General features: G+C 40.6%; 2 protein-coding genes across 7 annotated transcripts in view; one reads left to right on the forward strand and one right to left on the reverse strand.

Annotated features, from left to right (window-relative positions):
- Positions 1-1,798: 1,798 nt before the first annotated feature.
- slc20a2 (solute carrier family 20 member 2) lies at positions 1,799-59,129 on the reverse strand. 6 transcript variants are annotated; one of them, XR_009783121.1, is made up of 12 exons: positions 58,878-59,129; positions 25,343-25,927; positions 22,112-22,252; positions 21,655-21,740; positions 19,311-19,407; positions 19,085-19,204; positions 18,093-18,326; positions 16,453-17,095; positions 15,060-15,245; positions 12,331-12,415; positions 10,838-10,922; positions 6,471-6,597 (listed from the first exon to the last, which is right to left on the reverse strand). XR_009783121.1 is itself a non-coding variant. In XM_061729543.1 (11 exons), the coding sequence occupies exons 2-11, from the start codon at positions 25,629-25,631 to the stop codon at positions 6,433-6,435; spliced, it is 2,046 nt and encodes a 681-aa protein (XP_061585527.1). In that variant the 5' UTR covers positions 25,632-25,927; positions 58,878-59,129; the 3' UTR covers positions 1,799-6,432. The 6 variants fall into 6 exon arrangements, 5 of the variants coding, with proteins under 5 accessions (XP_061585527.1, XP_061585526.1, XP_061585529.1 ...); XM_061729543.1 differs by lacking the exon at positions 12,331-12,415 and having other exon boundaries at positions 1,799-6,597; XM_061729542.1 differs by lacking the exon at positions 10,838-10,922 and having other exon boundaries at positions 1,799-6,597.
- Positions 59,130-66,309: 7,180 nt separating this feature from the next.
- LOC133451133 (bifunctional methylenetetrahydrofolate dehydrogenase/cyclohydrolase 2, mitochondrial-like) overlaps positions 66,310-72,089 on the forward strand; it is a 21,120-nt gene continuing 15,340 nt past the window's right edge. Inside the window, exons 1-4 of the mRNA XM_061730079.1 lie at positions 66,310-66,455; positions 68,328-68,512; positions 69,399-69,521; positions 70,482-70,634. Of these exons, the coding sequence (XP_061586063.1) occupies positions 66,313-66,455; positions 68,328-68,512; positions 69,399-69,521; positions 70,482-70,634 (604 nt within the window). The 5' untranslated portion in view covers positions 66,310-66,312. The remainder of the gene's footprint in view (positions 66,456-68,327; positions 68,513-69,398; positions 69,522-70,481; positions 70,635-72,089) is intronic.

Raw genomic sequence — 72,089 nt, forward strand, 5'->3', positions numbered from 1 at the left:
CAGATTTCACACTTATTTATTCTTTGCAGAAGAAAAGGTTTGAGATCCAGGGGCTACATAAACAATACAAAAATAAGAAGAAAAAAAATCACTGCTTTATGCAAATAAAACCTTAAATGAAACCATGTAAAACGCTGTATTTACACTGAAGAGTAACTGTACTGATGATTGCTGGATAAAAGGTAAACATATCTCTTAAATTGGAGCTGAATCTTTTAAAAACCTTCTGAAATCCTTGTAAAAATTAAATGTCCTGTCTTGCACAAGTAAGCCAGAAGTAGCTACTCCTTTTCTAAAACCATGAATAAATGTCTGACAAAGCATGAGCAGTTAGTGAAACTGGGACAACAGGGAGGTGACAGATTGTTGTCGGTTAGTGACATTAGCTGATGAAATGGAAAATCAATGGAAACTATGATCTAAGTGAACATGAACAGGGGGACTGGCTGCATGCCAGCACAACTTTCAGCATCACTCATGACAATTTTGAAATGAAACTTAACACAGACAGACCGGCAGACACACAGTGCTGGGAACTTTTAAAGAGTCCACAGTTTCAAATAAGAGAAGCCCTGAAAAGATGGAACAGACAGACAGGTTTGGTGGCTGTAGGACAGATTGCATGCCAAAATAAGGCGACATGAGGAGAGTCATCAAAAAACTCTTGGTGTGTCAGTCGTTGGACGACTTCACAGTAATAACAGAACAATGTCATTAATTACAGTTTATTTTAAACCATTTGTCACAATTTGTTGGCAATTTCCTGACATCTAAATGACATTTCTGTCACATACTTTTCTCAAAAACTCTCAGCCATGTCCACTTTTTTCACCGGCTGCACTACTTTTGAAATTGTTTGTGTAAAGCCTCTCATGGTCATGCAAATGTGTGCTGGATGCAAACTACTTCATGGAGTACACAGATCCCAGGTTCCACCAGCTCACAGAAGAAACTGAGGCCATGCGTTAACAAAAAAAAGGAGAATACTTACTTAGTCTTATTCTCAAATACGTACATTGACCACGTCTGCAGATATGTGACAGACGACTGAAACGCATCCCTCTTCATGGCTTTACCAGTCGTGTGTTGAGCTGCTCCAGGTTGCAGACAGGAATGCTGAAGCCACGTATGCTGGATCCTCTGATGCATAAACACCAATATTCATTTCCTTTTGCGTTTTAAGTTTGTATAGACTTGTTTGTGCTGCATTCAAAACCAAAAAACTCAGGATTTCCATCTTCTGATGGGTAAAAAAAAACCTGAAAAGAACATCAAAAAAGTCCTATGGGAGAATAAAAACAGACAAAGGGGTGTGTGTCATGATTGGATTTTGTTTTATCTTATTGGAATTTAACTGCTGATGAGAATTTGTCAGAATTTAATTTTCAGACTTGAGTCTTGTTATTTCAGTGTTTTTAAGCAGTCACATGAGTAAACTGCATGACTTCAAGCACAGAAAAAAGTTTTTCTCTTCTTCTCTTTTAATATGTCCCATTCAGAGTAACCCTAGATGGCTCCATAACAAGTAACAAAAATAAAAGTTAGTTATGAATGAGAATTTTTATCAATCAGATATTTGAGAAGGTTCATTCAATGACTTTGGACTCAATAACTCAGAGTATTGAGAGAAAAATACTTTGAAACAAAAACAAAACCCTTTTATATGGAGGGATGATCATTTAACAGGTGACACTTTTTGGAAAGCATCATCTCGCTGGACGTCCGCAGTGCTAAAAATGATGTATAAACAGAAATATTTCCCACATCCTCTGGAAAAAAAGGAGACAACTCAGAGGACTTTAGTTGTTCTTTGTAATTTTAATTCCCATAATTTAGTTTCAATGCAGACATTTGTTTTTTTCCACTAAAATCTTAAATAAAACATTACAGTACGATATATGCAAATCAGAAGAAGCTTTTAAGATTTTGTAGAAGCAGGCTACAGTTTCTTTTGAAATGTATTTGTTTTTTTTTTATATCATTGTTGTTATTGTTATTATTATTATAATAATTATTATTTACGTTTCAAGGACCGGACAGTTAAGTAGCAGTAAATAGTAAAAAGACAACACAGAGCTGTAAAGCCTGCAGGCCAGCCAAGGAGCACATTCTACTACAAAACAGACTAGAAGACCAGAGAAGACAGCACGCCACATCCAGGAGGTCTCAATGATGCCCTGCACCTCCTCTTCCTCCTCCTCCACCTTCATCCTCCTCTCATCCTCCTCTGAGAGGTGCTGCTAACTCCACATGACCAGGAGAGGGCGCTATTTCACCACAGTGACAGCGATGTAGTTACACCTTCACAACAAAGAGTCTGTATTGCACATTCAGGGAGGAAGAAATGGCACATTCTGTTTGGTGTTTCGCCCTCTTTTTATTTTTTATTTTAAAGTTAAAATGCAGTATAAACACAGTTACTCCCTCAATGGCAATTCCGTCACTCGTTGACTTACACTGAAAGGGTCTAAAATGCTGTCTTTCTCAAAGGGGAGGAAAGTGTCAAACTGCGCTATCTAGTGGCTGCACCCATCTGACAAAAAGTTATGTAATATTTTGTTATATTTAATGTACTGAATCAAGACATGGAGGTCAAAAATGCAAAGGTTTATGACTTAGGGGTTTCTGAATTTGTGCTTTCGTCACTCCTTCATAGTGGCTTTGTTTTTGTGCATAAAAGAGCGGATTATTAATTCTGATCAAAGCACAACAGTTCTGATGAAACTGAATCTTTCATCATTTTTTTTTTTTGGTAAATACTTATTTTTGTTTTTGTTTATAATAGAACATTTCCAAAGGCTTGTATATTTAAATACAAAGTTTTGTCAAGTATTTGAGCAAAATCAGCAAGCTGTCCTCACCGCTGCCGTGTGAGAATAGCTTTTTTTTTTCCTTCCACTTTCCTTCCCCATCTTGTGCAGTGCAACCCCCTGTTGGCCTATCAGGACTAAGAATGAATGAGAAACAAAAACAAACCAACAAAAAGAATGAGTGCGAGTCACACAGGAGGCCTGATGAGCATGGTGGTGATGTGTAGAAATAATTTGATACGGCTTACACGAAAGCAGGAGATGGAAAGTTTCTTTTTTTTCCCATGCTGTAAAAAGCTGAAAAATAGGTCTTGGAGTTTTCCCCCCACATTTAAACGGACACATCTCACAATTTTCACTAACAGGTGTCGACAACATCTTGGAATACTGCCCAATGCACTTTTAGCTGTTCAGCGGACAATAAAAAAAAAACTTTTTGGCAAATAAACGACCACTGCAGACCCAGAGCTGGTGAAAGAGATGTTTGGGTCATCTCTGGAAGTTCGGAAAACACAGTTTATGGTTTATGGAGACTCTTCAGGCGGAGTTTGTATCAGATTTTAACTGCGGTGTTCTAGAGGCTCACATTTATGTTGTCCACTTACTTAAAAGAGAGCATGCAACTTTGAAAAGCGGCGAGTAGCACTAGGATGTAAACACACCGGCCCCGTGCGGCCCCCTGTGTAACACGCAGCCTGTGGCAGATAAAAGGTCATGAGCTTCGAGAGAGTTCAGCTGCCAAAACCGAGCAAGCAAATGTGCTCACAGTCCAGTTCTCGTTTTTCTTTTTTTTTTTTTACAAGAGCTATTTCTCTCTACATTTCAACATGGCTACACAAAAAAGAAGAAAAAAAAAAAAAAAGGTGCCGTCCTCCACTCGGAGCTCATGATCGAAGCAGCAGGGAAACAAAATTACAAAGTGTTTTCATCTGAAGTTCAAAAATAAAAATGGTAAGTTTTAAAAGTCTGATCTACTGGCAACCAACACGTCAATCTACATATCAGAGAAACAAACCGGAGCTCTGGGGAAGTGTGGCACGCGGCACCGGCGGGGCGCTGACGCAAGTCCATCTCACAGGGTTGCCATGGCGACCGTCTAGCAAACACTGAGCCCCCCCCCCACCAGAATTAGCCATTTTTCCCCGGCAAGCCCACGATGTCTCCTCCAAAGTGTCCGGAAGCGCACCCAGGTTAAAACTCAGATATGGTAGAAAAATATATAGTTTTGATGAAATTTCTCTAGTTATTCTTCTGGTTACTGAATTGCACCCATACATGTACTGTTAACACATTGTAGTAGCTGTGTAAAGTGACAATGATCATGATTAGCGCTACTACTACAAACGGGAAACAAAACAAAAAACAAAACATAAAACAAAATAAAAAGTAATCGCGCACACATTTGCTCTCACTCTTATACTCTAGACACTTCTGGTTAATTTTCTTTTACTTGCACTTAAAAATTCATGGTTAATAGTTTGTCTTTCATTGGCATCATTAGGCAACGGTTTTGTTTTTTTTGTTGTTTTTTTGTTTTTCACAGATACTCTACAATATGGTTACGATGTAAACACCACAGTACTTAATTATTTGACTGTATCTGCACAGTAAGTAAAAACACAACGTTACAAGGCATGTGGCTACTTAAGCATAGATTTGTTCATGAAAAACAAAAACAAACAAAAAAAGAAAAAACACCACAATAAAAAGAACTTGCATCGAATTTGTTCAAAAGAAAAGAAAAAAAAAGTTTTAGACTTTGTTCGTCCACAGGTCACGTGACCCCGGTTTAAAAAGCTGGTGATGATCAGTTGTACCTCCCCGTCGAAAATACCGTCTCTCTCAGAAACATGGATCGTCAGGCAAAAGACTCGATATATGTTGTGCGTCTTTAACTGAGCCCTCGGCATCAAACCAACGCTGAGACTGAGACTGAAGCGAGAGATGCCGCCGCACCTCAACAAAACCAGTGTGCAGTTGAATCTGCAGCCTCTCCACATCTGCACAGCTGGCTGCGTTATAATACAACGGTTTAATATTTCACTGTTTGATATGACACATTTGCTATGTAGCATGACGAGGTTCCCCCCCCCCCCACAACCGGTTTTGTCACATGGAGGGGATGTGAAAGAAAAACCCCGGGACGCGAGTCTGGAGAGCCGCGGTCCGTCCCTGGCAGGGGGCCGACGATATGACGGAGCATTACGTATGAAATGAAAGGCAAAAGGGATGAAGGTATGTGAACGTCATACGAGACCTTGTTAGTTCTTTTTTTTTCTTTTTCTCTTTTTCAAACGTCTCAGCTCACGCATCGTGTTTTGGCCTCTGATGCACCTAAACACAGATTTTTGCTACGTTAAAATGACATGCTGAAATGGTAAGAGTTACTTTGGCATGGATCTGCTCTGAAAAAGAACAACCTCTCCGTCCCTCATTCTCTAAAAAAAAAACAAAAAAACAACTGCACTTTTTTTTTTCTCAAGGAGGGAACAATACCGTATTATAGATACCGAGAAGGAACCCCCGAATAAACCGGTTTAGTGTGTCTTTTTTCTTCTCTTTTTTGCTATGAGCAATGGGCAAAGAAAAGGTTCGGTAAAATGATAAGATCATGAGGTAAGGACCCCCCTCTCCCTCCCCTCTCCATCTACTACATTAAAAAGAAAGCTGCGATCCCCATCCCGCCGCCCAACTCCATAAAGACATTATTTACAGTACAAATTACAGTATAATACATCATTAAAAATATGAGATCCATCTCTAAAAACATACAGGAGCGCTTGACAAAAATCGGCTCTTTAGTAAATTAGGTTTCTATGGTATCATGTGGAAAATAAACACGGAGCAGAGTGACAGATGCGCCATCGTCCTTCCCATTTGGCCCCGGTTGTACCTGCGCGCCGATACGATGCTGGGCGGGTTGGTTTGACCCCCACACAAACGCACACACCTTTTCTTCTTTTGTGTTAAAGCAAGCTGCAATACAACAAATCATAATCCACCTTAACAATATGTACAAGCTTTTCTTTTCTTTTTGGAATATTGATTATGACGAGCACCGGACCAACAATGCTACCCGATATTGCAGGAAGAATGATGAAAGGTTTGACTTGAGGAAATGTTGTCAGAAGTGACCGCTTTTTGAAATATTATTTTAGTCGTAAGCTGTTTTGAGAATCATGATTCTTTTTAGCAGAAGCTGAAAACGGCGGCTCTCGTTTTGTCCAGCAGATATCGTTCTCGTTAAAGGTTACTGGTAAGTTGTTTTATATACAGCAGATTGAGTGACAGACTTCGTATGCAACCCACCCTCTCATTAAGAGAATAAATAAAAGAAAAAAACAATTATTATAAACTCAAAAGTCAAAAAGACCTCGAGACAACGGAGCCGGACAGAGCGTGAACCAACCCTCCCCCCCCACAACCACGGTACAACCAAGTCCACTTGTAAACATCTGCAGCTCCCTCCAACTCGTCTGCTCTTCTCCACATTCCCCGTCTTCACTTCCTTCTCCTCTCCTCTCCTTCCTGCCACCTCCAAACTCAAGCTACGGTTTTCACCCGAGTTTCCCTCCGTGCCGCTCGCCTTCCTCCTCCGCTCCCCCTCCCAGCCGCGGGGCCCTCACACGTAGGGCAGGATGCCGTAGACGAACAGGGCCATGACGGCGGCGCTGAAGAGCCCGGCCACCGGCACCGTGACGAACCACGCCAGGAAGATGTTCCTGAAGAGACGCCAGTCCACGGCCTTCTGGGAGCGGATCCAGCCCACGGCCACGACCGAGCCCACCTGGAGGAGGCCCCGCCGGAGAGGAGAACAGTTAGGGGGGGAAGAGAAGACAACGCTCAAGGTGGAGACGACGATGAAGAGCTGCAGGCTGCACACGCTTTGCTCACGACACCAGAGTTTTGAACATTGTTCCGTTGTCTTTTCTCGTCAGCATGGTTTCCAATTAAATTTTGTATTTATATAGCGTCAATTACAACAGAAGTTGTCTGTAGGTGCCTTCCAAAGACCACTACATGACCCCCGAGCAATTATTACATAAACACTGGCAGGTAAAAACTCCCCTAGTGGGAGAAAAACCTTAAGGCAAATATTGGCAAGGAAAAACTCCCCTTTAGGAGGAAGAAACCTGGATCATAAGGGGGGGCCAGCTGGGTAAATCTTGCCAACAGTCATGGACCCTTCCTCAGTCATCATTAGGTTTATGTTTTTGTACTTTTACATAGAGGTGTCAAGTAACAAAGTACAAATACTTGGTTACCTTACTTAAGTAGAAATTTTGGTTATCTATACTTCACTGGTGTAATTATTTTTCAGATGACTTTTTACTTTTACTCCTTACATTTTCACGCAATTATCTGTACTTTTTACTCCTTACATTTTAAAAACAGCCTTGTTACTCTATTTTGGCCTTTAAAAAAACTATCCAGTTAAATTGCTCCATCCAGATAGAGTGAATTTGGTTGTGGTTGTTTCAGATGTTCTTGTCCAGTTTTGTTCTTACATCCGTTCCCTCAGATTCCTGCAACTAAACTTGGATGTACATTCCAATAAAGGTTAGGATAAATGATAACATGCCTCTGAAGTTTGACTTTTTGCACCATTACAATACTTATAGGCAACTAGTCATCATATCTCCTGCTCTCTGAAACACATGTTAATGCTCAATAGTACACATATATGGTTCTTTAATATATTTGCATTATACTAAGATGCATTCATTTTCAATGGCTTTTTTTCCCCTTACATTACTTTTACTTTTATACTTTAAGTAGTTTTTAAACCAGTACTTTTATACTTTTACTTGAGTAAAAAACTTGAGTTGATACTTCAACTTCTACAGGAGTATTTTTAAACTCTAGTATCTATACTTCTACCTGAGTAATGAATGTGAATACTGAAGACACCTCTGTAAAAGAGGCGTCTGAAGACACCAGGGTGGCGCTTTGTGGGCTGTGAAGAAACAAACGTGGCAAACTTTGTTTTGCCATGCGTGTGCAACTTTGTTTAAAAAACAAATAGTTGTTTTGCTAAGAATTCAGCTCGGCAGTTGTCATGGAAACATGAAGCTCTGCAAACACTGGCTATTGACTAATGAGCATTAATCATTGTCACTTGCTGCATTTGGGCTGGAGAAAAACTACGCTTAGTTGTAATCAAGAACTAACTAAAAAATAATACTATGTAATCTGGTTAGCACCAACGACTAAGATGAGTTTGGTAGGCACACATGACTGAAAAGCACAACTTCAATCTTGAGTGAAACCTTATAAGTACTGAGGGTATCTGAATATCTGAGCTGAAAGAAAAGACAGAAGTCCGTGAGGAACTCACGAAAAGCAGCTGAACAGAAAAACGTGTGCAGCCTTCAGCTCCTCAACTGTCACAATCAAATTAGTTACAGCATGCCAAATATGGAGATTAGCACTGAATCAATTCATTTTTAAAAGCGGAAGTCTGAAGCTGCTGGGTCTAGTACGGCGAAAGTTAAATACTTACCTTTTTAAAAGAAAAAACACGTTTTCAGTGTTAAAACACATGCCTGCAAACTTGTGTCGATTTTCAGCGACATACGACGTTTGAATGAAAATGTAATTCACGTGAATCGTCTTCGCAATAACAAATCTTGGGTGGAACGCAACAACAGCATGTAACAAGATGCTAAACTGTTTCTTGGAAGGTTTATTATACCGTTGGAGACTTTTAAGTAGTTTGGTTTAAGTTACGTAGCATGATAAATTACCAATCAACATTCAGAAAAGATTTGAAAAAAGAGAAAGCAAGTATAACTTGAAAGGAACAGAGATCTTTAAAAAACCAAGATTCAGGACCAAATAGATGAAACATTGTGTTTCAGTGAAAGGAATCAGTTTATGGAAAAATCTGAACAAAGGACAATTAAAGCCAATATGTTAACGACATATAATGATAAATGTTAGTTAAGTTTGATTGACATACCCATAGCCGGCGGCTATTTTTTATTTTAGTATTTTTTTTATTTACTTAGTTGTTGCTTTTTTAATTTACGTTCTTTGTGATTTGATTATTCCTGCTCCCTTTCATTCACAGATTAGGAACATTTGTGTTTGTGTTGAGTTGTTTGTTGTATTATTTTGAATGAAATAAAGAATAAAAATAAAATAAAATAAAATAAAATAAATAAATTGCCTTAATTTCACCATGTAATGGAAACGAATAGACCGAAGCGCTTCCCTTATCTTGAGTGTGATTGGCCGTCTACCAAAGATTTGCTATTGCAAAGATGCTCTTAGATACACGATTCAAACGACGAACATCGTTGATAGCGACACGAGTTTGCAGACATAGAGACAGGAGATATATTTGTTTTATCTCCAGACCTCCACTATGGCATTCTTAACCCATTTAAAAAAAAAAAAAACATTTGTAAAAAAAAGACAGAACGGAAAGAAGAAATAATTGTGGACTTTCAGACACCTCGGTGTGTGAGCCGGTCGTGCAGCGACTGGTTTGAGCTCTGTAAATGATGCTGCAGTTGGACAGCGGCAGCACTGTAGTCTGCTCTTATACGGCCAGGGGAACACGAGACACTCGGCTCGTGCTCTGGTTTCCGCTGACATGACCCTCCACATTTAGTCAGTCGCATTTCTAGCAGAAAGGCCAGTCTTAATCAGTGACTGTAGTGGCTGACCTCATAAAAATATCCACCAGAAGGAGGTCCCAGAGCAGGTTAACGCACAGTTTAAAAAAGGGACAATTACGATGCCTTCTGGAGGAAAATCTGACAAATGTGACCAAAGAGGTTTGTTTTTATTTAAATGCATCAGTAAAATGTGAAGCATGCGGGGATCTGAGTTTTGGCGCTGCCTCCAGAGCTTTCTCAAACCACAAGTCACTGTACGGGATCAGATTGAAGTGGCTCACACAGCGAGGCCGGGCATCAATCTGGTTTACTGAAGAAAACCATCAGACCGGACAGAAGTTAAAACCAGATGGATGCCCGACACTCCCCACTCTGACACACTCACACACACTCACACACACACACACACACACACACGCTCAATCACACACACAATCACACACACACACACACCCATCTCAGGGGTGTTGACAGATGCTTTTGGCTACTGCACTTTTTCAACTTAATTATTTGAACCTAAATCTGTCCCTTCTAAGGGTTTATAAATATTTCAAGGTTTTTCTTTTGTTTTTGTAACCCAAAAACATCCGTACACCTCAAGAGACACAATCACTACATCATTTGAATCACCACCACAGTTCTATACCTCTAACAATCAGTAGATTTAGCATTTTGGCAAAGCGGGTGATTATCTGAGGTTTTAGGGGAGAGACAAGAGTATTTGGAGGTGAGGAATGAAAATGAGGAATTGATGGAGATGCTGATGTTTAGACTGAAAACTGATCATCATTAATTATATCCCAGTTTTGAATCTTGTGCAGGTTTCCTTCAGAAGCCTTAATATTACTGAAGTTTAACAATAAAAAGTTAGATTATTCCTTAAACTTATTATGAAGTAAAGTAGTTCGCCTCATTGACATGCATTTTTGAACTTATCTACTTAAAAAAAAGGAGAGCAGACCTGCTTCTGGATGCAACCTGACATTTAGAGAGAGAAAAAAAAGATGCGAGTGGCTTTTTCTTCTCATCCAAGTTTCTGTTAAAAAGTTAATGATGGTGCCGCAGCAACACAAGCTCAATGTCAACATTAAAACAACCATGTTTTAACATGTTTTAATTATGTTTTAACAACTACCTGGGGCGAAAAAATGCGAAAACGTCTGGATGATAAAGTTCCCTGGCTTCAGTATCTTCTGCGTTACAAACTGCCTACAAAGCTCTTCATAGGAGCTAACTAGGATTTTTTTTTTGGCTGCTGGAGGAAAACTGCAGGAAAAGTCAAAACTGCAACTTTAGGAGTTGTGATTGCTTTTGGTGATTGACAGCTAGAGGTGAAGCAATGAAGAGGAGCTCTGAGAGGAGCTCCCTCTGGCACGACTTCACGACCTTCGACTCCAATACCTTGCAGTGGGTGGAGCTTATTGGGATGCCCACATTTGATGCAACAAGGACTGTTAGCGCACTCATTACTTCAATGCAAAATCCGCTGTGAGGGACAGATGAGTAGAGAGACAGAAAGATGGAGAGGGAGAGGTAAAACAAAAAGTGGAGAACAAGTGTGACAGGTGGGTTTCGGGGGGAGCGGGAGGAGGAGGCTGGTGGTGGGGGAGTCGGCCGGCAGCCAAGCACAGGAAGGTGGAGGACCCACACACCACACCATGCCAGTGCTGAGAGGGCAACATGGGAGAGAGCTGATGGAAATGACACAGAAAATGAGACACGACGTGTGTGAGGAGGGGAGGGGGGAGACTGGGCCTGCAGGGGTCCGGCTCGGTCTCCCAGACTGGATCTGACGGTCCTGTGGAGAACGGGGGGGGAGGAGCTGCACACTGCTGCCTGGGGACGGACGCGCGTCACACCCAACATCGGTTTCCACGGCGTAAAAAAACTGGCAAATCCAGAAGATGAACAGAAAATTCAACCTTATGAAAATGTGGGTTTTAATTAGAGTCTGGGCTTTCATCTTCATCATCCACAGTGAGACTGCTAGCGCACTCTCCAAATTAATTACCAGATTAAGTCTCGGTGTGACGCTTCCAGAGTAAAAATATACTGCATGATTAACAGGGATAAATTGTCTGACACAAAGCTGATACATAATATCATAGTTAAGAAAATATCAGCAAACATTACATTATTTTCAATTATTAAAATGGTCATTAAGAATCTAAATGTTGGAAAGAAGGGTAATTAAAAAAAAACAACCCTGTTGAAGAAATATACGCCACGGAAAAATTGACTTTTTGTTTGAGAATCAGAAGAAAGGATTTTGCTCAAAAGTGGCAAAAATGGTCTACATTTAAGGTCAAATCCCAGCCATGCCCTTAAAGAAGGGAAAGAAAAGAATGGCAAAAAAAAAAAAAAAAAAAAAAAATCTATTTCCTTTCTGTGTAACTTGAAAAAGATAAAAATAAATAAAAAGTATTAAAAAAAAAAAAATAAAAAAAAAACAACCCCCAGCCGGAGAAGCCTTCGGTCAGGACAAGTGAGATCAACATTTAATGATTTAATATCCTATTTTTTTGCCAGTTTATCAGTTTAGAGAACTTTTTATTTAAGAATTTGACTAAAATCAGTATTTTTATCATGCAAAGAAGACTTGTCCAAATTTGCATGCATAATGACGAGCCTCTGTATTTTTTTTCTTGCTCCGCCGGACTTCTTTGAACAAAAGGTCGCCATTTCTGAGCCGTGTTACGCCGCTTGTACAACAAGTAATGAAACTTAATTTAGGAACGCGCGTCTTGCCAGGAAGACTGCGTGGGTTCTGCAGGGAAGAGGAATCCTCTGGCAGGCGACCCTGGGAGGCAGTGTGAGCTCCTCGCCCCCCGGGAGGCCCTGGGGGGAGTTGGAGGGGCAGCCGGAGGGGCGGCCGCAGGGCCGCTCAGTCATACCTTGCAGTGTGTGGTACTGACAGGGATTCCGATATTGGAAGCCAACACGACTGTGAGTGCAGAAGCCAGTTCAATAGTGAATCCACTGTGGAGGGAGGGAAGGAGGGAGAGAGGGGGGAGACGAGGGGTTGAGTCAGGGAGGGGGGGGATAAAGAGTCATTCTTCATTGTAACGTTTATGGCGCTGCTGCTGCTGCTGACGGCAGGCCCTCGCCAGCATCCACGTTAGCCAGCACAGACAACATTTCTCTTCATTTTCAGTTATTCATTCACATACTCCAGAGGAAACAAATAAATGTGGAGGTCACATTTCCCACCCGCAACGAGAGAGAGCATTCCTGTGACAGCTTAAATGTTTGGAGGTGGTTACAGCTGCGTGTGACACAGACAGAGACGCTGTGGGTGTGTTTTTGTCGTGACTTGTGCTTACTAGACGACATTTTCCCCAAAGTCATGCCCTGTTGCCAGAGCAGTTTGACTTCAGACCAGTGGATCACTGGAAGAGAAGATCGTTAAACAAACACACACAACCACACACACACAGACACACAGACAAGTAGACTGAAACTGAAGCGTTAGTCGGTAGTGTTTCTATTTAAGAAATTAAAAAGCTGCAGCAACACTGAGTTACGGTTCAGAGAAAAGGACACTACTGTAAGTTATGTCAGGAGTGTCAGGATCATTAAAATGTCATTCCTTTCCACGTTGCGGAGTTCATGAACCACGGGAGCCAATTTTCCTCACGGCAGGGCTCCAATTATCTGACCTGAGCCAATCGGGAACATGGCACGGACCGTCGGTAAACAGGCCTTCCAACCGTGTCTGCAATAAAAATCCAACACTTGCAAAAATGTGGAACAACTTAGCGGGCTTAACGCACGTTTTACATGAAAATGTTTCCAAAAATGTCTCAGAAAAAAACCCTTTTACACCACCCTAGTGAGCTGGAAACTCTAGAACATCATAAACGCGTAGTGTGGGATCTCGGTTAATTTACAATACTGACTCCTAAAACTGGAAACGGTCGGTTGCATCTTCAGTCATCTGTCACGAGATAGATGAATAGAAATAACACTTTTCAACCTTAGAAAAGAGCAGCCATGATAAACTGCACGTGTGATCTATGTACAGTAAAGGTACAGTAAAGGTTGAAGTGCAGGCTCGGGCGTGTACCGTGGGCTACACCCATCTACACCATCTCCTGTCTGCACCCCAAACTAATGTCTTTGTCAGGTTGATGCATGGCAACAGACACCGGAGAGAAAAGAGAGCCTTTATAAGAGGGAACCAGAGCAAATTTGTGTTGGGTTTCTGGCAGCAGAGTGGGTTGGTGATGGAGGGAGGGGAGATTAAGGAAGAAAAGGGCCACATAAAGAGAGAGGGGGTAAAAGAAGGGGAAAAAAAAAACACATGGCAAAATAATAAATGAGGGGAAATAATGAGATGGAGTAAGCGTGAGAAAGACAGAGAGAGCGAGCTTTAGAGGTGACAGACGGAAACAAAAAATGCAGCGAGAAGAAAAGGATGGTAAGGAACAAAAGAAGAAAAAAAAATAAGGGGAAAAAGTGAAGGCAAGGAAATGAACAAGGTTAACCACAAAAAAACCCGGAGATTTACAGTAGAGGCAGGAAGGAGAAAGTAGGAGGATACGAAAAAAGAAAAAAGAGAAGTGGAAGGGAATGCTGGCACTCCTCCCTGCGGTCGGGGAGGAGAAGTCAGAGTTCCCACTGTGGACGGACCCCTCCCTCATCCCTTCTGCTGTACTTTCCTTTATCCAGAATGCCCAACAACTTCCTGTAACCCTGTGTGACGCTCCCGCCGGTCAACAACACACACGCACACACACACACACACACACACACGCACACACACATGAACGAATGAGTGGGAAGACAAGACCGCAAAGAGTAAGAGGGGAGATTTACAGCACGGGCGGAGGAGGAGGAGCGAGCGGATGTGTAACGTCTGTTGCTTCAGTTGTCAGACGGAGCGAGGCTCCACGGCTTTATCTGCTGCGGTCCAAGACGCCACTTATTTATTCATGATTATTATGTAATATGTAAAAAAAAACAACTAGCACTTGTATTTTACTGCTTAAACGGAGAGTCACTGCAGAAACGGCCTATAGAGGATCCCTGAACATAATCATCAGCTTATTCAAAAACAGAGTGCTTTTTATCTCTTCAATTTGTTTGTGCTCACGTGGGAGGGCAGAAAAAGAAAATATTTCATTGTTTTAAAAACACAGAAAAGTTCACTATCAAAATAATATTCTACTCTTCATTTATATATTTTACTTGAAAAGTATTTGTACCTTATAGATTCTTACAGAATACTGAACTAGTTTAACAGGGTCATAGATGTGCCTCTCCGATGCAAACGTAATGAAATAATAGAGATTTTCATCCACAGCTCTGTGTGTTCGAGGATACGTTCTCAGGCAGGTTTACAGTAATCAGGAAATGCGGTAGGCACCTGGTTTGGGTTTACACATTTCACATAAACGCTAGGGTGTGAACGGCCGTGTGAGTGGGCATCCTGGCTCAGCCGTGAGGATGTGAAGTACAGCGACGACAGCGAGGCTGTTGGCGCCGCATGGGCTCGCTTGTGTCGGCATACGGCCGGCTCTTTGCAGCAGGTAAAACCAGTCCCGTTGGGAAGATGGGCCTCCGCCACGAACACACCCACCCACCGTTCACAGACACACACCGTTACAAAAAACGTTCTCACCTGGAGGGCGTGATGGGAGTCAGGTCCTTCCCCATGGTCTGGATGACGCGGCGGCCCCACACCCACAGACCGGCACAGATGCCGATACCGCCGTAGAACAAGAGCCAGATGGGGGTGGCGGCGTCCTGCATCACACCTCCCTGGTCATAGATCATCCACAGCGCCACCAGGGGGCCGATGGCATTACTGCAAAGACCAGAAGATGGATACTGAACTCAGCTATTCAAGTCTGCTTGACCTGGACCACATGCTGTCAAATCAGCAGTAGGGGTGTAACGATACACTAATCTCACAATACGGTACGATACACAATATTGAGGTCACGATAACGATACGATATTATAGCAGCATTTTTTTTAACAACCTTGAATGAGGAACATATGACTGGAAAAAATGGTCTTTTATTTGAAAGACACAAAATACAAAAAAATACTGTGCGTTTGCCCTATTGTTCCAGTTTGTAATGTTTTATAACTGTTTAAGTTTTAAAGAGAAAGCCAGGCCAACTATTTTCCACAAACTGAACTAAAAGTAAATGTCAGGTTTGCATTATGCATCTTCAGTTTCATACAAGTACAAATGTTTTGCCACAAACTGATGAAACTCATGTATGATTTGACTTTTTTCTTTTCCAGAAATTTAACAAGTAAAATTAAATAAATAAATTAAAGTAAATAAATACATACAATTTTACATCATAAAAAAGATTGATTCATGCTCACCTTATAAGTGTAAGAGGAGATTTATTTTTGTTAAGAAGTTTATTTTGGTAATTCAGGGTTCATTATTTTATAAATATATTCTTTATATTCTGTAAATCAGGGACTATAATGACACTAGTCAGTTTATCTGTAGTTGTTAATATGTTTTAGATTGGGCGGAGTGATACAGCACTAGGTGCTGTGTTGATGTTCTAAAATCCTACACTGTTGAGGGACATTAAAGTACACTGGAACTCAGCAGAAGTTTTCCCGTGTTTATCCTACTCACGATCCCAAAAAGGTTTAATTTAATAAGGTAAGGCTTAACTCTACACCAGACTTACATAAGTTAAAGTTCGGAGCTCAAAACCCCCAAGAGTCCCGTGATCGGGACCAAAACGGTACTAGTTTCTTCTGAGCGGAGTAAGATTTTGGTCCGCGGGTCGAAGCGCGGTCGGCACCAATATGCTGTTACTAGTCAACACAATATATTCATATTAATAACCCAATATCGCGATACAGTTTGTCACCTCCACGAAACGTTTCGTGACGTTTTTGTATCGCGAAATTTCGTGGCACGATATATTGTTACACCCCTAATAAGCTGTGAAACATACTTTTCTATAACAAAGGCTTCAGGAATAATGAACTATATGATCAGTACAAGGGTTTATTGAGGCTGCCTCGGTCACCTGACATCGTTGCCACCGTGGGCGAAGGATCCGAAGCAGGCGGTGAGGATCTGCAGGAAGTGGAAGAGCAGGAACACCTCCGGCTTGTCCTTCTCCTCCCGATCTTCCTCCGTTAGGTCGTCCAGAGGTATCGGAGCTGGGGATCCGTCTTCGTCCGTCCCTTCCAGGTCCGTGGCGAGCTTCAGCTCCACCCCGCCCTCCTCCGCTTCGATCTCGGCCTCCGCCACGGCGTTGCAGTACGACGAGTAGCTGTCGTAGCGGATCCGCTTCTTGGTGTAAGACACGCTGTTGCTCCTGCCGCCGCCGCCGCCCTCGCCCACCAGCTTCTCGCTGTCGTCGCGCGACTCCGAGCGGATGATGGGCTGCACGGGCATGCCGCATATGGCGGCCGTGTAGCAGGTGTAGCTGTTGTTGCGGCGCAGCAGGCGGTAGTTGTTGTCGGCCGGGCCGGCGCCGGAGCCCGAGCGGATATTATCGTCCATGCGGCCCAGGTGGATCTTGTGGAGCAGGTCTTTGTAGAGACCCGAGTCCTTGTGCACCGTGTGGTACACCTGGCCGTCGCTGCGCGTGTGGCCGTCGAAGCTGAAGCTGCCGTTGGAGACCGGGGACTTGAGGCAGCCGTTGGTCATGGAGTGGGTCCGACCTGGAGGAGAAACCACTCAAATGAGAACGAGGAAGAACTACAAGAGTTTTTGGGCCAGTCCCAATCCCCCCCCCTACCCCTACCCCTACTTTTCAGCACTACCCCTACATTTTGCGCATTCCTGTGAGGGTAGTGGTGTCCCAATTCCTCTTTTCATCTAGGGCCAAAACGAGGGCTAGTGGTTATCAATCTAGCCCTTCAGAGCGAGGGTTTTCAGATGCTGACTTCGCGACTGAGGGCCAGAGAAATTTCCCAGAATGCTTTAAAAAAAAAAACATGGCGGACATTTCTTATTTTTTAGTGAATAAACTCAATATTTTGAGTTAGTTTCTGCATAAAAATGCGTTTTGATTACATTTCTAGCGAGAAATATATATTTTACTTTCATAATATTCACTCAGTGAATGTACATAATCACTCGCTTGCTCGTTTTTTCAGATCTCTCCAGAATAAAGGCTGATTTATGGTTCCGCGTTAAGCCTATGGCGTAGGTTACGCGGCGACGCGCTGCGTACGCGGCGCGTCGCCGCATAACCTACGCCGTAGGCTCTGCGTCGATTTAACGCGGAACCATAAATCAGCTCCCCAGCCGGCGGCTCTAGATATCCCCCGAAAACATCGGAACAAATTTCTTAACAGGCGTTATTTGGATAAACTGAGCCCATGTTGGGGATCTTAACGGTTACTTTTACGCCTGAAAAAATATTAAAACTTAATAAAGTGGCATATTAACAGCGCTACAGCTGAAATTAAAACAGCTTTTAGCTCTGGGCTTCCTGATATGGTGTGACGTATGTGCAAACGTAACTACACAGTCGCTTACGTACCCGAACGTAAACCACGCAGTGACGTAGCGAGTGGTGTCCCAATCCCTAGGGAAGATTACAAGGGTCCTACTCATTTTTAGGGCTAGTGGTAGTGAGTGAGGGCTAGTGGTAGAAAGTATGGGGTGTATTGGGATTGGCCCTTTTTGTCTTGTGGATGATTAGTGCTTTACCGTAGACCCTGCCGTTGGGCAGGACCGTGCCCCCGTTGGCCAGGCTGGTGAGCTCCACGTTGGAGTCGCGGGTGCTGCGGTCGCCGCCGCCCCCGGTGAGCGGAAGCACGGCCTCGTCCGTGCCCTTGGCCCCCGGCAGCTCTTTGAAGACGGGACTCTCCTCCTCTTCCTCGGGGATCTTGTCCAGGCTCTCGTCTGAGATCCTGGACAGAGCCTGCTCCTTCTTTAATCGACCTGATGGAAATCCAGCAGTAATCCAGCCGTCAGAGGCAACACCGCTCTTGGTGGAAACATATTCTAATAATCCTAGAGCCAGCACTCATAAAGACCGTAAAGACTGTCGCGTGGAAAAGTTTCAAGTTACATGAACAGTCGACAGAAATCATTCAGAAATGAGCTGCTGTCAGAACAGCGAGGGGCAAAAAAACCCTAAGCAGACACGTTCCATAAACGCACGCAACCATCAGCTGATCCAAACTAATCCCACAGCTGACATCCTCGATGCACGGCCGCTTCTGGAACACAAACACAGCCAGAGCCATTACGCTTCAATATTGTCTATAATCCTCAAAGGCATTCGGAGCCGTGACATGTCAAGCACCAGGTCAGGTCGGCCTCACACCCCTGCACCGTCAAAAGAAAACAAAAGAAACCAGCGTCTCTATTTTAAGCCTGAACTTGGATGTTAGTTCTTCACCTACCCAAATAACTGTTTCGTGTTAACCCTATTTGACAGGTTTGCAGCTGAAAGCATTTCGATTAGCATTATTAGCACTAAGCAAAGTTTAGCAGACTGTCTTCCACTCTCCTCTGTACTTCTACTTCAGCCGTTTTAAATTCCTCTCTCTGCAAGCTGTGGGCTGCTTTTCCCATTAGAAGAAATTATAGTCAAGTTTGAGGTGAGAGCTTGCTGTACTGCAGGACATAACCACTTTATAAATTAAAGAAAAAGACATACTTAGAATGCCAGACACACACACACAGATACCTACTTGCTATTTTCCTCCTCATCCAGGGACAGACGATCATCCAGACTACAGCTGCGCAGACCAGCGACCCCGCCAAGGTGATCAGAAATATGGCCCACACTGGCAGCATCTCTATCCCCAGCACTGCGGGTCAGGACAACAAACGGGATTGTTTTTAACAATTTTCTAAGCAGTTTAACCGAAAAAAACATCCACGATGCATCTCTGTGAGGAACACCTATCCTCTTACATGGAGCTCCAGTGTACATGATGGAGAAGGTGTTGATCCCGATGGTGGTGGCGTAGAAGAGAGGCAGGGCTCGCAGCCCGTTGGGGACGGAGTCATCCTGGCACAAAAAACACATAGATGGATTAGAAACACAGTTTCACACAGGGATATGATGACTTAAGGGCCAACGCCTACACCGGGGATCTTCAAGTTTGGTCCTCGAGGGGCGTGTGGCACCCTATAATGTAATAATTTCCTATAATGTAATAATTTCCTATAATGTAATAATTTCCTATAATGTAATAATTTCCTGAAAATGTAATCAAATTTGCACTTAACTCAATCGAAAATGTAATAAAACCCAATAATGTAATAACTTGACCAATAATGTAATAAAATATCCTGACTGATATTGTAATAACATTTTTACCGATAATGTAATACCTTATTACATTATTGGGAATTTATTACATTTTTAGGTGGGTCTTTTTTTTTTTTTTTCCAAAACTGATAATGTAATACTTGACAAATAATGTAATATATATGTTCATTTTCAGTCCAGAGTTCTACATTTTGTGTTTTAAGAATCTAAGAATGTTATATACGCTGGATTTGAATCACCAGAATGACTATTGGGTTAAATTGCAGACTTTGCACTCTGCTGTACCTCTCACGTTTTGTATTTTTTGTATAATTCTTTGTATAATTTGTTTTGTATAATTGTAAATAGGTTATTTTATTTTATTCAGAGCTGTCTTTTTTTTCTCTACCTCAAACTGCTGCACCTTAGATGTTTATCTGTATATATGTCAAGAAATATCACATTTGTTTATTTGTTTATTTACTGCCTAAAGAGCGAAATTACCGGAGTCAAATTCCTTGTTGGACAATAAAGATGATTCTGATTCTGATTGACCATGTAATAAATTCCCAATAATGTAATAAGGTATTACATTATCGGTAAAAATGTTATTACAATATCAGTCAGGATATTTTATTACATTATTGGTCAAGTTATTACATTATTGGGTTTTATTACATTTTTGATTGAGTTAAGTACAAATGTTATTACATTTTCAGGCAAAATTACTACATTATAGGGTGCTACAGGGCGCCGCCCTGCATGCTTTAGATGTTTCCCACTTTAACACACCTGATTCAAATGAGTGGGTCATTAACAGACGTGCTGACAAACTGATGGTGGTTTATTCACTTGAATCAGGTGTGTTAGAGCTCAGAAACATCTCAAACCTGCAGGAGTGGCGGTCGAGGACCGAACTTGTAAAGCCCCGACCTTTGCAAAAGAAACCCTTTCTATGATTGATGTTTTATCAAACTTCACTGATTCATGAATAACACTTTCAGCTTAAGTATTTCATTTTTAAGTGTCCATGAATCTATCTTAAGATATACACGTGTACCATAAGTAAATGAAAACTGGGATTTGAACTTTCCTTTTTTGTCTTTTAATATCTAGCGGCCTTTATTGAAAGACGCTGGACAGGAAATTGGGGCAGATAGAGGAGGCAGAAATGCTGGGAGTCTAAACCTGAGCCGGCTGCAGGAGGACTATCATGTCTGCATCTGCACCTGCCGGACCAGTTGAGCTTACCGGAGGCCCTGAACTCATCTTTTTGTGCCTTTCAGCCTTCATACATAATAAAACCAGCTCAGTTTAGTTCAGGTCGGTTCACAGGTGTGGGGGTTGTGAAAACTAGTCACTAATCAATTCACCATTGCAAACGACTCAGGAGTTTTTAATTTAGACAAACACTTTTCACCAAAATAACACTTCACATGGCAAAAAAAGAAAGAAATACAAATATTCCCCCAAAACTACAGGAAATAAATGGCAAAGGCAGAATCAAAGTGGTTCTGAGTTTGACCCCCTCCCTGCAGTGACTTTAATCACCACTGTCATGCAGCGCATTCGTGCACACGTCTGGAGCCGTGACCTCAGGGTGATCTCCCAACACTTTCCTCTTGTTTGCCTGTTATATAACAGATCTGACTGCTGCTGTTGCCACATCAGATGGGGGTTTTATCTGTGTAGAAGTTCTTACACAAGTACACAAGTTAAGCCTGTGTTTAAGTTAAGTAATTACAATCAGATCGACTCCACGCATGTGAAGAATCCAATAATTCATATGGCTTTCTGTCAAAATTATACATCAACACCAGAGACAACAATTCACAAAATGACTGTTGTTGACTGTTTGGGTTTTATAACTTAAAGCAGAAAATTATAGGGCAGAAATACAAGCAAACCAAGTTTATGATCATTATAATAAATGTAAGAACCTTAACTAAAAGGACTGTAGCTGCTTGCATTTTATGAGAAACGTGTTTTGTGATGTGAGCCCACCTTGTTCAGGATGAAGTGTCTGATAAGCATGAAGAGGAGTCCAGACATGAGTCCAGAGAGTAAAGGGGAAATGAACCAAGAAGACACTGGAGTGGGAGGGAAAAAATGTTATAAGAAAGCAAGTAACATGCCAAGAAACACAAGTGACTCACAGATACGGACTCAGTCTTCATAGATTCTGTATTAAAATAGACATTTCCTTCTTTAGGTCTTTGGGACAAGGTCAGAGCTCGCAGTTGTGTTCTTAACATGTGCTTATATAGTAATGACCAATATGATATAATACAATGACTTATACTTGGAAAAACATTGGTTTACCTGCATCTCCTGAACGGAATAACCATCAAGTTAATGAACTGAAAATGATGATCTGATGACTAACTCCTGTCTCACTGGAGGAGCTACGGTGATACAATCATGCCAAGCAAGCTTTTCGCTCACAATCCGTCGTCATTACCGATCTTGACGAGCTGCATCCACTGCACGCCCCTGGTGCCGATGGCCACCATGGAGAAGCCGATGGTGGCGCCGACGATGCAGTGAGTCCCAGAGATGGGCAGTCGGAGGAAGGAGGCGATCAGCTGCCAGACCGCCGACCCTGAGAACAAAACGGAAAAAACGTCACAAACCAGTTTACATTTACATCAAAATGATCAGATCTACAATCAATTACAAAGCAACAACAACACAGTAATCTGGAGAACAGCAGTTTGAACACAAGCAAAGCAAATTCAGAGATTTACATGGAAACACGCTTTAGGAAACTATAATGTGCTAAATTGTCAAATTTGACAGTTATTCACATATTTTACTAATAGCTACAGTTGTATAGATTCAAATTATAGCTCACAAAAAAGAAGGATCTTCCAGTATTTCCATATTTCTCTATATGGGCCTTTTTAAAATGGGTCAAACTGACTGATCATTCCATGGAACCTAAATACTTCCCATTATTGGGATTTTTTTCCATATTACATTCCTAGTCAAAAGTTTGGACACACTTCCACACAAATAAATGGGAGAGTGCATCCAAACATCCGCCTGGTTCCCTCCCTGGTAGTGTATATCCACTTTAAAAACTACTTAAATGTGAACACAGCATCATTTTTAAGTGGAGGCCTGAAACTGTCTAAAATTCCAATCAGCGTTATTGGACACTAATTGCTGGGAGACCATGACAGTCTGACCAACCAAATTAATTTACCTTCACACATGTTCTCTGCAAGAGCATCCCATTCACAAGCATTTCCATCGGGCACAAAATGTACCAAACCAACTGCAATGTTGTGGGTTTATGGGACGACTGCACGGACAAATCCAAGAACCACCATTCAAAACAACTAATTGGCTACAGAATTGCTAATAACACCTTTTATTAACTTCTTTTTTTACTGCAGCGCTCCTATTCCACTACACAGCATTAAGATGCCTTTCATTGATGCTGGTCTGGTTGTTGCTCTGCCAGTGCTTCGTTTCGTTTCCCTGATTTATAGTCTCCCTATCCAACTCTGTCTAGAGGAAGTTTCTTCTGCATCCGCTGGTTTGTCTCCTGGAAATCAAGGTCGGATCAAAAGAAAGAGATTCATTGTTTGTGTCGAAGACTTAAATAGTTGGGATGGCTGGTCAGTTCAAGACTTTTTGCAAGCTACAACCATATCTTTGCTCAACTCTCAAACGATAACAACATCCTGGGATATCAAAGGGTTAAATAGTAGTTCCAGTACAGTTGATTATACATCCTGGAGAAATATTTTGTGATCAACTGATGTGCAGGTGCTGATTATAAACAGAAAAATGATCTACATTTCTCCACATGTTGGGAAATAAGTCCTGTAAAGCCCTTTAAAACAACCATTTCCTGAAAGTATGCTTATTTTTGTTATTCAAGGACGACAGAAGCCATTGTTTGAGTAAAAGTTAAAAACACCACAGTGCGTCATTGTTGTGCTTTGATGGGTTTATTCAGTCAATACCTTACCCTGCCATCCCTGTAACTTCCTAGAATACATTCAAACCTTTGTGGGCGTACAAACACTTAACGTCTTTTATCAAACTAAGTTCAAGATGTAGCCTGTTTTTATTTCATTCAGTATGAACAACATACCAATAACAAATGTTTCCTGATTGAGATTAAGAAAATCTTGTCAGTGTTTCCCAAATATTCTCTTGCGACAGTCTGCCACGCCTGATTTCTTCCTTTTTTTTTTTTTTTGCAACAAGGGAATCCCCCGTGCATAGTACTCATTTATCACCACTCGACAGTCTCCCCATTATCTCACTGGCATTGTTTTAACAGGAGACCCATTGTTTCCTGCTGTACAATATTCAGTTACTGCAACAGCGCCGATCAGGGAAAAATAAACTGGGTTGCAAGGTTTGTTAATATCAAACATTCAGTTTTTGATTAAAAAACTTCTACAAACAGTTACTTTAATGTTTTGTTTAAAAAAAAAAAAAAGAAAAACATTAACAACAACTTTCACATCCAAAAAACTGACAGATGCTCTTGAAATTAAAAACTAGAAAAATGATACCCATCAGGAAAAAAGCTGATGCTCAAACTTCCAGGTCATTGACTCATTCTGTCCTGAGGCTTCTCTCACAACAGCATTCCTAAAACTACGTATATTTGAAAACCGTCTCCTAAAACCTAAGGGGTTTCTGAAAAACCCAACATCCCATTACGGGCTGGAGGAGGCCTGGAGCGTTTCCCAGCTGTCACATGGTGTAAGGCGGCTACGCCCGCTCGGGTCAGACAACGTGGAATCACCAAATTAAGCCAAGGTGCATGTTTTTGGACCACGGGGGGAAGCGGGACCACCGGGAGACGAGCCACACACGCTCAAGGATGTTCAAACCAAAAACCCTGGTGCCGTCAGGCGACGGTGATTTACCACCACGCCTCTGTGCTGCACAAAATTACATAAAACACACGGGAGGGGTTCAACTTTTGAGGGCTTATTGTACTCAATTATATGATAAAATAACAGTTACAAAGCCTTGTAAAATCTGACTAGAGTTAAAAACATGTAACTGTTGCTCTACGTCTGAGAGAGGAAATCGTGTTGGGTTCCCCAAAGCTGTTTCATTTTGTTCCAAAAGATAAAAAACAGATGCACATTTGAGAAATAACTACAAATTAGTGTTATTTCTTTTAAAAAAAAATTTAAAAAAAATCCTTAATTTATTGTTTCACATATACAGGACTGTGTCAGAAAATTAGAATATTGTGATTTTCTGTAATGCAATTACAAAAACAAAAATGTCATACATTCTGGATTCATTACAAGTCAACTGAAATATTGCAAGCCTTTTATTATTTTAATATTGCTGATCATGGCTTACAGTTTAAGAAAACTCAAATATCCCATCTCAAAAAATTTGAATATTCTGGGAATCTTAATCTTAAACTGTAAGCTATAATCAGCAATATTAAAATAATAAAAGGCTTGCAATATTCCAGTTGATTTGTTATGAATCCAGAATGTATGACATTTTTGTTTTTTTAATTGCATTACAGAAAATAAAGAACTTTATCACAATATTCAAATTTTCTGAGACAGTCCTGTATTTATCGGCTTGTTCCAGTTTCATCTGTTTGTTAAGTTTCATCTGAAGTGCTCTGCACTCGTTCCAGCTGCATGAAGACAAAAGTATTTTCCGGACGTAAAAAGTAACTGCTACTTACCAACCATGGCGCTGACCTCCCCTGCCATGAGCACGGGCACCGTTTCGTTGTAGAGACTAACATCTATGATGCCTTTCCTGATCGTCTCCCCCACTTTGGCTCCGAGTAGCATGGAGCCCAGCGTCTCGAAGATGGACGCCAGGACGCAGGCCTGCTTCAGCGTGACCACGCCAGAGCCCACCGCCGTGCCGAACGAGTTCGCCACATCGTTGGCTCCCACCGAAAATGCCAGGATGAAGGCGATAACAAAGCCAAGAATGACCATCCACAGATACGACTCCAGATCCATCTTGATATGATTCCACGGCAACAAACAAAAATAATCCAAGAAAAAAAAAAGGGTAAATCTAGCTTAAATATTCCCAAAAGAAAAAAAAACTCAATACAAGAAGTGCTCTGTGCGTTTTCAGTGGAGGACTAGCTCGCTCCGTTTCTTTGTCCCCTGGTTGGAAAGAGTTCGAGGGGAGAAGCACAGCTGCTAACTAAGTGTTTTGAGGTTAGTCCAAAGACTGGAGACTAGTGATGGTGGGAGCAGGGAGCATTCCATAGCGTAGTGTGAGGCAGCCTGTCTGCACGCTCTTTCACCTGCCAGAGACAAGACAGAGGAGACACACAAACAGATTAGTGTCATAAGCCACCATTACTCAGCTACTATCTGACAAAAACTCCATGTGACTTCCTGAGAAAACCTAAAACAAAGGAGGGGAGGATGGAATGAGGGGAGAAAAGCTAATGTGAGCACGACACAACAGAGGAAAGTAAAAGAGGGAGAAAAAAATATATATATATATAATAGGGCTGGGCGATATATCGAGATTTTAATATATATCGATATATTTTCAAACACGATAAAGTACGAGACAATATTGTTTATATCGATTTAAATTTTTTTTTTTTTTTTTTTTTTTAATGATTTTGAAATAGCTTATTTTGTGACAAATTGACTTGAATGTTTTATTTGAGATTTGCACAAATGTTTTGTTATTTGCACAACTGTCAACCTCAGTGGAAAAGTCTGCCTGTTACTGTCTACATTGTATTAATTGCACAGTGTATTTTAATTTAATTGTTATGCAGGAAAGGGATATTTGTTTTATTTTATTCAAGAAGCATTTTTATTCTATATATGCAGGCAGTTTATTATTATAAATTATTATGTTTATTATTTCATTTGTTTTATACATTTGGATATTGTGCAGACCTCTGATAAAGGAACCTGTGTGACATTTGGCACGAGGCTTTGTATTAAAACTGACTGTTTTTTTAAGGGTTTGCCTCAGAAAAAAATGAAGCTAACAGAGATGCTAAGCTATAATGCTTTGGGGGAAACCCCAATTAAGGCACAGAAAAAATATCGAGATATACATCGAGTATCGCCATTTAGCTAGAAAATATCGAGATATGACTTTTGGTCCATATCGCCCAGCCCTATTATATAACAAGGATTGCAATGCAGAAGTTGATTTCACAGGGAGACAACTCCAGTAAAAAGGACAAAATCAGGTGACTGGCTATACATGTGTTGATGTTAGATATGATACATAAACCTGCTGAAGCCAGCCACCGACCTGGCCAATGATAAGCTGGTAAAATGAGACATGGTGACAAATGAGAAGGATGCAATTAATGCAACCTGGGCATCAACTACAGATGCTCAGATTGCAACTTACTTGGCAGTCTTCTTCTTTCCTTCTTTTATATCTCTCACTGCCAATGTTGCTAGTCTCCAATCAAAACCTATTATCAACTGATTACAAAATAGATTTCTTTCTTCTTCTTTTTTTATTTGGCTTATCTCCAGTGAAAAGCATCAAACATAAATATTTCTTCACATTTTCCCTAAACCTGGAATTTTTAAGCCATTTACTGGACCATGCACTCCAGCGGGGGAAATCGAGGACATCTCCAGTAGCCCGAATAGTAAATCACAGTCTGTGCTTCAAATAAATCAAATCAGATTGTTGGGAGGGGGGGGGGGGGGGCACTATAAAAAGACCACAGTGTCCAGAGAGGGATGTTAGCTCTGCTCCAGTATTACAGAGGAACTGTTCATAGTAAAACAGCAGCTCAGATGTATAATTAAAGCTGCTTTGATTCCACAGGTTTTGCCTTTGGTGCCTTCAAAAAGAAAGGAAAATCGACCCAAATTCTGAATGAAGTGTACCAGTATAAGACCTTAAGATCATCTCTGCTCCCGTTATTCTGTTCAAACACATTGATGCCAAGAAAGATGGAGAACATTGCAAAGGATATCAAGGGGAGCTTCTGCTGCAGGACTTTGTGAAATCAAGCAGATTGATTCGGAACTGAAACGATAACGCAGATAAATTTCACTGACGAGCGAGTGGATGTTTGCACAGCAGATTGCATAGCCGCGGCTCCGGTAAATCTTTGTTCTTTCAGCCCCGGCGTGGCTGCGGCCGCGCTAAACTGAATGACAGCGGAGGTTATACAAGAGTTTTGTAACCGGCTTTGAAGTTCAAGTTCATACAGCATGGAGGGCTTTGGTGCGGCACAAGAAAAGGAGCACTTTGGTGCAAGCAATTTCAGCCAAGACTGCAATGCAGCAGCGATGCTTTACTGCTCGTAAAGGTGTGAGGAATTCAGGGGCTCTGACCATCCAGCCACATTTCAGGAACAAGTGGGAATGCATGAGTTTTTTTTATTTTTTTTAAATGCCCCTATATCCTGTCATCGTCATAACAACAACAGAAGTACGGAAAAAAAAATACAGCTGTACTGCTGTTTTTTGTAAACAAGACTGTTCAGATCTAATCTTAAAAACACAGTAACATATTTTCTAATGAAGTTGTGGAATCTGCAGGTGATCTCAATTTGGGAAAAAGGGAAGCGGCCTACTCCTCCCAACAGGAAACACACACACAGTTTACATGATAAAGATATTGCAAAGAAAAGAACGTCATGCCTCTCAGGAACAGATCTGCGTGGCTCAACATTGACCAGAAAAACTGGTTTGCTGAGTCAACTTCATGAGACACTTGCAAAGTAAGACAGCATGAGACAAACTATGCAATAAAATTATGTCACGCCCCAGCAGGATCCAAAGGAAAAGCTTTCCTTATCTAAATTCATTTGGCTCATTTGTTTGAGGAAAAAAACAAAAAAAAAACAAACACACCTGAATACCCGACTGTGAGAAGGGATGTGTGTGCCAGTATCTACTGAAATCTCACACCGTCACATCCACGGGAAACAAAGAGGTAAACGGGTTCTCTTGTTCTGCACATTTCCATAAAGCCCGTTTTTCATCTGAATGAAAACAACAAACTATGAGAAACACAAGGGCACCAACAATGAAGCATCTGGGGCTGGTTGAAGAACCGCTCTGCCACAAACGACCGTGTGTGGGTTCTTCCCTCCTCTACTCAACATAATCAAAGTCATTTCTCAGAGGTTAATGGCAGTACAGTTCCTTCTATGGTTAAAGCCGGTCGTTAATGGGGAGGATTAAATGTAAACAGCTTGGAGACCAAACCAGTACATTCTCTCTGCATGAACTGACTGAGTGCTCCTCCTCGCATGGGGCAGGCAGCTTGTTTCTAAATATCCCCCGGCCAGTTACGACGGCCTCCTCCTGACCGCACGGTCCATCTGGAAAAGTTGAGGTCATTCAGTGGTATCCTTTGTTGAACCACAACATGCATGTAAAAAAAAAAAAAGAAGGAAAGATAAATGTGACAGCTTTTCTGTGAATCACATTTGCACAGGTCTCCCTGTGATAAAATTGATCATGTTCCTAATAATTTTAATTAAAAAAACAAAAAATGTTTTGCCTTTTAAACAAAAGGAAGGAGAGGTCAAAGCTATCTGACTGTTTTTAAACCGTCTTTCTCCAAAGAGAGATCAGAGAGCACGGATCCTGGCGGTTTTCAGACACTGAAGTTGGACAAACCTTGGAAGTTTTGAAATTGTATATGTGAAGTTTGTTACCGTTATAAATGCGAATAGTGGCAGCTTTTTTTTCATCAGTTTTTAACCTGGTCTCTTTCATTGATGGCATTGGTTTTTCATATATTTTTCATTCCAGTCTGGATGCTGTGCTGCCTGAAGGATTTCCTTTGTTACTTTACCATTTCTTACCACCCGTTATGATGAGTAACCATAGCAACCAACGAGTCGCTTACAAAAAGCTGTTCCTCTCTACTGAAAATCTATAAGGGGAGTTCAATCATGACTATTGCAGGAATTAATGTCCCTTTGGGGATTAATAAAGTATATTTGAAAGTGAATAAATGAAAATATACAGTATTGTAGCTTTTTATCAAAGATTTTATCTTTGTCTGAAGCTATTAAATTCAGTCGATTCTTTAAAAGCTTCACGTCATATCGAGAAGGAAACGTAAAATGTTTATTAAAACTAGAGACGAACACATCGCAATTTTTACGGCTAATTCTGACGCAAGAGTTCTGGCTTGCCAATACTGATTTTGGCCAATTAAAGTTTTCTTTCTTAAAAGGAGCTTGAGGCCGGATTGTGGCAAGATTTATGAAAAAAATCCGTATACATTTTAAGTTTTCTAGTAATAATGTCAGATGAAGCGTTCCAAACCCAAAAGAATGAGCCCTCTAGTGTATCTCTCCTTTGCCTTGAACAGGCTGTGTGCTGCAAAATGTGCTGCAATTCGGTCCCGAATTTCCCGAATTTCCCGTGCTGGGCTGCGGATGTGACGTCACATGACGCTGCATGTGCGTTCTCCCCGTTCTCCGGTTCCGGCTTCACTGTTGGCTGCAGTACCCCCAACGGCCGTCGTGGTGAAGGGTGGCGCTAGAGAGTCTCATTTCTTAAAAGGAGCCTCAAGCTCCTTTAAGATTATAATCAAGAGTTTAAACCTCTGAAGATCCGAGGTTCACTTATGTGAACATCACATCTTGGTCTGTACTGTAATGCTCAATTATGTTAGAACCAATCAGAAGTAAGAATGCAAACCGAACAAGAGCTTCGGTCGGAGTGTTTTAACCAAATCAAGATAGCAAAAGCTGCAGACACTCGCTATAGTGTAGCCTCTCAGTCTTTGTTAGCTTCACGTTGAAGCCGTTTATGCTCTTGCATTAAGTTTTCTCATACGTTTTGGCTGTTGTTTCCCCACGATTTGGGAGTTTTTTCCGTTAAAGTCATGCAACATTGCTTTCTTTCCTATTATGTACTCGGAATGTAACTCCCACAGCATGCCAAGATGTGCATTTTGACAGGAGAAAGAAAGTTCCTAAGATGCACTAAGCCTGCAGAAACAGAATTTTCTCAAGTCAACGCTCTATAACGCAGTGGCCTAGTGCTTAACATTGCAGCCTCAAAGCAAGATGGTTCCTGGTTCGACTCCCGGGCCCAGCAGGAGTCTTTGTGTGGAGTTTGCATGCTCTCCTTGAGCTCGCGTGGGTTTTTCTCCTGGTACTCTGGCTTCCTCCCACAGTCCTCCCTTCCTCCCGCCTGTATGTTAGGATGATTTATGACTCTAAATTAACCGTAGGAGTCAACACTTGTGGCTGTCTGTCTGCGTATGTGTCCCTGTGATGGACTGGTGTCCAGGGTGTACCCCCACCTGTCACCTGTAATAACCTGGGATCGGCTCCGCCGGACCCCCGTGGCCCTGGAGAGGATTAGGAGCATAGAAGAGGGATGTGTGGATGGATATGATTGAATAAGTAAAAGATACTTGACATTCTGTTAATCTACTTCTAAAACAATGTTTGCAGGCGACGTGTTGACAGTTGCAGGGTTCGAGGGACTGAGGGGACGCTGTGTAAATGTTTAATCCGTGAACCAAACCACACACCAGAGTCAAACAGGACTCTCCACCAAACACCCACAGAGGGCTTTTCTGCTAAGTGGTCCGAGAGAAGAAGGGGCTTCCTTCCACTTTGAATTCACATGAAAGAGGGAAAAAAAGCAAGTGAGTCGCAAGAGTTCGGTAGAAGCAACAAGCACAAGCCTTTTTCACGCTCTGAACTGGGTTTGTTCTAAATGAGGGAAACGCACCATGGCACCTGCACCTGACACATTTTAAAGACCTCTTCCTGCTGCCACACTAATCAGCAGCTCACATTTCACCACTTTCACATGAAAACTCAGTGGAAAAACCTGAAGACTACCATTTACCTGCAAAACTGGTAATACTAGAGAGTTGAAATATTTCCACTGTCCCAGAGGAATGTTGAAAGTGCTGCTCAAATAGGATTATTTAAAACAAACACATACAGTGGGGCAAAAGGGTATTTAGTCAGCCATCAATTGTGCAAGTTCTCCCACTTAAAAAGATGAGAGAGGCCTGTAATTTTCCTCATAGGTAACTTCAACTATGAGAGACATAATGGGGAGAAATGATCCAGGAAATCATATTGTAGGATTTTTACTGAATTGATTGGTAAATTCCTCAGTAACAAGTATTTGGTCACCTACAAACAAGCAAGATTTCTGGCTTTCACAGACCTGTATCTTCTTCTTTAAGAGGCTCCTCTGTCCTCCACTCGTTACCTGTATTAATGGTAGGGGTGGGCAAAAATATCGATATGGCAATATATCGCGATACTTTTCCAGCTGATTCAATATCGATATTCAAAATTTGAATATCGATTTATTTTTTTATTTTTTTTTTAAATATTTTTTATTACCGATTTTTTTCCCATTATATCACCCAGTGCTCCTACCTAAGTAACAGTCCTGGGCATTGCCACTCTCTACCAACCCTGGGAGGGCCCTGCACTGAGCTCAGGTTTTATTTCACGTTTTATTTCATTTTATAATTTATTTTTTATATAACACAATTGCCTGTCCTTAAAAAATGAAAAATAATGGACAGAGGTTTATTTATTTATGGATTTATATCTATACTGACTGATCACTGTGCCTGTCCTTGGTTTTAGTTCCATCTTTCTTGTGTTTATTATCATTTGCCACATAATTAAAGCAACCTCATACTAAATTTAATGTTAATTTCATATGATGTAAATAATATGAAACACACAATACAAATAAGTTGTAACTTTAGCTTGTATAGTTATAATAAAATATTGTTTTGACTCAGTTTGTCCCATGAATTGTCACTATAATCTGATGAACGTGCAACTCTGATTTTAAGATCCATCACTATCATCTGATGTACATATATACAACTTGGATTTTAAGATGTGTAATGCATTTTTACATTTTTCGGTGAACTATGTAGAATATAATAATCGGGATATCGGATAATCGGGATATCGCAATGTGTATCGTATCGTGGCTCAAGTATCGTGATGCGTATCGTATCGTGAGGTCCTTCCCAATACTCACCCCTAATTAATGGCACCTGTTTTAACTGGTGATCAGTATAAAAGACACCTGTCCACAACCTCAAACAGTCACACTCCAAACTCCACTATGGCCAAGACCAAAGAGCTGTCAAAGAACATGAGAAACTAAATTGTAGACCTGCAGCAGACTGGGAAGACTGAATCTGCAATAGGTAAGCTGCTTGGTGTGAAGAAATCAACTGTGGGAGCAATTATTAGAAAATGGAAGACATACAAGACACTGATAATCTCCCTCCATGTGGGGCTCCACCAAGATCTCATCCCGTGGGGTAAAAATGAAGGAGTGGCTTCGTAAGAAACATTTCAAGGTCCTGGAGTGGCCTAGCCAGTCTCCAGATCTCAACCCCATAGAAAATCTTTGGAGGGAGTTGAAAGTCCGTGTTTCCCAGACAGCCCCAAAACATCACTGCTCTAAAGGAGATCATGGAGGAACGGACCAAAATACCAGCAACAGTGAGGAAAACCTTGTGAAGACTTACAGAAACATTTGACCTCTGTCATTGCCAAGAAAGGGTATATAACAAAGTATTGAGATTAACTTTTGTTATTATATATATATATATATATATATATATATATATATATATATATATATATATATATATATATATATATTATATATATACCAAATATTTATTTTCCACTATAATTTTCAAATAAATTATTTAAAAATCAGACGATGTGATTTCTTATCTTTTTACGTGGGAGAACTTGCACTACTGGTTCTGACTAAATACTTTTTTTCCCCGCTGTATGTGGCGCGTTTACAAAATCGTGATATTATTATCCCACATTCGGCGTCTTAGTGACTGCTGATCAGGTAGAAACCTTGTGTGATCTGAAAACACTGGATGAAGTGACGCTGCTAAAACCAGTCTCCAGCGTGGAAGTAGAGCAGTGGTTCATGCTGCAGGAAAAAAATGAAATCTGTCAGCCCAACACAAAGATGTGAAAGCTACTGACAGTTCCCTCAAAATCAAATGTCCTGCTTTAAAAACATTGTAAATCCTCCTTTTGTTCAAATGTCTTTTTAAGTCCTGAAACTCTGAGATTAACGAGCAGCGGAGGACATTCTTTTAATTTGTCACTTCCTTGGCATCTATAAAGTATACATTTGACCACCACTGTTTACTGTGTGATTTAATCTCGACTCGACGTGTCTGACTATATCCTACCAGCCCAAAATCTTGGACAGCAACAGTTTTATGAGAGCGCCTAGGAAAGCTCCCCTAATTAAGAGCGCTTGAGTGACATGCTCTGTAAAGCGCCGTGCTCCTAGACTTATTCCTGGCAGACGCATTTTTCTTCCTGCGGGTGTCAGTTGGCAAACATTTCTCATAATGAGAGCGCTGGCATGCACACACAAAATGTAACATTGGAAAACAAACCTGAAAAGACTCTCCATAAGAATGCTGTACATAAAAGAAATACACGGTGATCGTTAAGGGCCTTGGTGCAGGAAAGCTGCTGGCTGCCGTCAAACCAATTTAAAAAAACTAAAACTTCCATTTAGCTTGACTATTTCAGAGCTGGGGGCTGATATTGAACGCTTTTTCTAAATTAAATAGAAATGAAATCTGATATTGGAGAGCATGACGGGCATAAAAGATATAAATTGATTTTAACTTTCATTTCAAAAGGTCACAATCGTCGTCCCTTTTAGTATCAGAATTAATAATAGTTATGAACGGATATTTTCAACCAAGACAGAACTAGCATTTGCTTATCATTTAACACTCCTCCCTCTTGGCAAAATAAGATTCTGTTTCTCAAAAGACCCTGACATGATGACGGCCAAATCCCTCAAAACGGTGTTCGTGAAAACAGCTGTGGAACGCCAGAGTCGCATCCAGAGGTATTTGGATAAAGACAGTCTTTATCAATGTGTCTCAATGCTCCACCACAATGGATTCTAAATAAAAACCAATCAGGAAGTCGCCAAAGCCTTGAATTTCAGCTTTAATCAAACAAGTTTACATTTTCAGGGACTTGAAAGGAACTGAGCAATTGATAAGTCAAATGAGCACGTTTGGGCCATTTCCTCGTTATTTTAAGAAAAAAGAAGCAGATAAAAAGGTCTGGAGTTTGTATCGGGTGCTTTTTTCTATTGCAATGTTTACTACACAATTAGCAAATCACGAAGGTGACGACTGATCTGCCCCCCCAACGCAGAGTCAACACTGAGACCAGGACAAACAGCAACAGTAACTAAGGGGGGCTCAATGAGAGGTCAATTCTTTAAACAGCTCAGAACGGAGTATTTTCATTTCATTTCATTTCATTTTTATTTATTCCATATCATGGAAACAGTTCACACATGTTCCATTCCATGATGGAAAAGGGGCAAGAAGAAGAAAGCCTTATATACCAAGCCCCTTTCTCAAAAAAATAAAACAATTCATATGAAGATGGTCTGTCCGTCTGTTCAACAATCACTACTTATATAATACCAAAAAAAAAAGAAATAATGAAAAAACAAAACAAAAAAATAAGAAAACATACACACTAACTCACCAACAATATAAAAACAAAAACAACAAAATATATTTTACCCGTTAAATTCATATTGTCTAATTGTGTGGTCTTTATACAATTTCTTGAACTGTTGAATACTTTTGCAATCCTTGAAATCAGTTGTTAAGGAGTTCCATAATTTTACACCACATACTGAAATACACATTTGTTTTAAAGTGGTGCGTGCAAATGGATGTTTTGGCAAAGAAGACACACAGAACTAAAGAGATACTACTTGTTTTACCCGAAAAGTAATATTTCGGTGATTTTTTTAACTGAAGAAAAAAAAACTGAACTTGAACATGAATCAGAAATGCCACAATTGGGTATTCTGTTGTCCATCCATCCATCCATTATCTATACCCGCTTTATCCTTTGCAGTGTCACAAGGGTCTGCTGGAGCCTATCCCAGCTCATTTCAGGTGAGAGGCAAGTGGCAGGTGAGAGGTATTCTGTTGTATACGGTCTAATTTAAACCTGTGGTAACAGTTTTTTTATGCTGCTTTTTGGTACTCATTTATAAGACCAAAACCTACAGAAAAACATTATCCTCCGAGCTGTAAGCACCATTTCTGCTTTGATTTTGGCCTCTACTAGTACATCCTGAATGAAATTAATACCATTTTTGGTGAGAAACAAAAGGAGCATAAAGGTTGGAACCCTAATAGCTCAACAATGAGGTTGATTATAACATACAAACTCCCCACTATTACAAGTATTCTTTCATCATTGATATATTCATATGAATATATTTATTATACCTGCTTCAAATTTACCCCAAATCTATAATTATATATTATAATTAATTATATTATTTTTTATTAATTATTATTTTTATTTAACCATAAGTAACTTTCAGACTTTCAGCTGAATTGCAACATCCCTATTTAACCGGTTACAGCTTCAGCCTCTTTTGGCATGTGCATGTGTAGTGATAATGAAGTGTGAAGAGAAACCTGTGGGTAAACTACTTACTGTGATCACTTTTTCTAACCATTTGCAGCCGCTGCTCCACAGTGCTCATTAATCTGCCTGGGATGCCACTGCATCAGAGCTGGTGCAAAACACAGTCACGAGCTAGGGCTGGGCGATTATACGATCTCGATTTGTGATCGCGATCAAATTAAGTTCGATTACGGTGATCAGCTGTGGGTCTACTTTCTCGATCACGTGCAAAACATGCTGCAGCAAAGTGCACGACAACCAAATCACAACCCGCTTTCCTGGCACCGCGCTGTCTGCATTAATTGATCATGCATGACATGCCGCGGCAAGTTGCCTGACCATAGGCAGTAAAGTAGTCACATCTGCCTCCCTTGCACTGGTGGGAGCAAGCGTGACCAGAGAGAATAAAACTACAAGACAACAACCGCAGGCTAGCGTTAGCTTAGCTTCGAGCCGACCGGGACTCACGGTTTGCGGTTATTTATTTATTTATTTCGCCGGACAACTTCTTCCGAGCGTACAGGAGGAGGGTGTGATGGATTCACAAAATGCCCTTCGTGGTGGATGTATTGTGTATTCGAACCGCACTCATTAAAGTTGTGATTCGCTCTGCTTGTACCACAAATTACTCATCACCGCCGACTTCAGAAACTCCGCGGCCCCGACATGGGTGTGTGTGTGCGTGCGTGTGTGTGCGCGCTCAGCGGAGTGAATGTGTCGGAGCGCGGAGGCAACAAGCAGAGCTCAGCATGATAACGCCGTAGGCTCTGCGTTGGTGTAACGCGGGACCATAAATCAGCCTTAAGTCCCTTTAGGCTAATACTGTGAGAAATAACCTCTCATAATAGCGGTACTACAGTTAATAAATGTAATAAAACTGCCGTTTCTGCTGGCTACTGAGTCCTGTAAGTGGCGAGTGAGTTTTAACTCCTTAATTACTAACCAGCGTCAGAGTCACGCACAGTACACAATCTGTGATGTTAGAGAGCCACCTGTTGGTCAATTTAAGCAACCGCATCGCCAGCTGCTTGACAGTGGCTCAACTCATATTAGTTTACTGTTTTTGTTTTTAATAATGTCATTGCAATTTTATCTATGCAATTGTGAAAAAAATGGCAAAATAAATGAAAAACTGTGAACAACCGCATTCCGTAGGCTATTCAGTACTCAGTATTCAGCCAAGTCTTTAAATTTTATTCCGCTTCAGTTTCGGCCTCAAATTTTCATTTTGGTGCATCCCTAGTTTTTTCGGTGGGTACCACTGGTAGCATTCTGGATTCTTGTTAAAACATGCTATTTGCTTTATTTGTTAATAAAAAAAAAACTAATCTCTGGATTCTTTCTATTTTATTCCAGAAGGGAGGGGGAATCTCTGATTTAAAAAAAAATCGTGATTAAAAATCGAGATCATTCAATATGGGAAAAAAAATCGTGATCACTTTTTTTGCCATATCGCCCAGCCCTATCACGAGCTACAGTCTGCATTGACACAAGGTTATAGTATCCAAACAGTGAGCCCCATCAGCAGCTAACCCGTCGTCTCTCAGCTCATGATGAAAGGAACAGAGCTTAAAAACGCACAGGCAGTGTCAAATGAGGATTTTTAAATCGCACCCTGCCAGTGTAGGCTAAGTGTTGCACCTGAAGCATCAAGAAAACTGCAGTCTGTGCCTCCAAGGACACGGAGCTACAACATCAAACAGATGGTGTGCCAAGTTGAAAAGAAAGACGCGTGATTCAATTACAAAAGCCTCATAGCATGTTAAAAACTCACCTTAATGTCTCCCCACATCTATAGTGATTATGAATGCCAGAAACAAAATGACGTTCAAACTGAGAAACAGAGAAATGTGGAGAGGAGATGGTGGAGCATGTGACCGATGGGGAAATAAGATCAGGATAGGAGAGGGAGAGAGCGCTGGATGGGAGAGGAAGTGATGGGTAAGGAGCGAGCGAAGCTCCGTAAGAAATCAGCAGGTTGTGGTGGTGTTGCAGGACAGAGAAGGAGAGCTTAAGGAAGCGGGAGAAGGAAGAGCAGAGCCGCGCAGCCAGCCGAGTCTAGACTGCCTCTTAAAGAAACATATCCGCATTCACATTAATCGCCAGCCAATGACAAATAAATGTCAAAGAAACTGGAGTGTACTGCTGACTGGTTGATGGAGAGGAGGCAGCCAATGAAAGGAAGCACCAAGCTGACGAGGGAGGGAATGAAGAAGAGAGAAGATGAACCTGTGTGATCAAGGACATCCAGAGCACTAACTCTCCCTTCACTTTGGCCATAACAGAGCGTACTCGCTAGATAGATTAATTTAAATGCCCCCATTTGCCATCGGGGGGAACTGACTGACGCACATGATCACAGAGCAACAGTATTGAGAACAGAGAGACAGGGGGAATCTGGGTCCCCTGATCGTTTATGATGCTTGTTACTGCAGTGGAGTCAGGAGGATGAAATGGACTAAGATGGGACAATATTCTTGCTAAAACAGTGGCCCGTCACACGAGAGCTCACAAAACCATGTCAACACTATTACTTGGCCCAGATCCACCCACTGTTTTCTCTGCTTTCTTTTTGTCTTTGCCACAATTGGCCCTTTGAAAAGACATGCTGAACAGTATGCCTCTCTGTCACTTGACTCCAGCAGGCAGCGATAGGGGCACTTGTCCATACAATGGAGAGCGCAGACCAAAGTTGCTGCAGGCAACAAAATGCAAAGCAGAACCAGACTTCATGTCTCTTTCTCAGTCTCCCGAAACAACTGCTGATTATGCTAAATAAAAACAGCCAAAAAAATGTAAGACTTTTTTTTTGTGAGAGACAAAAATTAGAAAATAAGAAAACAAAAAAGGAAGATCATACACCCTGGCAAGTTGCTGGTCTTACTATGAGTGAAAAAGAGTTGTACTGAGATTTAATTTTTAATCAGCTTTAATTACTAGTTAGCTTCTGTATCCATTTTCTACCAATTTGATGAAATCATTAGAAACAGTTAGGGCTGGGCGATTTTGGACAAAAATAAAATCCCGATTTTTTTCTCTGAAAACCCGATTTTCGATTTCGATTTTTTTGGTAAAACTACAAAAGACAATGGAATAAATTGTTTAAAATATTTTATCTTTATTTTTAAAGAAAAATAGCAAACAAATTTCCCTATTGGGAATGAAGTGCAATTGAAAGATACTGTAAATCCTCCTTGAGTTTAGTAAAGTGACAACATTTACAATTTTCTTGACCAAACAAAGATGACTAGACGAGCTCTGTCTGTAATGCAGCCAGCTGCAAAAAAGGAAAATCCATTTTCCGATTTTCCTTTTTTAACATCGATTTTGATTAATAAATCCGATTTAGATTTAAAATCGATTAATCGCACAGCCCTAGAAACAGTCACCGTCTCCCTCTCTCTCTCACACACACACGAACGTAAGAAAATTACCTTCATTCTCACATCCTGTTCATTCACTAGAAAAAGTGGTGGCGAATTCACACATCCAAAAAGGTCCGATCTCATGTCCGAGTTCATCTGGCTGTCCTCCACCGTCGTCTCTCACTCATCGTCTCCCTTTCTGTCCCCCAACTGGCCCTGCCTGCAAAAAGCCTGTGTGCGTCAGCTGCACCTGCTGCCTCCGACTCTGTACTTCTCAGCGGGGAGGCAGTGTCTCTCCGAGCCCAAACACATGAAAACACACACACACAGGAACGAAACATGGAGATAAGTCAGCGTTGATAGGGAGGTGGGGGGTCTCTCGAGAATGACAACAACAGAGCACGTCCCTCTCAGCGCCATCTTCAAACGCACATTTCAATAAATCCCCTTACAAGACTTTTTCCTCCAATTCATTGCAGCACTAGGTTTCAGATTGTGGCCTCTTAAAAATTCCTGTGGGCCTTCAGGCAAATTAATACTTCCAGCCAATTTATTCTCGTAAATATATCCTCACATCTCTTAAGACTCAATGAAGACTATTCATTTTATTTGATTGTAACACAAGAACCGACAACATGTCGCACTTCCATTAACTTTGGTTTTAATATTGTCAATCAAAAAGATTGCTGCCATTCACGTTGGCTGGTATTTGTATCGGGGATCTTTGTTATTGTCTGTATTGTTCTAATATTTCAAAAACACACAATGAAACAATAAAAATACATCTATCCAGCTGTCAACTTCCACTTATCATGAGTTTGGTTCGTAGCCTCAGCAAAGAGGCCCAAGAGCTCTCCCGAGCCACGTCCTCTAGCTCTTCTTGGAGAATACTGAGGTTTTTCAAAGTCGATTTCACCAGCTACAATCTCACAAACAGGTCCTGGATCTGCCAGAAGGCCTCCGCCCATTTGGATATGCGCAAAACACTTCCTCAGTCCGGGAAGCATCCTAACCAGATGCCCAAACCACTACCTGGCTCTTCTCGATGTGAAGAAGCAGGAACTAGCGTAAGCAGAAAGTCTTGCCTTTTGGCTCAGCTCTCTTCCGTACAACACACTGGTACACGGTCCGCATTGCTGCAGATTGGCTCATAATCCTGGGTTATAAAGAAAATACAGTGGGATTTCCACAGCTCTCCTTTTTAGTTTTAAACACTTTTCCACAGTATTTCCATATTCTCTAACTGACAATCCTGTGATCCAACAAGATTTAGTTCAGTTCAGCAATATTTTAATCCCCAAAGGGGAATTAGACCCACACCTTCAGATGGGAAGTGAAAGAGCCACCAATAGGACTTCAAGAGAGAATCGGACATAATAAATGAACATCTGAAGGTGTGGAGTTGAGCGCAGGATATTTCTGTTAAGAACATACTCCGTGTTCAGCCCAGACCATTTTATGTACGGTAAAAGGACCAACATCATGAGGCAATTCATCATAGGAATGATTCATATTTTTCTTCCCAATCCCACAGGGCACTGAAAAGACCTGTAAACACACACCCTTGTGTGTAAAATCAGAAGTGCTTTCCTAACCTCGTTTACTCAAACATATGAGGACTTTTATTATGCTGCTGCCATCGATACTACAGTTGATGCTTCAGCCTCTTAATTACCTCCGGCGCTTTTTTTTTTTTATCTAGTTTTAACACAATGAAAAAATAATTAAAAATCAGCAAATCCAACAAATAGCCAACCTTAAGCGAAACGAAATGAAGCTTTGGTATATCAGCAAACAATTGAGCCCACCCCCCCGTCTGTGTCGATGGCTAGTTATGTAACCCTGATGTTTGAATACTCGTAAGGTCAGTTCTCTCTGGTTTCAGCGAACACAGGTTTACCTCCCTCACCCTGAAATGGCAAAGTGACTGAAGCAGCTCCTCCCTTTTTGGGCGTCTGGATGACTGTTTTAAGCAAGTGAGTCAGACATACTGTACCGAGCTCACACTGTTGTTGCTCGCCGTAATTTCCAAGAGGTCCAAAAGAGGAAACCGACTTTGATCAATACAATGTGAGTCTTTATAAAAAGACCAAAAAAAGATATTACCAATTATTATCAATGTTAGTAGATTTTTCTTTTTCTAAAATAGAGTTCCATTTTGTGGTTGTAAATACATTTCCACAGTGAGCTGCATGTGCAAACACACACAGACACGCGCAGAGTAAAACCCACCAAAGCCTGAAGCACAGGCAAAACAAAGGATGGAGAGCTCAGGATAATGGTTTTTAGACTTGCATGAACTCTTACTCAACTCTTAGAATAGCCCATGCTAACAAAAGAATCTTATTAGGACAATAAAAATGTGTCAGGAAAGCAAACAAGGAGCCAGTAACTTCATAACCCAGAATAAGAGCTGGTATTGTTGGCCAGGCTGCCCATCATATGACTGACACAGTCAGGCTTAGCTCCTACCAAGAACTGTGGCGTTATGAAGATGCAGCCTTGTTTTCTTCTCTTTCTGCCATCTGTGCTCCTGTAGGCAGGGGTCCCTTTAACCTTGACGCCCTGTTTTCCTCTCCTCCTTCGCCCCCCCTTCCCTCTCTTCGTTTCAGCCGGACAGTTCCAGATTTCATCCAGCAAAACAAGTGTCCTTTACCTTTCAGCCCCGTCCTTCCAATTCGTTACTCCTCTTCCTTGCCCTTCCCCAATCTCTCTTCTTCCCAAATGTGGAAATTGAGAATGCAGATCCGGTTCTGTACTTGCAATCCACCTCCCGAACCACCGACTTCCTCTCCTCTGTCTCGAATGTGGAGACTGGTAATCTACTGCTGGCATGTTCTGAGACTTTAAACTGTGTTACTGGGGCAAAGTGGCTCCCCGTATTAGTAGCGCTAGAGAAACTGGTGGAAAAAGGGTGAAAGACTAAGGGAAAGCGGTTGCATACCAACACAATTAATAATGTTTTGGGCTGTGTCCAGACTAATAACAATAAACGCAGGTCATCATCTCAGTTTCAGACCTCCGTCTACGCCAGGCTGATGCTTAAACCAGGAAGTCTTAACGGAAGTTTTTTCTCCAAAGCGGAGGGCTTGAGATTTCTGAGTTTGTGTTGTCAGAAGACAATAAATCAATTCTTTAAAAAAATGTGATTGCATCTATGCGGGTGTCACAGGATCCACATGAGGAACTGGACTACCACTTAAGAGCAGAAACAGATTTAGCTCATACACTGTAAAGCTCCCAGCTCAAATAAATCTTGAAATCATTTCAAAAACAACATCTCTGTTTTTGGAGTAACAGCAGATGTATCTCTTACTGTGTAAAAATAAAGTGTTGTTTTTGACACTTGGTCGGTGATGCGGGTGTGGACTTCATTCATCCAACGCCTCGCATGTGAACCACACTTTCTTGGTCACGCACATCTGGTCCACAGTGGTTCCGCCCATCACACATATGAAGTTTTGCTTTACTCCACCAAAGCTCCAGAGCCTATACAGAAGTATTTGGACAAATCCAAACAAAGACATAAAGGTGGGACAATAAAGCCCAAATATCTCAGAAATTGCTCTCCAAAATTGATAAAATGGCAGTCCACCAGTCACTCAGTGTAGATTTACTGTAATGTCTGGTGTACCAAACGGACAGCTCTCCTTTTCTAATGTCAGAAACTGTTTAAACCTTTGATTTACACCAACATTTAGGAGTAACGGAAGTGAGAAAGCAACATTATAAATGTGTGACCATCAACTCTAACTAGCTGTGTGACACATGCTGGTGAATCTCGTTGGCGGTCGTACTTCAGAAGTACTGGTGGCGCCGGAAAGAGTCGTATAGACACACAAACTTATATACGGTCTTCTTTTACGTTCGGCTGCTCCCTTGAGCTGTTGCTACAGCAAATCAACCACCTCCGTCTAACCCTAACCTCTGCATCCTCTTACTCTTATTCTACACTTCATTTCCTTGTTCACTTCCAGTAATTTTTGATTCTTCAACACATCTTAAACAGTCCACGAGTTGTGGTTATGGGAAGTATTCTGCTAAAATCCTGCTGGCAATGACAGGATGGTCATAAAAACTGTTTTTATAGTCTTCTGACCATCAAAGTTTGTTCATCACACAAGTTAAACAAATCACATATTTTGGACTGTAGAAATAATTTTCAATGTTTTTTATTGTTAGTTGGCACAAATCCCAAACAATCTTAGGCTAATTTCTAAACCTAATAACTAAATAAAATGGTTTAAGTTATTGCGCAATTCATTACCCATTAAGTCAATTTATTGTTTCAATAATTGATGGATTAATCTACTATAAAAATAGTCGTAAGTTACATCTCGAGTACAAAGCGGTGGAGTGGCCATTTCTGATATGGAAAGATGAGTGTGGTCAAAGGAGGTAGAGGTAGAAAGAGAATGAGAGAGTGAGCAGCCCCTCCTAAGCTGGATCTAGTGGCCTGTGCCCTCCTGCTCTTAATCCTGGCTTCCAGCACATGACCCAGCTAACAGTATTACGGAGTGCTTTGATTAGACCTGCTGCTGGAAGACGTGACTGCGGTGAAGGGGGGACGTGAGGTCCCGTGTCCACTACTTCACAGGAATGTCTGGCCCTCGAATAGACACATGCAACGGCACACGCTCTGTATTTCCTATACATTTAACCCCCGTGTAAGCAGCCTGCCCTCACCGGAGGTCGAAGCACGAGGCAGGCCAGATGAGGTCTGCAAGTCAGTGACTCAGCGGATTACCGTGGCGCTGTTATTCTGAGTGAAAACGGAGAGAAAAGCTCAGAAATGTGCTGCTTGCATTGGTAGTGAGTGGCCGAGAGGCTACACAATGGAAAGTCTGGCAGAACAGTCGCACCACAGAGGGTTACAGCAAGTTCCAGCTCAAGAGGGAGTTATTTATTTTCGAGTTTGGACACAATTGTTTAAGATTTGAACAGCCTGCACCTGACCCGGTGTAAGAACCTGTCAAGATAGAAAACCAAAGTAGTCCAGTCTATTTTATTTGAATAACAGACAAAAAAATGTGACGCGTCTTTCAGGGAATGACAGGGCACAAATTATTATTTGGCAACTGATTGGGCTCATGTGGCATCTTCCCTCCTCTGTTTTCAATGCACCATGTTATCTGCGTGTTGACAGCTTGTTGAAGAGTTTCAGCTGGAGGCCTTTGAGAACATCTGTGGCCATTACAGGACAGAGAAGGGTAAAGAGGCGTCTGACCTGCAGGATTTCTCCCTGGGGAGGCAACAGTTCAAAGAATCGCCAAATTATAATCCCACACAGTCATAATCCCACAAAACACTGGCTGAAGGGGTGCCTGTAACTCCCCTCTTCAACGGAGTGAGGCTTCACGTGTAAGAAAAAACATTTTAAAAATAGATGTTATAATAAAACATAATAAAAAAGAGATGTTGCAAAGACAAAATCTCTTGATGTGTTTTCATTACAGACAAACAAGAACCATGTTTATGTCCATGCAGAGCAGAAGGAAAGTTTGATTTGAGGCAAACGCCTTGGGATTACCCCAGAGAGGGAGATGAAGTAAGTGGTGATTGATGGATGGATGGACGGATGGACGGATGAGTGGATGATCAGTTTTATACGACATGTCAGGGTCTGTGGTCATATTTTCCTCTCACGTCCTTATGAATGATAATATTAGAGCTGGGTATCATCACTGACCTCCCGATACGATACGATTCCGATACACTAGGTCCCAAGACGATACGATTTCCGATACGATATCGATATTCTAATTACAATAATGGAATAATGTGATCGTTCCATTGCTATGTCCGGCCAGAGAAGCCTCACCCTGACTGGTGGAAAAAAGCGGCCTGCTCACTCCTCAGGTTAAGGAGGAGACTTGAGCTCAGTGCAGGGCCTCCCGAGGTTGGTAGAGGGAGCAATTCCCAGGACTGACTTAGCAAGGAGCACTGGGTGATAAAACGGGGGAAAAAAAAAAATCGGGATTAAAAAAAATTAATAATTTTTTTTTTTTAAATCGATACTTGGATTTATGTATCGATAATCGTTCCTACACATGTATATCGATAAAATATCGATATATCGATATTTTCAACCCACCCCTAGATAATATACATAACAATGCTCTTTAAATAATAAAACAAACCCAATACTTAGTAATCCATGTCCTCTTGGAATAAATAAAACCATAATTATAAATGTAGACAGCAAATTTACAATATTTTTAATTTTGACACACTGGGGAGGAAGTCAAGCACATCTCTCCCTCCACCAAAACTAACGTCAACACAAAGTTTAACGATATTTTCACTAAAATAAAGAATTAATCTTGTCTAAAATGTAGAGTAATCTTGTACTCTGAAAAGTGCCATGAAAGAAAAAGGGAAGCCTAGCTGGAAATAACAGTGCTGAGTATAAATTGTTTGGGATTTAGGAACAATGTGTCTTCATTGTGAGAGCTGAACCCAGTGTATTGTTCTAATACAACCTTGTAATGTTTAAACAATGCATTTTGAAGTATTAACAGGTAAACCACGCTAAGAACATAATTATGACAACTGGTGATTATCAAATAAAGTGTCCTTTGCTCAGTAGAATGTACTTGGTCATCAAAAAAGGCCATGTTGGCTTTCATTCAAGTATTTAGGATGACCTGGAGGATTAGGAATCCACACAAACAATACAAAAAACAAACTATCTGACACAGATCTTAAAAAGCTATTGAGGATATTGTTGTGAAACAGTGTTACATTTCAGCTAAAATGTGTCAAAAGACAAAAGAAACTGAAGGTCTGTGTACAAGCTGCTGAGTAAACTAAAACTTTTTTTTTTTATCTAGAAATGTCAACAGAATAATGATATTTTGGTATGGTAACTACACTTCTTCAGCTACTGCTCCTGGAATTCAACAATGAATGGCTCAGTGTTGAAATTTCACAGTAAACACTGTGTCGCCAGCGTTATCTTCCAAGTTCCCAGGTAGCGTCTCGTATTCACTGCACACACACAGCGTGGTGCACACACACGCACATGCACACACACACGCACACACACACTGTACTTTTTAGCTTTGAGGCCCAGTAAAACCTGGCAACCTCTGCCTTCTATATCCACCAAATGCAGTACTAGTAATACAAGTTGTCCACATTCATACAGAAGAAACATCTCGTTCTGTCCAGAAATGCTTGCCATTTCAAAATATTAAACTCGATATTGTAACACAGCTGTTATTTGACTCCAAGGACAAATATTTTTGGGGACAGCATCTTTTAAGGTTGTGTGTGGCATGTCCTACTTTCTTTGTGACTGAATGCCGTCACAGCGGGGTCGATGCTGAGGAAAACTCATTGTGACAAATGGTCTGCCGCTATTCCGGTGACGGAGGGCTTGCTTGCAGGGGTCACTTCTAATCCACCGAGGATTAATTATTTGAGACCTTTCCACCTATTACCTAAAATCAGAAGATCATCATCCTGCCTGAACTCAAAATGGAAATCAATGAAGCTCAAATCCTCTTGTTTTTCTAGTGAATCACTAAAACTAGAATGTTTTACAGGGAATAAGAGTTTTTTTGAGTGACTACCAGCTCAAAAACTCTGCTGAACTTTTGGTCTGTACTGTATATGTCCTAATAAATCTGGCGTCACCCACTTATATTTTTTCCTCCAAGATGTTTGAAACTCCTTATCAGTGAATGCAGTAGCAACACGGAGACAGCAGTCCAGCCAATGCAAAAACAATCATCAGTGAATCACTGATGACATAAACAACAGCTTTTGATGCCACACGCTAAAAACTGAACGATAACATGGCAACCTCGGTTACATGCACATCTACAATCTAGCTCTTGGCAATAATGGATATAAGGATTTAACTGGAGTTTCCAAGAAATCCGAGTACACATGCGCAGGAAGAGAATCGAATTACTGAGTGAGGTGCGTTCGACTCCGCGACACTAGGTGGAGCTACACGCCCTTTCACGTTGGCGTTCTTCCGGTTAGTTAGAACAATTAGTAAACAAACGTGGCAGATTTGAAGCAGACGTAGAAGGAGGACAACACTCAAAGATATGGACGCCAACGATGAAGCAGCTCTCTCCTTCTGCTACTGTGTTGTTGTCATGCCGTGACTCTTGTTGCTTCCGCTGTCTCGTCACTTCCAGAAGGAAGTCAATAGCTCGGCTACCTGCGGTTTCGTATACATGCAGGTGTAGCTTGAACTAGAGCGGCTTTATCTGGCTCTAGTAGCTTGATTCCAAGAACTCCAGTTTGGTTAGACTACAGCCTGACTAAGGTGTAAACTTTGGCATCAGTCGGACTAAGGCAATAATTCAACTTTCTCTCAGGCCGCGTTCAGACTGCAGGCAAATCTGATTTATATCTGATTCCTTCTCATATCCGATTTTCAGGGCTGACTGTCCACACTGTTTTTAGCAAGTGTCCAGATCGGATCTGGCTCTGTTCAGACTGGGCCACATCATTGACTGATCTGACGGGTTGCCGTAGCAACGACGTCGGAGCGGAGGCGTCACCCCGCGCGTGTATTGTGTGAAGTCATGTAATTGCGACATCAAAAACAATAACAATACGTGCGTCCTGCCCACCCGATCAAAGGTTATGGGGATCCTTTATTTTTTTATAAATTTTATTTTTTTATATATATAAAAAAATCCCAAAATATCTGTACCGTTTCTGATTGGGTCGGCACTGCGCATCATTTTTAGACAACAATGAACGCATACAGCAAAAGTTGTGTGATTGGCGGCGGGACCCGGCGTCCCAGCAAAATGAGAAACAGAGAAAAGTGTTCAGAACAAAACCACCAGCAAACTAACAAACCAACCAACAAAGCTCAGAGTTAACAAAACGAACCAGCAATGAACAACTGGCAGCCCCGCTCCATAACCTCTACTCCTGATGAGCTGACGGGCTGCAGGTTCAGGCTCACAGCGCGACTGAAGGCTGATTTATGGTTCCGCGTTACACCAACGCAGAGCCTACGGCGTAGGGTACGCGGCGACCCGCAACGTACGTGGAAATGCGGTCTTTTTTTCTGCTATTAAAACATGATTTGTAATGTGAATTTGCAACACTCAAACTACAAATAATAGTTTTTGACGTGACATCAGAGATTGTACATGCTCTCTGTGAAAGGATGAGTAGCTCCACAACTGGAAATGGGCGGGTGGTTTGGAGCGTCTGGGACAGTCATATCCGATCTGAGTGTTTGGAGCTGTTCAGACTGACACGCATCTGCCCAAATGAGATATGGATCGGATATGAAACTACCTCCCGGAGGGGGTTTCGATCTGGTTTGCAAAAATCGGATCTCATGCGGTTTGGGACTGTTCAGACTTCAAAAGAGTCATCCAGTTTCAATCTGGATGGGCTAAAAATCGGATATTGGCTGGCAGTCTGTACGCGGCCTTAGTGCATGTAAACGTACTGTGTGAAGGCAAAGGTTTAATGAGACGGACTTTATGTGAAGGCAGAAATCATAATATGCAGCTGACCAATATTTTATGGCCAAACTGCAAATGATGGTATTTGCGAATAAAATCGCAAGTATTCACTTTCCTGTCTGTGCAAGGGTAATTGAGTGTAATTGTGTCCAAATTTACATCTGCATGGTCACGCAAGACGTCCAATCTCCAGAGGCAGAGATGGTGGGAGGGCAAAGTGGAGTCAAGTGTCCGCCGCCTAAACATGCTGCTATGAATAGAGGTGTAAAGACGGGACTGAGAAGAGAACTGTGCTATTGTATCCCTGTGGTATTCTAACCAATGTCACAGAGATTTCATTTAGACCTCAGGAATCTGTGTTAACGTGTAAAAAAAGCAAAACACATCCCCTTTACATGCACTCAAGTATTTCTATTTTATAAATGTCATTGAAACGGTAGTGCTCTGGATTCACTGCGGCTAAGGTTAATTCATTCTCTCAGTTTGTTTCACGGCACCTCATGGAAGCTGTATGCTCCAAATGTTTTCCTTTTTTGTCAAGTAACCTTGTCAAGTAAACAACTGTAATATTCAGTTTATACAGATTTGGCCATAAAAAGAAAAATGTCCATCTGCACTGAGTTAAATCTTTTTTCTACATGAAGTGAAACCATAAAGCTGTTTTATACTTGGGGAAAAAACTGTTTTCAATTACCCATGTTCATTTGTCATTTTAAAATTAAAGGTTAAGCAAATAGTAATGTGCTGCTAAATAATATTCAAGTACCAGTATTAGAATAATTGTGTTAAAGTGTTGGCAAATTATATTGGAAATGAAATGTGTTGGTGGCTTTCGGGTAGGTTAGTTGACTGACTTAATTGGGTAAAGAAATACTGAGACCAAAACAACCTGTGGACTCTTTTATAGGATGCATAAGCTGTGTTTCCAACAACGGCAGCCCGGGGTAAAAACTAGGAACCTGAAATTGTAACAGGGTCGACCTCCTCCGGGGTCTTTTCAGCCCTTGAGTCTCAATTTACAGTGACAGAGCTGCACAGATCCACTGACATAGGAATCTAGCACTCCATACCACCTGGTGGTCATAGAGCACCGCTTTGTGAACAAATGAAAAAGGGAAGGAGAAGAAGAAGGAAAAAAAACAAAAAAACAAACTGGAACAACGGCGTCAGCATTGAATGTGCTGGAGTTTTGTTTGCTGTTTGCATACAATGGCAATGATGCGGTAAATGAGAAAACTGAGGCTCAAAGAGGACGCCAGCATGGTTGAACATCATCATCCCCTGCCCACCACCAGTCCAGTCAGCACTGAGTCAACACAATCCCCCATCAGCAGTTTTTCCGAGCTACTCTGAGAACCCAACTCCTGGTAAGGATGCGCTTTGTGACTGTAAAAGCTTCTTGTTATGGGGTCATTCCTGATAACAGAGACAGGCATCAACGATTTAGGCTACTGTATGTGAAACGAGCCTGTACAGAGCTCAGTTCAATTCTATATGACTTTATTAAACCTGAATGAGGAATGTTAATTTATCCAAAGCTGCCAATTTCGCAGTTTAACATGGTGCCTATTTGCAATTATACTCAGAAGTCAGGGTTCAAAGCCTGAAGATTCAACTGGAACGCCACCTGAAGTCAGATTTCAACTAGGAAAGTCTGAGAAACCTCACATAACCACCCAATGGAATTATTTCTTATTCATTCACATAAATCACTTTTTTCCACTACATGTTACAACTCTTAATGTGCCTCAAAGTTTGACTTCAGCCAATAACAAGCACACCAAAATAACACAGATGGTCTTCTCTAACAGCAAAAACTCAATTCTTTCTTTAACCCCCTTAAAACTTAACTCCAGAGTTTTAACTCACAGCTAAATACTTAAAATATTAACAATTTTAAGATTTGGAAGCATCACTCCATACATAAACGGTTCACACCGGAGCACTAAAGGTCAGGAAGTTGAGCAATTTTCATTGGTTCAATCCTTGACCTCCAAGTCCACATGTGGAACGGTCCTTGGGCAAGGCTCTCTCCCCTTTTGTGTACATAAAAGTTAAAGGGCTATATAAATTCAGTCCACTTTGTGAGCCACAAGCATACGCGTTTGTGCAAGGATTATGTTGACAGGTTTGTGGACCACAGTTCAGACTGAAGCTGGGTAATCCTCAGTATTACTTGGATGTTGGTGGGGAGGGTCGCTTACTGTAGCACCATAGCGGGGCTGGAATGTGTGAAACATTAAGATGTCATCACATGTTTAGCACAGGAAACCCTGGAGAATTTTTTAAACAACATTTCATCCTTGTCTGCTGCTGTTTAACGTCCTGACATTACCCTGTAAAAACCACCTTAGCTCAACAACAGGACCAGTTGATTCTGCACAAACGGGCCGTAATTAGTGTTTAATTGAATTTTCTTGTATTTCAGATGTATTTTGGGAGCCGGTGCATACTCCAAGACCTTCGGTTATATCTCAAAGCATCCAGTTGAGCAGTTTAACATTGATAATTCATGACTGTTAAGAGGCAAGGACAATTAGACCCGTACTTAACCATTCATTTTATCCTCCACTCATTTTGAATACTTTTATTCGTAAAAGGATTTTTTTTTTCCAGTCCAAATTCCTTATTACTCAGTCTTTGCTCCCAAAAGCTTAATGACACCCTTCAGGTCAATTATGTGATTTGAGGTCACCCAAAATCTTAAATACCAAAATGTAATATCTGTGGTTCCTCCTGCCCTTGTCCTGTTCATTCAAGTATAAAGACGAGTAAACCATGGAAATATCTGTCGTCAGTGACTCAGATGGCTGCAAAATGTGATATGCAACTTCTCGCTGCATGAATATGAAATTAATTTTCAATTTCATACAGAGGAATTGGAAACTTCTTACAATCAACGGACCTTGTGCTCTGCATTCATTATGATATTTAGGTATGTGGAGCCATTCTCTCAACAAAAACTGTCATTTTTAAGACATTAGCCATCGTCTGAGCCAGCCACCAAGGTCTCACAGATTTTATAACATCCCATCATCAAACATTAGAGCTTTAAGGTACATTTTGCCCCATAATTTCTCTAAAGAACTAATCAGTAGGTTTGGTTTGCATTTTTATGGCTCTTTAAGAAGGATTAGTCAAAAAATTTGGAATTTTACAAGTGGTTGAGAGTACCCTAACCGTGTCATAAAATTAAGAACCCAATTTAATCAACATTTTATTTATTATTTTAGTGAAGGTTTGCAGTGTCGGGCTGCTCTAGTGAGGCTGCCTAACCACTACATCAACTCCATATGGAAGAAATGCAAAGAAAAAAAAAATGATTACACATTGCTCTGGATGACCTCATACCCCAGAAACCAGTAAGTACTACAAACTGCGGGGGGAATAAAAAGGTAAATATACCTTTTCAAGTCATTTGAGCTGAGAAAAATACTAAGACAAAGATCAGCACTAAGACAAAAATCAGTATGACAAGTAGACAACCAACCCTGAAATGAATCAATAAAACTGCAAACCTCTCATCCTGCCAACTGTCAGGACGGATGAATGTCAGTCTGCAGTACATGTGCCTATTTTCAGTACCACCGCTGAAAATTGTGAAAAGCTTTGTCTCTGACAAATAACAGCTTTGTGTCAACAATATGAAACCTGCTTGAAATAGTAACCTAACTTCACTATTATGTTGAAGAAGCCGTCAGCCGCCCGGCATGCCGCTGCTCAGCCCAGTTTATCCCAAACCCACAGGGTGGCGTCTGGATAGATACCACTGGTTTCCGACAACTGCCCCCACCGTCCAGCACCAGTGGTGAGAGGTGTCACATAACCAGCACTCGCTCTTGTTGCTAAAGGCAGTACCGGAGGAGGAATGATTTGGCTAGAAATAGCATTGTCACATGAATGTGTGCAGTGGCCGCTCAGCCCACTGCTCATCCTTACATGGAGCACTGCCTCGTTTAAACAGTCAAATCTTTAATGAGTGGGAAGATTATCAACACAACAGCAGAAACCGGTCCAGGAAGGGAAATCATTCACACAACAGACGTGTCAATATGCTTCAAAACAGTAAAAGCTGAGAAATCAGAGTTCCTATGTCCACTTAAAGTCACACATATTACAAGACTGAGTCATTTAATTTTATTTTTTTTAAATCATTATATGGTGCAGAAAAATACAGTTTATTTGATAAAATATCTACCGTCTACGGAGAGAGTCTGCTTACAGCACGGGCAAAGAAAGTGTCCCACTGGCACAAAAATAGAAAAACTTGTCATTGACAAATCACTGCAAAGTTCTGAGAACAGCTTTCACCATGCATCTCTGTTTTCACTCGTGATGTACCATTTAACATTTTTCAAAAATGTCAAACTAACCCCCAAGGAAATACTGGCAGAGGTATGCCTTATTAAAGGTAAAGCAAGACGTAGGTAGCCCTGATAAATGTACTTGAGAGGGGAAAAACACCCATTCAACATTTAAAAAAAGAAAGGGGGGTTTAGGAGTAAGCTGCCATTAGCATAGTTAACACCAGGCCAGCACACAAACAAGAGCCGCTCTGTGTGACAGCGCTTTGATACAGACTCGGCCGCTTACAGAAGGCGACCAGAAAGACTACAAAACGGCTCTCATGACCCCAGTGGAGTGCACACGCAGCGCCAAAAAACACACAATAGGTCAGGGAAAATGATGCAACTGGCATGACAAGCACACTTGCTAATAAATGACTGTTTGTTTACCGAATAATGGTATGACTTTGCTTTTTTTCTTTCCAAATGAAAAACCTAGATTTTTTTTTAAAGAAATTCTTTTTTATTCCTAAAATAATTTTTAAAAGGCTCCACTTACTTCAAAGCAACCAGGGAAGGAAAACTAACAAGAAGTCCGAGAGCATCAACCTGATTCAAATTAGTAAATTCTGGCTTTAAATGCCGACATTTATCAAGCACAAATATTCACAAAAATACCACAATCATAGTGCAAAGTAAAAAAATAAATGAATAAATAAATAAATAAATAAATAAATAAATAAATAAATAAATAAATAAATAAAGCTCAGCTTTATGTCCCCAAAAAGTCTCATTTGTAGGTAAAAAAAATAGTTGTTTTTTTATCTTATTTTCAGCAGTTTCAGGGCAGACATGCTTCAGCACTTTTAGTTGTTGGAAGTCTAAAACTAGGTTAGAATAAGGTCTGAACCTGGCTATGTGCTTATAAATGTGCGAAAACCACAAATATTTGAGTGCCCAGACAAATACTGAATTGTTTTATGTTCTTACAACTTAGATGTGGTTAAACAATAATGTTAAACTACACTACTACTTACAAACTGGATTCAAAGCCTACATTGTTACATTTATTTTTTCAAGCTCTGGTAGTCTCCTGACCCAAAAGCATGTTTTAAAATAAACATCAAAACTTTATTCATTATTGATCGCTTGCAAGTTGCTCAATATGTTTTTGACAAAGTTTTCTGTTACAGTATCATGTTGGATGCTTCGCCTTTCTGTTTATGTCTATGCAAAAGTGTGCTTCTTCATCTTTTTTTTTTTTTTTTTTTTTTTACTTTTGACCATTTATGACAAAAAAATAAAAAATAATTTTCAAGCTCCACGTGATCCATGACACCCCTAACCAGGTTTTCTGCAACGGCATGGATCAAGTATCTCTGTTACAAGCACACATACATAGCGTGCACATACAAGCAAAGCATGAAGATCCACAGTCATCCTGTGCCATCATGTGATGTTGCCATGGCGAAGGAGGGCTCAGACATAACAGGGTGATTGTTGCTCTCCGGGTGAGGTGGGTTGATCAGAGAGACAGGCTGTTCTCCGACTGTAACACTATCGGTCGCGGTGCCAAGTGCCCTTCTGCCCACAGACGATGACACACCCACGGGGCAGTGCCATCATGGAAACTGAATGCCAGCGCCATTCCCATAACTTTTTCCTTTCTGCTCATGTTGGTCCTCAAGGTCAAATCCTGTCTTTTTTCTGTTGGTAAGTACAAATGTGTTTTTAAAGAAGAAAAAAAAAAAAAAAAAAACATTCAAAATTCTGCACTCAGTAACCCACCATACATGGTCAGCAATACTCTGATATTAATCAGATTAAAGAAATACTCTGATTAAGAGACTACCAAGTAAACAGTACCCATAATTTAAATAAGATCATCATGAAAGTAAGAATTAGTGACATTAAAAGATTGTAACTTTTCTTTTTTCTTTTACTTTAACCAAGTAGCCTCTACCTGCAGTAGTCAGCAAACTTTTGATCATTAAAAATAAGCTGAACTTGAACATTTTGCTAAATTAAGAATTCAAAACACTCACAACCATTACGACGACAAACTCGTGTTTGGTGTTGTTGCGAGAAAATCTAGAGGAAACACCAGGTGAACATGTAATATGTTGGGTTTTGCATTCCCACAGAGAAATGTTTACAGGAATACGTGTCATGGTTTATCCCCTGGAGAGCAATGGCAGGTTCATTTTTCAGCTGTTCAAAATATCCTATTTAGATGCTTAATTCATTTTTATGCCGATGTCCTTTTGAATGGAACCATTTAACTTAACAAGTCCATTCAGAACCAAACGCTTGTTAAAATATAATCATCTTTATGGAAAAATCCATACCCTTGCCTTTAAGGTGCTGGAATAACTAGCATTTAGATACTCAGTTGTGACCAATTTGACCACTTTGGGGTAGTAAAAACCGATCACCCCGACAGCACTGCCAACTGATTAACTTTAGAGTTTAAGTTTTTCTCCAGGCATTGATCATAGAGGGACAATGAGCAGCACAGCAGCTGTGAGGATGTGACTGTGAGTAAGAGAGGAAAAAGGAAAACATTTTGTCTGTTAATCACACGTAACTGCAAACAGCTACCGGTATGTTTATATTTACAGTGATGAACATAATCGGATTCTGTGGGAAACTGCGATTTTCAGGCCTGAAAAACTTGCCCCACCCTACATGGAATTACAGTCTAATTTTTGTTAAATTTGTAAGATTATGTCCATTATTTAGTGATGGTCATTTCTGAACTGAAAGTCTAAGTTGAAAACGCTCATCCATGGTGTTGACTGCTCGTCTCTTTGGGAGCAGGTTCATCTGCTAATGAACCATAACATCCACTCTTTTATGGGTGATTTAAGCTCTGCTGAAATCTGTCTTTGCACTACACATTTGCAATCAACACATGTTGCATTAAGACTATTGATGGCTTGCACTTGGGAAAATAAATAAATGCCTTTCATAAACAAGTCTAACCTGCCCTGAGGTAATCTATGAGCTAATATAGTTCAGCTTGTTCTCCTCACCACTGAATGTAGGACATTCACGCTACAAAGCAATGGCTTAAGGTGAATCAAACACTGACCTGGAACTAATGGGACAGTCATAGATGTCAGAAGATTCCTAGAAAATGTAAATTTTCAAAGTGCATGTATACTGTGAAAGCACCACCGCATGGCAGCCAGTAAACTCTAGTGGCCCCTTCCTAAAGATGAAAAAAAACAACAGCAAAAAAAACCAAACCCTGTACTGTTCACATGCCATTCCCTTATGTACATATAAACAGTATTGCCCTCTGACTTCAGCCCACAGCTTACAAAACACATGAGTTAACTGCCCGGCTTAATTGCACATTAAATATGCAGCATGAAGCGCTTGGATTTATGGCTTGGGCCAAGTCTATTGACGGTGTGGTCTAAGCTGTGGCTGCACTCTGTCGCCGCCGAGCCTACAATTAAATGTGAATCACTCACAATCAATTGTTTTGCTTGTTATTTGTTTTTTTCTAAAAGAAGTACACTCCCAAAAGACTGGTCAAGTACAGTCAATGTGAAGTGAAGCCATTCAATCCCACCTCTTATCAACAAGATAGAGAGGGATGTTCTTAAGGCCGAGCCAGACGCAGGGCAACGACAGCAATAAGCATTTTTGAACTCTGCCAAAGCTGTCTGCTAAAACTTGGCACAGCCGAACATGGAAGCTTAACTGATACGATTTGCGGAAAGCGGGTTGTCGGAGCAAATCAGGCAGTTTCAAATGCATAGCAGGAGATTATCCACCTGTGTGTATGCAAGAATTTAATTTTATAAACCCATGCACGAGCCTGCGAAAAACACTGGGGCCAGTTCAGAAACCATTTCTAGGCAGACAGGCAGGCTACTTTTCTGAGGCATTTACACATTTTTCTATCCACAAAGTATGATTAAAGTTTCAAATAAATTCTAGTCATTTTATTTTTGCTTAACCAGAGAAATACCACAGCAGAAAACAAAGAGGGCTAAAGAATGCCTTGGGTAGCCAGATGTTCACTCCATTGCACACATTGTCTCGTCTCGCTCTGTATAAGGCACAACAAGTATTAGTACTGAAGCGAATCTCAAATATAGACTGGTGGGAGAAGCCGGTGACATGTTCCACATCAAGTAATTTTACCAGCGAGTGAGCAGACTGTGCAGTCCCATGTTAACACGTTCCAAGCATAAAAGTGAGTAAAAACAAGACAAAAAGGAAGTCATCAATGTGCATATCTTATCATATTACAACTCTGTATCTATCTTAGGGGCTTAAGAGCAGACAGGATGGTGTAATAAATAAGTGGCATTCCTAGTTGTGAGCAGCTGCTATGCAATAGTCCTGATGTTCCATTTTCTAAACAAAGCAATTACGAAAACAAACCTCTAAAGGGAAATATCTGAGGCAGTGGTCCATCCCACCATTCTCCTTTTTGGCTATTTCTTATCATTGTAAGCAGAGTAATCATTAACTTGGAAACCAACTTCTTGCTGCATTAGTGCAATCGACTTCCACGTATGCAGGTAATAAGATAATATTTATTATGGCCATCTAAAGCAGAAAGAATCAAGGGTGAAAAATCGAATTGGATCTGCCGATGTGGCAAGTGGTGGGCAAATAATACAAACAGTGGAAAATACAACCCATGATTTCATATGGAATATTCTTGCAGTGTAATATTTCTATTCAACAACTTGAGTATACTTGTCTAGACTCTTGTTCTTGGGGGAGAAAAATGTATTATTACAACGAGGAAATACCCTGAAGGGGGAGCCACTAGTATGTACAAATTACATTTCACAATAAATTAATATAAATATGTTTTGTTTCCGTCTCTGGCTGGCTGACTGACTTATTAACTTATTAACAAGGAAATAATGAAAACGACCTCTGTTAAATACCAATGCACTCCCAACAGCACTAAAACAATAAAAGAGCATTCACAGCCAGTGCAGACAGATCAGGCTCCCCAATGCATTTGTGATGCGTTTATGGCCGTCTGGTCCCCCAGATACTACTAATATTAGGCGGTGAGGGATAGTGGGGTCGCATGGCGCGCATGCGCAGTGTCGGAAACCACTCTAAAGCTCGACAGAGGAATAAACTCGCGTGATAAAAAAAAAAAAGCCAAATTATTTCAACAACTCAAAAAAAAAACTGCTATATGAGCTAATTCATACTTTCTGCTTTCATTTCTCCCTCAATCTCCGACAAAAAGACAGACCAGCCGAGGTGAACTGTTGCTATTGTCGGATGTGAGTCAAACACGTGTAAGCGGCGACCCATTCACTCATACAACCGGTGGCTACGATACTGATTTAACATCAAGAGTACACACGTATACACGAGGATAAAATGTTGCCCTTAATGGTAAAATGAGGAAAATTTCCAGTAATTCAGCGACACGAGTTGGGTGAGCGCTACGGACACGGGAGGACAGCCGCTCATTTCAACACATTGGCATGTTTATCAATGTCCACACTCACCAGGCCCGCTCTTCTTCTTTAAATGCAGACCCGCCACACAAAAAAAAGAAATGGGCAGTGAAAGTAGCTCACCGAAAGCGACAACAAAAAGGGGGGGCGGGGGGGTACATGAGCAGCGATTCTTTTTTTTTTTTCGCAATACAAAATGTACTTACCCACGAAATAGGACACCGTGAACGCACCACCGTCCCTGGTCTTCCGCGCCTCTGGCCGCTGCTGCGCTGCGTGCCCGCACCGCTCTGCTCTGCTCTGCTCTGCGGGGGTTTGCGGGGAAAATGTCAGATTCCTGCAGTGGCTGCTGGTTCGACGCCCCCCTGAATGGTTGCACTCCACTGGGCTAACTCATGCGACCATGTTGCGCTGAACGTCGTCTCTCATCCGGGCGTTTGGGGGGGTTGATCCGTCGATCCAGCGCTGCACAGGCAGGATGACAGCTTTCAGATGAGGGAGGGAGGGAGAGAAGGCTGATTTATGGTTCCGCGTTACATCAACGCGTACGTTACGCCGTAGGTTACGCGTCGATATAACGCGGAACCATAAATCAGGCTAGAGGGAGAGAGAGAGAGGGAGTTGAGTGGAAGGTGAAGCCCATATGGCAAGGCAAGTTTATTTGTATAGCACAATTCAACACAATTCAAAGTGCTTTACATCCACATTAAAAGCAGCAAAACATCATTAAACAGTAAATAACAAATAACATGAAATAAAATAAGAAAATATGTATATATATATATATATATATATATATATATATATATATATATATATATATATATATATATATATATATATAAATATATATATATATAATTCACTACAACGTGCAATCATGTAAATATCCGTCTGTTATTTTATATACCAGTATTTATTATTATTATTATTATTATTATTATTATTATTATTATTATTATTATTATTATTATTATTGTTATTATTGTATATACCAGTACTGTTTATAGTGTGTCATACTCTGATATTATTACACTATTATTATTATTTCTATTGATGCCTCTTGTTTTGCACTATCCCCTTTGCTGCTGTACACTGCGAACTTCCCCGCTGTGGGACTAATAAAGGAATATCTTATCTTATCTTAAAAAATAATAAAAAGCACGAGTTGTTAAAACTAAGGGCAGTAGAGTACAGCAGGTAATAATTTAATTTAAGAGTACACTTCAGTAAACAGTAATGTTTTAACCCTGATTTAAAGGGGACCTATTATGGCATATAATACCTATTTTAAACAGGCCTTGAATGTCTTAAAAACAAGCTTTTGGTTGTTTTTGCTAAATAAATGAGAAATTCAGCCTCTGGGCCATGTCTTTATCTTCCCATTCTCTAACCTCATTATCTATGTGGGATTCTGAGTGGGCGGGGCTATGATAATGAGGCACTGTGCTGATTGGCTGCCTGAATGACGCAATACACCGCTACGAAAAAATGGCGGAAGCTCCGGCTGGCGGAGTTAGTTGTGGCCGTGGTTTCACCCATCGGAGGCCAACCGATGCAAATTGCATTTTGGTTACGTAACGAAAGGGAGCAGAATTTTATTGGCTCGTAGATCCACATCACACTGGACGGCTCATCCGGGCGGCTGTACAGACACTGCAGAATTTGGTTGCTTTTCTCCTTCTCTGAGTTGGCAGGCTGAGGGGAGACCACTTTATACATGTTAAAGCAAGAGAAAAACTTGTTTTTTCATAAAAGGTCCCCTTTAAAGGAGCTGACAGTTGGAGCAGACCTCAGGTCTACAGGAAGTTTGTTCCACCGGTGAGGAGCAGAATAACTGAACGCTGCCTCACCTTGCTTGGTTCTGGTTCTTGGGAACCACAACAAACCAGATCCAGATGAACTCAGGGGTCTGGGAGCTTCATAGGAACTAACAGATCAACCATGTATTTTGGTCCAAGACCATTCAGGTCTTTGTAGACCAGCAGTAAGATTTTAAACTCTATCCTTTGACTCACTGGAAGCCGGTGGAGCGATTTCATGACCGGTGTAATGTGGTCCAGTTTCCTGGTGTTTGTAAGGACTCTATATGATATGGGGAATACAGGATCCTTAAGATGCATGAAAAAATCTGATTACAATCACGTCCTTTAGAAATCATTCGGGATCTATCTGAATGATCAGTCTGCAATATTTATTCCCATTTTAGCTACAATCAAGTGGAGCATCCCATTTCCAGCCACTTAACCTGAGGAAAATGTGAAATGTGTCAGGTTACCCATGGCAACAACAGAGTCCCACTCCATGTATTCACTGGGATAACGATGCCAAAAACCAGTAAACAATACAGAGCAGTGACCCAGCTGTGTGCAGCTTCACGTGCAGAGAAAAGCAAATTCCACTCCTGCTCCTCTTCCAAGGTCTTTCACTGTGGATAACTTCAGTGTTTGGGATGAGAGGAGTCTCTGAGGCATGGAAAAATCCAGCCCGTGCTGGTTCTGTGGCCCCAGCTTCAGCTCACAATGCTCGTGTTTTGAACGTGTTAAACGTGAAATATGTGAGGTGGATAATCACAGGGTAGACAGTAATGTTTTATCCCTCCATATATTGCCATCCATTACTGTGGCCACGTGCTCCAGGCATACACGTTATGTAACCGTCTGAGCCAGTCAACAACAGTGGGTGGAAGAGAGGAAGGAGGGGTGTGTTGGAGGGTAATTAAATCAGTTTCAACCTCAATGCAGAGATTTTTCAGATTTCACTGAAGGCCTATATGTGAAACAATTAAAATATGGTAAACCAGTGACTTTGTTTTATTTTCTCGTGAGTTTGAAACATCCTCAGAGTTGCTTTTAGACATAAGTTAGGAGCACTGTCTTTCTTTCTTTTATGATTTAAGAAATGATTTCCTCTTTGATTGCCCTATTAAGCTGTTGTAAGAGTGTAACTACTCACTCTTTTGCACTCTTTGGTTCCACCTGTGCCCGGCCTGATAATAAAAACATAAAAAAAGGCAAAAGGTGCAATAAGTCACCAGCTTATTGGGCAACCGTCTGTAAACACGTCCCTTCAACACATCATTTCAACACTTCCAGCAGGATTTTCCTGTCTTCATAATCCTGTAAAATCTCACGGGGGTCCGGGGGCAGATCAAATGCGGAAGACTCTTTTCAGCGCTCACCCATCCAGACGAGATTAACGGATAAAATCATCGCAGGTCACTTTGACTTCTAGGTCTCCAAATAGAAAGGTCTCCAAAATCTTAATGGTGTGCTTTTGGGCAAGACTAGAACATTATTCTGCTGGGCTTCTGAACGTCAGAGGATCAAATGCTTAAGAGAGTTGGGCAAGAAAATTTTAAAAATGCATTTTGTGAAATGCTTTTAACTGGATTCCCTCTTACATATATGGAGGTTGATGGATCAGTTGAGGTTCATGGATCACCAAAGCCAAGTCATCCTCCAGTTTGCAAAAAAAAAAAAATGCTAGTGTTTTTTTGTTTAAAATCCCTTGTGAAGCAGCATTGTTTGAAAGGCTATGTGTAACCTTTTTTGAAGACAGCACGTGTGAAACAAATACAGAAGGCTCAGTATCTTCAGATGTACTGTTTGCCCTCTAGCAGTCACGCAACAAATATCACATCTACATCACACTTACAGGAAATTAATCGACTTTGGACTAGCTTTTCAGAAGTCTTCTCATTCCTGTTTGGTTCCAGTTGATGCTGTGCCGAACACTGTTTCTGTTAAAAAAAATAAAAAATGAGTCATTTTGCAACAGTGTCAGTAGTTGTGTAACTAACGTAGAGATTTGCAAACAGAACTTTTATTAAGGAATCTGCGCGTTTGTTTCTGTCACACTGGATAAGGTGACTCTCCCTGCTCACCTCTTGTCCAGGCAAGTCTGCTTGGGTGTGGTGTTTATCACGTTTTCAGAATACACTCCCACCACTCAAACAAACCTTTACTCCAAATGTGTCATATGTACAGTAGAATAAGCTTTATGGCCTCTTAACATCAACAAATTGCTTTCACACAGAAGAGATATGAATAGTCAAAGCCAACATGCTCACTAAGAGTTACATAATATTCCTTTTTCCTTTGCAGGTGTCCTTTGTGCAAAAAAAAAAACAACTTTAGAAATGATGATTTCCTCATTCCTCACTTCTTAGGCCCATTCTCTGAACACTTCACTTCACTGAAGTGTGACAACAGTTTCTTCTCTTTGAGGCTTTTTGTTTATAGAAATATGTGCTCCAGGAAAGAGGAACGACTGTTGTCTTGATTAAACACTGGGAAAGAAAACACAGATTGGAAACCCAAGATAGAATTTGAGCCGTACCGCCTGATTTTGAAGTTCTGCGCTCATTCGTATCTCAAGGGGCTGCAACATACACTTATCTCTTAACTGCATGTGATTTCAAGCTCCGGGAGACGAGCTTCCACGGGACATCTGAGTTGACTTCCCATGGCCCACACTGTTTGCCCTGACTGCGTTTTCCATCTACAAGAGAAACCAGTTTCTGAACAAAATTGTTTATTTTTACTTAAATTTAGATGGCTAAATAATCTTCTCAACACACCCTTCTAGGAATTTCTGTAAGTTACCCGTTTACACCTACGATGAGCTGCCGCTACCCTTTTGACCTTGACAGACTCGTGCTTAATATCAGCTTTAGCTGATTATTTGCTCCATACTTATATAGATGTGATCAAAAGTGTTAGTGCACAGTGTGCACTGCACACAAAAATACAATTTCCCCACTCCCTAAATAAGAAACGTTTTCAACAACACTGTGACATTTATTTAATAAATTAATATTTGCTGCCATCTTGTGGCGAAAAATGATATTTCAGAAACCTGGCACAATCCGTCTCGTTGAGATAAATCAATATTTGGCAGTAAACTACATGGCCTTTTTTCTTTTCTTTTTTTTTCTTAAATGTGCTGAACATCTGGAGCAGAGTCAAAAAGATCGATCTCATTCAGTTTTGATTCAGTCATTAGCTGTGCTTGAGAACTTCTAGTTCTAGATAATCGCTTTCTTTACTGCACAGCTTACAGTAATTAGCTTTTTTTTTTTTAAATGCTTTATTTGGATTATTGTCTTTTATCAGGGTCTTTATAGACATTCTGCAAGTTGAAGGATTCATCCCAGGAAAGAAAATGTTTCAATTTCCTCTTTAAATTGGGTTCAAAAATGACTCAAATGAGCTGTCTATTGTTATTACTTTTCTCATCATTTCCAATAGATAGATAGATAGATAGATAGATAGATAGATAGATAGATAGATAGATAGATAGATAGATAGATAGATAGATAGATAGATAGATAGATAGATAGATAGATAGATAGATAGATAGATAGATAGATAGATAGATAGATAGATAGATACTGTATTGATCCCAAAGGAAATTTAGTATGCCATGAAATTCTATTGTTGTCTTTTCTTGGAAGAAAACCATATCATGACAATTCATCCTGCTCTCAGAAGGGTTATATCAAATTAGCCCATCTATCAATTTTCTTTACTTTGACCCTCTATTCATGGTCAAAGGTTGGCAATCTTTGCTAATGTCCATCACAGGGCCACACACACAGACAAATAGACAACCATGAATGGTTAACACTCATATCATCCATCAATCCATTATCTGTTCATCTGCTTATTCTTGTTCTGGGCTCTGCTGGAACGTAGCCTGTTCTGTTCGTCTGAAGGCGGGTGTTCACCCTGTACAGGTCGCACGTCCACTGCAGGGACGAACAAACACAAACAACAACACACACTTGTATGGGGAATTTACAACCACCAATTAACCTATTTGACCTGAACCCAGAGAAAACATAGAGGCATGCAAAGTTCACACAGAGAGGCCATGCATGCCCTTCTTCAACAGCAGGAGGAAATTGTGAGTGTACTATTTGTCTCCAAACTAGTTATCGTTTTTGTTTTCTCTTCAAATTTCATCTGACGGAGAACGGTGTACTTCACTTTGTTTTTTCTTTTATTCATTTGTTTATTTAAGATTGAGTCAGCTTTTTTAGCATCTGCTTTTGGGGAAAACAAACAAAATGCTGTCAATTTAGGCTAGACATAGAGATGCAAAGTTTGCAAAGTGACACCGAAGTATAGACAAAAATTTAACAAATGTATTCCCCAATTGTTTATCTTTAGTTTTCTTGCACTATCACCACAATAAACAAACATATTAACTCCCTTTTCAATAGTGTTTTAGCACTACTATAGCACTTTTTATGTGCTATATTCACATTTTTCAAACAAGCCATATAAACTTGTATTTATGATAAAGTAATGTTATAGTTTCGTTATTTTGTTTAATGAAAATATATATGATGGTTCCATAAAATTTTGATGTAGTTTGTCACAGATTGGTGATCATTTTCACATTGGAGACTCTAATCCTCTGAATGCTCCTTTTATACAGAGTATTGTTACTTGACCTTGTTAAATCCTCCTCTAGTTGTTTTTAATTTGTCTCAGATACCTTTCCAGCCATGTTTTGCCCCTGTTCCAACTTTTGTGAGATGTGTTGCTGCCATCAGATCCAAAATGAACTAATATTCTCCATGAAATGACAGAATGTCTCAGTTTCACTGTCTGATATGTTGTTTATGTTCTACTGGGAATTAAATATGAGTTAAGCGAGATTTGCAAATCATTGCAATCTGTTGTAATCTAAATTGAACACAACCTCCAGACTTTTTGACTGGAATGAAGGTTGTATTGTGCTACCTTCCTGACAAGCAGTACTGGAGTTGAGGGGGGATGAGGGGGGACGGCATCCCCCCCTGAAATAAAAACGGTCAAAATCATCCCCCCTGTAAAACTGCCATCCCCCCTTTCTATCCTTTATTTAATTTCATCAATGAATGTGGTTTTACTGCTATTTCAACATTTAGAGTCATCACCAGAAAAGTAACACCAGAAAAATAACTTAATTGACAATTTTCACCTGTTTCAAGTACATTTTCAATTGAAATAAGTAGGAAAAATCTGCCAATGGGACAAATCTTGCAGATTTTTCTACTTATTTTAAGTGAAAATCTACTTGAAACAGGTGAAAATTGTTGTTTTTTTCCAGTGATGAGTCTTGTTTTAAGTGTAATGACATTTTTTTTACTAAAATGAGACATTTTAACTAGAAATAAGACAAATATTCTTGTTAAGATTTTGAGTTTTTGCAGTGATCCATTTTACTTATCCTGTGAAGGACAGAGTCATATTGATAAATTCAGAAAACTGTTTTTTATTGTTGTGTTTTGGTGTATTTGATGTAAGCCCAGTGGATATTTAAAGCTTACAGAAGGCTGCATTTAACTGCTGCTATGTCATTCCTGCAGTATTTCTGCAGGTGTTTTGGTCAGTGCTATTATTTGTAATATATTATATTATTTGTAATCAGCACAAACCCTGATAAGGACAGCTGATTCATTAATGATGCTGCACTTGTATTCCTGATGGGACTTGCATTTCTTGAATGCAGCTCATTTCAATTTGCATGCGCGTATATAATCAGGGCGTGCAGCAGATCATGTTATAGATCATGTTATTGATCACCTAAGCCGCCCTGCCTCCCTCCCCGCCGCGTGCATGCGCGCTCGGAGCTCCGCACACAAACATGGCGGCCTCTGTTTCACCCCTACGCTCCTCCTTCAGGATTTGTACCCCGTTGAGCGCGCACTTTCACCGCTGCCGGGCCAAACCGCGGATGCGCAGGAAATTCGAGAGTCAGAGGAGACATGTCCACCAGTCGGCGACGAGGTAAAAGGCACTGCGTTGACGAAAACACTTGGTTATTATCGTTGGTTAACGCGGCGCTGCCTCGCAGGGATGCTCACGGTCAGCTCCGGGGGGCGGGGCCAAGGTCACATGACCGGTGATTGACAGCTGCTGGAAGCACTTGTAAACCCCAAAACGTGACATTTAAGTCCAGTTAAAATGTCAATTTTAACAAAACCAATCATATGAGTCACTGCCTTTTCATTGATTCGAGTTAACCCTTATTGAACGCTCTGTATTTGGTTGATGATGTTCGAGGACTAGCACCGGTCAACACCGTTTACAGCCGTTTAATCACCGTTAAATCAATGCTATTATGACTTATTATTATTATTTTATTGTTGCTGCAGTCCTTAAGACGAAATAACCTCTCCATTAAACGCTGCCACCCTGTAAAGCCTTTGTTCAGCAGACATTCTCGGTAAGAAACGAGAAACCTAACGTCAAAACGTCAGTGACGTTACCTGACGTCTGTTACGTCTTCAGTGTAAGAAACAAACTCTAATCTCAATTATGCTGTAAATAGCTGCCTTACTGGATCAGTTACAGCAATTTAGACACACACACACACACACACACACACACACACACACACACACACACACACACACACACACACACACACACACACACACACACACACACACACACACACACACACACTATATATAATGTGTGTATGTATATGTAGAGAGAGAGAGACAGGGAATACACTATATTCTATATATAGTGTAGTCTATATACACTATATATAGTGTATTACATATATTTTCATATATATATGTATATGTACTCATAGATAGATAGATAGATAGATAGATAGATAGATATGTGTTACTGATGTGTTTCTGATTGGTGACCTTTCTTTTAATTTTGTGTGCAGCCAATACAAAATAAAATAGCGATTAATATCTGAAATTGCTACTATAGGCTGTAATAGTATTATCATCATATTGTAAAACAAAATAGAAAAAAAAACCCAACGAAACAAAAAGAAAAGAAACCCCCCCACAATTGTACATAATTCACTTTATTTATTTTCATACAGGGAGGATCAAGCAGATCCTCATTTTAGTTGGTGCTCTCCTACAGAAATCCTAAGTGGCAGTAGCAATGCCGTTTATTTTCTCAAAGCTTGTGCACAAGGCTTTGTAGTGCACACAAAATTAGAAGAAAATTAAGTCGTCAATCAGAAACTCAGGGCCTCTGTGCCATCCCAATTGGAAGTGATCTTTAATTAAGCCCTATTTAAGCATGAGCATAAGTTATCAAGGCAGATTGGGAACACTTAAATTGCAAGGGAATTTTGTTAGTAGAAGATTGTAACAAGGTTCTTCATATGGATCAAATCATCAACACTATCATAACACTGAAATTCCAATTTGGTTAACTGGATAGCCAGGTAAAACTGTAAATGCTGTTGTCAACTACAAGAAGCACCCGTGTTGTGATAAGCACACCTCTATGCAGACAAGTAACATAAGACCATGCATTCACTAACAAACTGAGTGACCATCAAGAGATGAACACACTTTGGGTTTTTGGTACCTATATCCCTGATATCTTTGAGAAGCAACTCTTACAAATTGAAGACTTACAAGAAGTAATTAGATCTCATTTATTTCGATTTATTTAAAGATGGTAACTGCTGTTACCAAAGTGCGGAGCCCCTGAATTTTGCCTGTGGTCCTTCAGGGGTCGGTACCAAACAAGACGAGAAGGTTCATTGTCAGTGTTACTCAGCTAATGATAACTTTTCTGTAACTCATTTATCTGTTTGTTTGAGATCATATATTCAGTCTTTGCTTTGGTCTGATTAATGATTTCATATCTTTTAAATGAATGTCTCTGAAGGCATGCTGCTGTGGTGATTTCTGGAACAGAGTTGGCTCGTCAGCTCCACAGAGAGATCCAGCGCGATGTGGAGGATCTGGTAGCTCAGGGGAACATGAGACCCCACCTGGGAGTGGTCTTAGTCGGAGATGACCCAGCCAGTCGTACCTACGTTAGGAACAAGACTCGAGCAGCCAACATCCTAGGTCAGACAAGCACAGTGTGTGACTTCCTGAACACACTCATATGATGTGTAATCCTGATATACAAACTTAATCAAATATATTTATTATTTCTAATCATGGGCATTCAGATACACATTCATAGTCCGTGGGCCAGAGCCCAAAATTTCACTGGTCAGCACCACTCAAGGTGACTAAACTTGCTTATGATTTTTGAAAAGATCCATGTCTGTAGATGATATTTTGGTATGATAACCCTTCCTGAGTGGCAGCTGTATCATAGTTATCATGAAGTAGTAATTGTCCTTGGTATCATTTTAAAAGGAATTTTTAAGCATTCATTCAAACTAAGATGTGAATCTTTCTGACCAACATAGAGGTCCCTGCAGCTTTTTAAACTAGAAACAACACACATTTTTACACAATTTTCGCCTAAATGATATACTATCTTTTATCCCTGTGTCATCTAGGAACAACAGAGACACAAATACAAAAACTGGAATACTCACAGGACCATAAGGATTCAGGAAATCTATAATATACCCATACTATATCATTGTTACAGGTCATTGTGAGCCTTAAACTAGAAGAGCATCATTAGGCTCCTATGAAACTATAAAAGCCACTAGGCTAATGTCACAAACTGGTCTTTATCATGCAAATACAGGATTATAAAGGACACCACAATGAGATGAGGAACCAGATTAGTTTTATAAACAAGCATCTAAAATATAATTTTCTGAAGGGGGTGGGTAACTTCATGAGTTTGGTCACCTTGAGTGGTACTGATATCTGGTCTGGCCCATGGACTATCATAAACACATTTTTGCAACACTACTAATGTTGTGTTATGTCATACCAGACTGATATATTTTGAATATTGTTGTATGGGATGTTCCGGGTTGTTCAGGTATATCCAGTGACACAGTGGTGCGACCCAGCTCCGTGTCCCAGGAGGAGTTGCTGGAGCTGATTGACAAGATGAACCGTGACTGGAGGGTTAGTGGCCTGCTGGTGCAGCTGCCGCTTCCAGGTAAACCAAGATAAACCAAGACACCCCTGGTGATGATGAGTCCATCAACGCATGTTAACTGATGTTTACAGTCACCTCACACAGATCTGGTGCAGACAGCAATGATGTAGTTCTGCTTAAATGACGGGTCTTCTAAAGCTAAACAATTTAGGACTGAATGTTTGATCAAAACATTTCAAATTACTGAAGCTCCAAAACATTTCTTAAAACCATTATTCGTGTACTCAAGATTGCTGCTGGAGCCACAGATCCAACTTAAATCAGCTGGCCATCCACCTTCTGAATTGCACACAGTAAAGTAAGAAAAAGACTCCAGGTGCAGAGTTGGTGCACTTTTAAGAGAGAAATACAACCAAGTGTTGAACAAATCTGAATAGCTGCAGATGTTTTAATTTGAACAGTAGTGAACACGCTTCTTGCCATCTTCATTGAAACTAGTTGTTTGCATCAAATTCAAAATCAGCCTTATTCTTTCAAAAATCTTTACAAAATATTTCCACATTTATTACGTCTTCAATTGACGCTATAAAGCTTGACACAGAGAAAATTATCTTTTTTTTGTATGAAAAGTGTTTATTACATTGAAATTAAAAACACTTTTTTTCTTTTACAATTTGTCCTTAATATATTATATATTATTATATATATATACACTAGGTAGCCTACTTGCTTTTGAAAATCTTTTTAATTATACAAAACTATTTGCTTTGCAAATGTTTTGATTTGGTCGGTGTTGTAGACAATCCATCCATAAAATATCTTATACTAAAGGGTTAAATGTAGTGTTAAACAGTTTGTGAATTTAAAATTTTACCTAGAAACCAAACTTATTTTCAAAAGGGTTTTACTGAACAGATCTCCATACTGTATGTAGATTTTAGCTAATGTTGAAGGTAGTAATCAATAATTTTATAATAACTAATGTAACTGAGCATCAGTTCTCGTCTCTTTCCTCTCCAGAGCACATTAATGAGCGTGCAGTCTGCAACGCCATCGCTCCAGAGAAGGATGTTGATGGCTTCCATATTGTGAACATTGGGAAGCTGTGCCTGGACCAGAGATCCATGGTACCGGCGACACCTTCAGCTGTCTGGGAGATGATCAAAAGAGCAGGTAAACCAACAAACGTTCTTCTTTTATCTTTACAGTTGCTGCAAACGCGTCAATTCCTAGAGGGCTTTACAAATCAGTCAACTAAAAGCAAAGGTTTTTGGTAGTACAAATGACCACTTATCTCTCAACACTGCTTATTAGATGCAACTTCAGTTCTGCAACTCATTCTGTAAATGCTGAATTCAACACATATTCCTTGTCTGTATTTTTCCACTCTAAACTCTGCCCACTGTGCCATTGTGCTGGACCAGAAACACATTCTCTTGACCAATAAAAAAAGGACAAATCAATAACTTGTAGAGAAGAACATGTAATAGTATGCACTTTTTAAAAAGCTACTCTCAAAATCCCTTAATACTGTAGTGTATTGTTAAATATAAGAAAACTAATAGTGAACTGCACTGAAATTATAAAGTACAGATGTTGTAGTTAAAAGGACCACAAGAGGGCAGAGACGGACCTTAACTTCATTTTGAGTTGTTATGTGGAATCAGGCTTTCTAATGACCATGTTATTCTCTGATAATGAGTAGGATTAGTTTTTTTTTCTCTTTTTCTTTTTGCACTTCCCTTCCTTGCTTAATGTTTAAGCTTCTTAGGAAGCGCTGTACTGTGGCTTCGGGGTATAAGTTGGGTTGTTGAGGGAGCGGCATAAAAAAATCTGTCTGAATTACTGGGGTGTTTCAAATGCTCCTAATTGAGTAAGTGCACTTCTCGGACTAGTGTGAGCACAGACCACAAAAAAAGGAACACCAATCAAAGGCAGGGGGATGAATCACAATCCACATTAATTTTTTAAAATTATTTATTTAATTAATTATAAGAGTTTTTGTGTGTCTGTGTGTGTGGGGTCATACTGTGGAGTGGGTTGAGGGAGGAACACAACCAGTCTCCCAATATATTCCTTTAAATCAACCCATAAGGAACTGGTCTTCAAACAGAATATAAAACAATGAGGGGTACTAATCATCATGGGCTGTAGATTTGGTAATATTATAGCTATTAATTGTAATTTAATATGTGTATATATGTGTGTGTGTATGTATACTGTATATGTATGTATGTTTAGATATATGTATACACACCGAGTAAATGGATAGTATAGTATTACAAAAACAAAATATATATATTTATAATTTTGATGTTATGTTGCTATTATCAGGATAATTATCACTGCATAGGTCAAATCAACACGACAGAGTAATTTTACAGTTAATTTTCCTTTTAACATGCTCCAGACTCAGAGCATGGTTTGATTTATGACTCACGCCGCTGCTAATCTCCCTGCGTCACTGAGATGTTTGCACTCATTGCTTCAAACGTGCAGGATTTCCTGGGTTCCTCTGAAAGGCATTTTGCTTTTACCTGCAGCCATCCTCTTTGGCAGCGACTGTAATGGATTTCAGGCTAACTAGTAAAGAAACAGCCAGATCTGTCAGAGAATACAATTAAAAAC

This window comes from Cololabis saira, chromosome 9 (assembly GCF_033807715.1).
Source record: "Cololabis saira isolate AMF1-May2022 chromosome 9, fColSai1.1, whole genome shotgun sequence".
In the NCBI taxonomy this organism is placed as follows: Eukaryota; Metazoa; Chordata; class Actinopteri; order Beloniformes; family Belonidae; genus Cololabis; species Cololabis saira.

Coding starts and splice junctions, on each gene's coding strand:
- slc20a2 (XM_061729543.1), bottom strand. CDS start 25,631: ATGGATCTGGAGTCGTATCTGTGGATGGTCATTCTTGGCTTTGTTATC. Junction 21,741..22,111: donor GATGCAGCTCGTCAAGATCG/GTAATGACGACG, acceptor CTCCCACTCCAG/TGTCTTCTTGGTTCATTTCC. Junction 6,598..10,837: donor TAAGCTCCACCCACTGCAAG/GTATTGGAGTCG, acceptor GGCCTCCTCCAG/GTGGGCTCGGTCGTGGCCGT.